This window comes from Lepidothrix coronata, unplaced genomic scaffold (assembly GCF_001604755.1).
Source record: "Lepidothrix coronata isolate B3197 unplaced genomic scaffold, Lepidothrix_coronata-1.0 Scaffold53, whole genome shotgun sequence".
Lineage (NCBI taxonomy): Eukaryota > Metazoa > Chordata > Aves > Passeriformes > Pipridae > Lepidothrix > Lepidothrix coronata.
Genome location: NW_016690233.1, coordinates 3768495 through 3840583, shown reverse-complemented (window position 1 = coordinate 3840583; position 72089 = coordinate 3768495). Strand labels below are relative to the sequence as shown.

The 72089-nt window shown below is 36.0% G+C and overlaps 1 long non-coding RNA gene across 1 annotated transcript; it reads left to right on the top strand.

Moving 5' to 3' along the window:
- Positions 1-25138: 25138 nt before the first annotated feature.
- On the top strand, positions 25139-45926 carry LOC108497892. Its single transcript, XR_001874999.1, has 3 exons — positions 25139-25423; positions 38490-38492; positions 45915-45926. It is a non-coding gene; the product is annotated as an uncharacterized LOC108497892 (long non-coding RNA).
- The last annotated feature ends 26163 nt before the right edge of the window (positions 45927-72089 follow it).

The window sequence follows — 72089 nt, the reverse complement described above, 5'->3', positions numbered from 1 at the left end:
TGCTTTGTAGAAAGGCAATAGAGGATTAGGTTGTATCTTCAAAGATCTCATTTTCTCTCCATGAATCTCTGTGGCAAAGCTATTTTTATTACTTAAAACCAACATCCTCCCAGAAAAATAGAGAGGTTAAAAACTAAGATGGTAATATAAATTGGATTTTTATGCTGGGATTGTAACATATATTGGAGTCATTATCAGCCTTTTTCAAAGAGTGCTGATAATTTTCAGAAAATGTACAATTATATGAACTGTGCAAGAAAAACAAATCATTAAAAAATATGTAATATGACTGCTGATAGGACTGAATACTCCATCATTCTGAAAAAGGGACACACGTTTCTCTTTAACATCCAGTCCTGTTGAGGTAGTGAAGTGGTCAACAATGTCTGTGTCAGAACATTTTTTTCAAACTCACTATAATTTTCCTTCATCCTTTGGAGAGTTTCCTATGATGTCTTATACAGATTCTCAGGGCTGGTGCACTATTGTTTTATTCAGGCAGCACGTGAAAAAATCTGTCCAAACCTTTACTGTCATTTTGCAGTACCTAATTTTCTCAGGATATATTCTTATCTCTTTTGGAGTAGAAAATATGGGATTATCAAGTCCTGAAAAGCATGATTTTAGAAAGTCAAAATCAGAGAGGTAGTCCAAAAACCTGTTAATAAAAGACCTTTCCCATTCTGCAAGGGGAAGAGGATGCCAAACCTGCTGGGTAATTTAACAGCTAGAGGAATCCTCTGTTCAGGTTCTTGACTAGTAAGTTTTCCAAGGAAATGATGCTCAGAGAAGCTCGTTGGCATTAATACAATGCCCGATATCTTTAGAACAAATGCACTATGTCAGCATAAAGTATCATTAACAGCATTTTATATTTTTTAGCTTCAGTGATGGAGCTGTTTGTTTGAGAGCAGAGGGTCCTTTGTACAACTGTCACCTGGGACATATTAATCACAGATGTCCTTCAGATATACAGCATATGTTGAGAACAGTCATGCCTCTATCCATGAGCACACACACTTAAGACTGCACATTTCACATTGCACTGATATTTGCAAAAATGTTGCAGATACTGCATGTGACATCATGGCCTTGACAAAAATTTGTAGGGAAATGATATTTCCATCTGACAAACCTGTTCCACTGAAGAAAAAAATGCCAAGACAAAGGTGCAGACCTATTTTCCAAGTGTTTCCTAAGGCTAGCTTCCAGGTAAAGTTGGAAAAGAGAGAAAAGTTCCAGACTCTGAACATTTAAAATTGGTTTTTGACTGCTCAGTTTAGCTTTATCCAAGAGCTTCTTTATGGCCATAATCAGTCTAGAGGAGAAACATGGGGAGAAAGGAATGAAATCTTGATCATTTTCCCTGGCAACTTCATACTTTAGGTATGGTTGTCTCATAAGAAAATGTGAGCTGTTTTTCTAATTTTTTTTGTGCCCTGGTGCCATTTTCTCAGGTAAATAAAAATGCCATGACTGTCTACAATTCTCTGGATTCTCTGTTTTAGACCATTACATCAAGTTTCTAGCATTAAGTTTCTAAATCCAAGTATTCTCCAATTCGTAATGCATCTGGTTCTGCTTCTGCTCTATGTCTTTGTCCCTGTTTTATTATATGTTAGAACCCCAAATTCTGCAGTAACTGGGCACTGGAAGAAAGTAAACATTGTTTAATATCTGATTTTTAACTCAGGTTGTCCTAGTTAGGACAGCTGAGACCAGTTCATCATGGTATGAGTGTAACCCAAAACTGTGTATTCTATAGGCTTCCATCCCATTTCCCAGCAATTGTTAGCAGTAGAGGCCTGTAGATGTTCCTGTCCTCATACCCTTTTGTGGAATTCCCCGTTCTGAGGGAAGGACTGAGCATTCCTGCCTGAACTGGAGAATATATAAACTTGGAGTTTTGGAACCTTTTTTACCACACGTGGGATCCAGAGGAAGACTGCAGCTCACCACTCTCAACCAGACTGCAGCTCACCACCCTCAACTGGACTGCAATCACTACTTTTGACCAGGCTGCAACAGCTCTCCCACCAGGAGGTTTTTCCCCTCTCCCTTTACTTGGACTCAGGGTGGGGGGGGGGCCAAGAAACACCACTTTGTTCATGCCCCAGGGTGCTGGGTTATACATTTGGGTTTTGTGGGTTAAAACCAAATTGCTTGTCTGTATAATCGTACTTATTGTATTATTTTGTTAAATTGTTATTCTGACTTATAATCTCTCTTTTGAGTTGAGTTCATTTCCCCTGCTGGTTAACTTTTAAACCCGCACGCAGGTTAATAAATAAATCAAATATTACAGATTACATTTTAGCTGGTAGAAAAACAAATAGTTTCACTGAGAATAGTCCTAGACTAATGCTTTGTGCAACCATGACTGTAAATCGTTTGTACCTGATTTCCCTTCAAACTAGAAGATCTACAGACTCCCTGTTTGGCTCTTCAACTGATTCACCTATCTGCATCAATCTCTTTTATATTGACACATCTGAGATATTTGGTGTGTATGCATTTCTGTCTTTTTAACAGGATAAATCAAAGCCTATCTTAATTAACATCTCAGTCCTTATTCACTTGGCACATAGAGATGCTAAAATGTCACTTATTCTTTTAATGGTAGGGGTGCTAAAGAACATCTGATAGAGTAGGTAAGGCTTTTTCCATCCCCTGGAAGATTCTGAAATTTCAAAACCTTGAGTAGTGTGCAGTGCGAGGGCCCACTTCACAAAGTTTCATGAAAAATGAAGCCTTCCAGAATAAATTCTGCAATTCCAGAATTTGACTTTTCTATAGATGCATAAACATACATTCAGGTATGGATTCTACAGAACTGTTGAGGTGAAAGAGAAGAATGTTGGAACAATCAATTCTTCCCACTTCAGTCCAGTTTTGTTTGGTTGGTTTTGTGCTGATCTTGAAAGCTGTCAGACTGAAACAAGCAAAAAAAAAAAAAAAAAGCCAAAAAACCAAACCAGACAAAAGTCAAACACCAAAACAAATTAGGGCAAAAAGGTCTACATTGTAAAGCAAGAAGGTTTTCATTGTTTTAAATCTGAGATAGAAAACTAAATGACCCAAAATGTACTTTTAATGCCTTAAGCTTTTCTAACAAAAGAATCTATGCTCTAAAAGACTTAGTTGAGAGCATAAATCTTTCTGAAAAAGGCTTAGATTGCAGATGAAATAGTTTTCTACCAACTGATATTTTGAGGGCAAACTGTAAGTGACCTCTGGAGCCTTAGTCAGCACCAAACCATTCAACACAGCAAGGACAAGCCAGCACCTGCAGTCCTCTCAGTCAGTTCTTCCTTTGACCACTTCTAAATCGACCTGCAGCTGTAGGCTGGAGTCTCTTTTCATCTGCAAGGCATAGAGGTACAAGATTTGATAAACACTCATCCCACCTTTATACCTGAATTTTCCTTTCTATGAAAATCACATTATGGGAGGAAGGGAGAAGAGGACAACTACTGATATGTCACTGCTGGAGTCCCAGCTTGTTAGGTACTATTTCTGTACTCCTGAAAAGACCAATTTATAACTGGTGCCATAAATACAGACAGTGAATGCACATACAAACAGAAAAAAAAATTATTTTTCTCCTAAATCATATCTCTCATCTTTGATCCAAATGTTAACACTAAATCGCAGTATTAAGTCTTTACTTTAGCATCAATCATATAAGTAAAAAAAAAAAAAAAGAAAAAGAAAAAAAGCAAGCAAAACCAAAAAAAGCAAACAAACTCTATTTTACTGTGAGTGTAGTCACTCAATAGGATAGGTATCCAGAGAAGTTGCGAAACCTTCATCCTTGGACTTTTTCAAAACATAGCTGAATATAGCCTTGGGCAGCCTGCATTGGAAGACCCTGCTTTGAAAAAAGGATTGGTATGCATCCCTTATCTGAAACAGATGCTTCAGGTACTCATTATCTTGTAGGATCAAGGCTTTTGATCTTCATTTTGCAATTTTGTTTCCTAAAATAAATGCAGAAGATAGATAGACTCATTTTCTTCCTCTACTTTCTTTGCTGATGATCGTAACTTCTTAGAAAGAAGAACTTCTGACAAATCTGAACGGAAAATACACATGCTGTGCACAAGGAACTGCCAACAGTATTCTGAACATATATTTTTGGCAGAATACAGGATAATTTGAGAACCAATAGTGGTTTTCCTTGGTCAAGTAAGGGGGAAAAAGGCAAAATTTTCTGACAGACTACTGACTAAAGGATTCCTGTTTTAAGCCTTCTTTGGTATCCATTGAAGCAGGGGTCAAATAAGAGAATGCAATTAAATTAAAAACTAAACCAAAGTGCACATGCCTCAGGTTAACTACTGGACCACTTACAACTAACTCCACCTACCTGATTCGGATTAACATAGTGGTCTTTGTGCTCTTTTTCTTTCTTGGGGTTTTATAGGTTTTTTTGTGCTCTGTTATATTCATTCGGACCATGAGCAACCCTTCTGTCAAAGATCCGTCCTGAAGGATGCTGTTGACTTTTCACCAAATATTTAATAAAACCAAACCAGAGAAAACAGAATGTGCCAAATGTATATACTGCTGTACAGTCTATTCCTGAGGATGTGTGCTACTCACATGTGAGAGTTAAGCTCTTTTTTATAATGCACATTCCAGATTTTCTCATATGAACATGAAACTGTTGGAAAGACACTGGGCACACATACAAGTACCTATAGATCTGTCATACATTCTGTCTCTCTAATGTTCTTCTTATATAAATTTAAAGCAGCACTTGCTTTCACTACATTTCAGAGAAATCATCACAAGCTTAGTCTCTTCCACATTTCTGTCTCTAATTTGGAACACTGGAGAACTTGTTACCCTTTCAGTTTTCCAGACAATTCCTTAAAAGCTGCATTAAGTGCCTTAATCTGAGAAGATGCAGAATGATCCTAGTAATAATTACATGGTTTGTCTCTTTAATAGGTACAATAGAGAAACCAGTAACCTTCAACCCTTTTCATGCCTTTGACCATTGAGTAAATAGTAGGATCCATTTCTCTTTACCCCCTATAATGCTGGATACCTCTAGTGCTTTATGAATGAAGCTTGAAGTAATAGAGTCTTTTAGAAAGCCAGAGCTCTTTCTTGGAAGTGCTATAGAAATTATTCTCAGTTGAAGTCGGGGGAAAAATGAGGAAAATTGTTCAAATCTAGGGGGACAAATCCCTTGGCAACAGCCACAGGTACTGAAATCAGCAGTCTTTCAGACAAACCATGTAAACAGTCTTCAGATAAATAGTGGGATCACAGTAGCTGAAACACAGAATTTCAACTTGTCCAGAGACATAATTTAAAGTGTTTTGGTGTGTTGAGCCTGGAAAACACTTTTTCTCAGAGAGGATACTTTTCTCCTGAAGGATTTTCTCTTATCGGTGGGAAACAGAAGAGAAAGGACAAGACTCATTCTAGAAGTTTCCCCCTACTATGCTGACCTTTTCACTGAAAACAAAAGACGGATATCTGAATTATCCCTGTCTTTTCCAACCCAATAACAGATACTTTCCTTTCAGCATTTCAGAAGAGATGAGGACACCCAAGTGGTACCATTCACAGGTCTAAATTTAGAAGTCTAAGTCTGTTCTTATGAGAGCCTCACTCGTGTTCTTGCTTTCTTCTGCATGTCAACTGTGTAAGAAGCTTCTTTTGCCCCAGAAAACAGCGGTATATGGTGTCTGTAATCTCTCCATACAATTACTGGAGAAAGAAGGAGTTTTCCAAGGAGTTTTGTCATTTTGTGGAATTTCTGATTACCTATCCTCTAAGTAGAGAGACTAAGGAGATACAAGATTAAACTCAACACACAAATCTGGAGAATTTACTAGAATAGATCCCTCTCTACACATGTATATATACTGTACACACACATACATATATAGTCTGTGAATAATCAAAGACCAGCTAAAATATGTTAACCAGTAAAGACTATATGGAGTGGAGTCGTGAAGGAAAGAAGAAAACCTTTAGCAAAAGCAGGCCATTTCCAACAGCAAAACAGCGTGTCACACCCACAACACTATATTTTTCCTATGAGAGAATGAGTAGCACCAAGATGGGTAAGGATGGGAAAGCCTGTCCATGGGGTAGTTACACAGTAAACTGGGTATTTTCAAGGGTTTCTGTCATTCTGAAGATTTCAATCTTATCAAACATGCAGAAATATAAAAATAAGTTAAAAGCATTCACAATAATTTAAAGGAATAAGTAAATCCCTGTGACAACTTTGTTTGACAATTTATACCTTGCCTGTTTTTACAGAAATCTGTCAGTACATGTTGCCTCATATTTATATATACGATTATTATAAATGTTAATCATCACATCCCCTACCTAAAGCCATAATCCTTTATTTGTGATTGCACAATTATTTAACATGGTAATAAATCATATTATTACAGTGCATTTTGAATCAAAGTGAGAAATAAGTGGCAAGAGATGGGATTTCTCAAAGGAAGAAAACAGTCTTTAAAGATAAAAGGAAAGGAAGAAGAGGAATCTAGGAGGCCTGAGAGCAACCAGCATTGTTAGCTTTCTTCCACAAGTGTCACTGATTTATTTTTCTTGTACAGTTCTCTGGAGTTTACCTCTTTGTCTTGTTCTTAATCCCACAAAAGGCTGAGATTCTTACTGATTTCCCAGTTTTACCACCTTTCCACTGATCTACAAGTGAGGATGGCTGTTTTGACAGAAAGAATAAGTTCTTGCAGAACTGTTAGTTAGATGTTGTTTGTATAGGATTCCTCTTTATTATGTGAATACTTTTTCTTGTGAAAGCATCAATAAACAGAGATCAAGTACAGTTTCCACTAAGTGGTAAAACTCACACTGACTTCAGTGAAATCATACCTTCCGATATGTGGATTACAGCCTTTCATCCATGCAGCAAGTTTAGTCTGAGTGATCACCATGTGAGCTTCAAACCTTATCTTTCTTATGTCATAATCCAACCTACTGATGTGAACAGAGCAATGTCCTCTCAGACCTTTTGTGACTGGGTGGCTTGAAGAGACAGAGGTTGTCCATCAGTGAGCAGCAATGGTGCTGAATGCAATTGACTGAAACATTCCTGTCCATTTTGTGTAAGTCAGCACAGAGCTTTAGAGCCACAAAGTCATATACAGAGGCCTTTGTACACATAGTAATTTGCTTACTCATGTGGTCCCACGAAACATGTTGACACAATTACTGCCTCATAAACATAAAGCTAGAGGTAGAAACAAATCCTTGATTTATTTAATACATGACAGATATTTTTACCAGTTGGCATAAATTCTCAGAGATGAAAATTTAAAAAGCAAACTGTATAGATCAATGTACCAAAGAAAATAGTCCTGTGTTAGGTACTTTCCCTCATGTGTGTCTTTTCACGTGTGTGTTTTCAATTGTGTTGTGACTCACGGGCTCATTGTGAGGTCTTTGTTGAGGCAACTGAATTCTGGAGATCCAGTTATTTTCAGCTTCTGTTTTGGTTTAGTTTTTATTTTATGAGAGTAGGACATGACTAAACAGAATGTTTTTGAAAACTGCTAAATCCAAGTTGTTTTGTGTACTGAATCAATGAACAACACTAAAAACAAAACAAAAAAACCCCAGAAATGAAAAATCTGTTTAAAAAGATAACAAACCAGGTCTAGAAGGGAGAGAGAAGGGGAATCAACTCATAGTGCAACACCTGCTTCAGGCTAAAACAGTAAAATTCAATTCATTTTCATACAACATCTTTCAAACGAAGACTCTCAAAATATTTTATAGTAAGAGATAAAATGACAAGATAACTTGTCACAGAAGAGGTTATTGCAACTCTCACACAGAGAGCAAATGAAGGAAACTGTGTGCAGCAATAGACTGGTCCAGGGGAAAAAAAAGGATGCAAATTTAAAGGAGAGAAAAAGTAATATCCTTGCACAGTATAACAGAAAGAAGAGATGAATAATAATCATACAAATGAGAATGAGCATTTATATGAGGATGGGGATGAGGATAAGGATAAGAAAGTTTCTCCTTGTATAAAAACTATATTTATGTAGTAATTAAATTTCAGAGCCCTGCAGGATAGGTAAATTCATTTTGCAAATGGGAAAACCTATACATAAAAAAATGCTCTAATAAGACTCTTCTAGGAACAGAGGCAGCTTCCTACTCATAGCAGCTGGAGGATGAGCATGGAAACGGCCAGTACTTACCAAGATAAGAATAAAAAAGCTGTCTCTGTTACTTTTATCAAATCCAGTACTTTCTAGTTTTGGTGGAACAGTGTATGGTATTATTCAGCAGGTCTATGAGTGTTTGAACTCCAGTCTAAATGCTTGAATTATTTATTGAAAGAACAATTTTTGCATCTCTGAAAATCACAAAACAAGTCAGTGTCAGGGACATGGATGTGACTCATGAACCATCCTCAGTGCTGAGCTCCAGGTGCCTGGCAGATGGTACCAATATCCAGAAGAAAGGGACAAGGATAGAGATTGGTCTGGGAAAGCCAACTCCCATCTGAATTTGATCATACAATAGCATACAAGGACTGTTTGATGACGTGACAATAGATAGAAGTATTTGTATTCTCTGGGATTGAAAGCAAGAGAAAGGAATGTTGTTTTAGGAAACTGTATTTTCACAGAGAAGGAAAACAATATAGAAGTATGGAAAAATATAGAAACTATGGAAAAGAAAATGAATGTAAAATGTTAAACACAAAGCACATTTTTTTTGTAAATGTTTACATGCTAAATAATTCTTAACAGACAGTTAGGCACCCTATGTCTGTGCAAGCAGACAAGATTAGCACTATGACTGTGTACTGTCTGCCTTTGGACAACAGGGACAGTACAAATTCTTCATTTTTAGTCAGTGTACTTTCCCTGGAATTCAGCTTCCGTGGTTTCACTCTATTTTTTAACTCACTCATTCATCTTGCTTTGTAACATAAATAATGCATACATGGCTTGCCATCTAGTAATTTGTTGGCATCAGATACATTCTTGCAAGAGTGTTAACTTCTACACATAGTTGTGCATTTTGAAGAATATGGATATTTCCCTGTGATTGAGAAATATGGCAGTGCTGACAGGATATTCCCAGAACGCGCTATACATGGCAGGGTGCTTGGATCACACCTGCCAAGGAAGCAGTCTCAGCTCCAGCATACTGTATACACTCATAAGTTACTGAACTAATATAAACCACCATCCTCATCCTGCAGTTGGCAGCCCTGGGACAGTCTGATTCACCCAGTTACAATTCAGCTGTTTGTCCATATGCCATCCGTTATGTGACAGACCTATGGCAGCAGGAATGAGACTGATGAGAACAGAGAGGCATTGACATCTAAATATTGTCCTTAAATATATTAGTATATTAACACAACAACTTTGATGATAAAGAATTCTTACTTTATTATATGTATTCTTGTTTTATTATATATCTTCTTTTTATTATATATGTTTACTAGTAATCACATACATTATAAAATTAGTTTTATTATTTGATTTGTTTTATGGCTTTAATATTTTTTATATTAAAAATAATAGTAGATGTTGTAAAATTTTGCATTTTATTACACCATAATGTTTTTAGACAACAGAACAGATTACAGCTATGTAGAACTTAAGGTAACATATTTTAGACTTTGTCATGTAAAACCACTACCTTCCTTGTTAGAAATGTATCATTATTATACATTTACATAATTATACTTTAAACATAGTAAAAATATTTCAGTATTCTATTTTTTTCTGTAGATTCCACTTGTAAGAAAACAATTATTTCATTTTAAAAGTTGTATTCTTTTTTAAAAGACATATTTTAGAGAGGAAGTAATTATTTTCAGCCTTTTCAAAAAATGGTGATAGGCTAGGGAGGTTGATTTTAATCTACTATGTTTATTTTATTTTTCTATTAACTCCAAGGTGGTTCTAAATGTAGTGTTTAAACTTTCTTGTAGGCTAAAAATTAGGGTCCATAATGTCTTGTGAGTTCATAATATTTGTGTATTCAGTAGTAAGTTTAAGTGATATAACTGAAATATCCTCTAGATATGCTCCCTATACCCTGTGGTTTGTGTTACTTATCTATGGGAGCAGTAATAAAATAAACTCTAAGTCAATGTAAAAGAGAGCGACAATAGAAATCCCTCAACATTATCTGCAGGCCACCACCAGCAGGTATCATACAGGTAGTACTCTTCCAAACCTGAGAATTAAAAGCTGTGTCATGACTAACCCTCTCACTCCTCACAAATTAGTTGGGGAAAAAAAGCCTTGGGCAAAGTACATTGGGATTCCCCAAAAGAAAAGTCTATACAAAGGAAAATTTAACCTTCCAGATCCAGTTGTGTTTCTCGGACCTCATGATGGTCTGTGCAACATACGTTCTCTGGGCTGTGAGTAAAGGAACATTTCTGCTGTATTTTCTACTGTTCTCAGACACACAGTGCCAGGCCTTGTGCCTCAGCTGAAGCTGAACATTTCTTTTTCAAATCCCCAGGTTAGTTTTTCCTTTTCTGGTTGTAGAGGTGAGGATTTTTGAACACTTGGGGTTGTTTAGTTTGGAGAAAAGAAGGCTCAGAGGAAACCTTATCCCTCTCTACAACTACCTGAAAGGAGGTTGTAGATAGGTGGGGGTCAGTCTTTTCTCCCAAGTAAGGAGCAATAGGACAAGAGGAAACACTTTCAAGTTGCACCAGAGGAGGTTCAGATTGCATATTAGGAGAAATTTCTTCCCTGCAAGGATTGTCAAACACTGGAACAGGTTATCCAGGGAAGTGATGGAGTGACCATCTCTGGAGGGATTTAAGAGATGTGTAGATCTGGTGCTTAGGGACATGGTTTAGTGGTGGACTTGGCAGAGCTGGGTCTTGGATTATAAATTTTGGATATGAGAAAACAAACAGCTAGGTTTAAACAGAAAACCTTGAGTCACAGAAGATGGGGAAAAACCTCTGTTTAAGGGACAGACTAGATGTCACTTCTTTGGAATGCTCTGCTAAGGAACAGGGAGAGGGTGCTCTGATGTTATCAGACTTCTGCATAAACCCATTATGTTCTCCCCTTTTACAGGTGTATACTCTGTAACCTGTTGCATATGTATATCCAATACCTGTCCCCCCTGTAAAATCCCCTAAGTTAAAATGAGTTTTTCCCATGAGGTAATTCCTAAGACCCAAAAGTTTGTAATTTAGGATTTCCCCTTTACCTCATCTCTGGAAACTCCCCAATTGTAATAGAATAAATATGCAAGTCCTCTGTTGAATATGTAAACCATGAACCCTTTAAATATGAAGTTGTGAACCCAGTAAAGTATTCCAGTTCCTGCCTCCAAACTGGGATCGTTGTAGTTATTGACTTGCTACACCTGGGTTAATAGTTGGATTCATGACCTTAAAGATCTTTTCCAATGATTCTATGATTCTATGATCCTAAATGATTCTATGATTCTATGCACTGGCCTCTAGGAAGGAAATTAGTTCCTAAAAGGAAGCATCTGCCTAAGCCGTTCTTTCCCAGTTAGCAGATTTTTGAAATGGCATTGACAGGATTTCTATGGCACCCATTGACAGTAAGTCATAAAGATGGCATCTAACGAGGTGAAAGAATTGAAAGGCTGTACATTGCATATAAAATTTAGAGATATTTTACCATTATTTTCCACATTTTCCCGATTAGCAGTACATCATCTGCAGTTTAAACTCTTATTTCATGGTTTTTATGTATCGTGCCTTCTTCCATTCCCTGCATGTTTTGTCATTGGTCTTGAATCCAATTTTACCAGTGACAGCTGGGTGCCCCTGCAGAATGGTTTTATAGGATACATACAGAGTTTCTACAAGCCCCAATATTGGCAGATGCTTCTCCAACCACCATCAACCCATCCTAAATTCATGCTGGCCAGGTAAGTATCACGTTTAAAAATTTAAATGTAAAGACTTGTCAGCATCTTTCATTGTCATTCCAGGAGTACAACTGACAGACATATGAAGGCATATTGATAATGTATAAATATCAGTTATTTCAACATTAATTCCAGAGTTCTCTTTGTTTTAGCATAGTCCATGCCTAACATTGACTTTAATCAGTCAACTTTCTCTATCAGTGCAAGGTGACCATTTGTGTAATATGCCATGTTTAGCTTCCTTAATCATATACATCTAATTTTTCTGACATTGATTTTTTCTTCAGGTTATCCATGGAAGGGTTTATACAGCGCATATCTCTAACACCTTTCTGCCCAAGAGATGTTAACAAAGATAATTCAACTTCATTGCAATAATAGCACACTATTTACATTAATAAAAATAAAGACCTAAATTTCAAGGAGACTTTTTGACTTGTGGTCTGAATGCAGAATTAGTCAGTCAGTGTTGCTAAATGGTAAACTGTCTCACGTGTAGTGTAACACCTCTGGGGAAACTTTTAACTCTTTTGTCATGGTATTTCCCTCTGTAAACTTATGTACTGTATCTCACAGAAGTGTCGGGAGAATCAACCCTTGTAAAATTGTAGTGGGGATATCACTAAAAGAGAAAGACTTGGAATTCCAAGGGTTTTGGTGTGATTGCAAGGTAGTTTGCATGGACAGGACTGTGGGTCACACAAGCTCCCACAGTGTATGCCACAGAGTGAAAACGAGGCACCTCAGGAACATTCACAGCCACTGAAGTCCCTCATTCCTTCCCCAATACAGAAGGGGAAGAGAAGGAGTATAAAATTAAATATATTTATTGTTGGCTTCACTTGATCTTCTGAAAACCAGAAAAGGTTTTTTCCCCACTTATCTATTCTTACCAGTTTCTAGCACCCAGCTGAGACACTAAAATAGTAAAATAAATTGTGAACAGTAATTTGACTGGTGCCTGTGGGGGCAACAAAAGATAGTCCAGTCTTCCTTAGAGTCCTTCCTCCCCTCTGCCCCTCCTCACACACACCCTCTCCTTTGCAGTCTCTGATGGGCAATTTGATTTGTTCTAAAATAAGAACATCAGGGGGAATTGCAGGAGGAGCTGTCTGTATGCTCACATAATTAATGCATTCCAGAGATAGGGGAGCTGAGATGATTGAGATTGACTTTGGTACACATCAGTCTTCAAAAGGATATGAAATGCTACTGGAGACTGGGCCAGTGGGCCAAACTGATCTCCTGAGGTTGTAGACAGCTTCCATGTTGATCCTCCGCTGGCAGGGAAGCCTGCAGAGTGCATCCAGCCCAGAGAGAGACAACACTTGCTTTAGGACAGGCAAGTAAATTGCTAAGATCCGGTCACATACAGAGATAAAATCCTGAAGTAGCACCTTCATAAGTGCTTTGTTGCTTTGTAATTGCACATTTCACAAGGCCAAGGACTGTAAAATTGTATATGTCTAGCCAAACCTTCTTATATTATAGCCCTTTAGACCTGCTTATATGATGTACTGCATTGGCAATATTTAGAAACTGTATTAGCAATAAATCTAATCATAATCATCCACAGTGCCAAAATTAAATTTCTGTAGATGAACGTACATACTTACACAGTTGTCACTTAATAAGACAACAAGTGCTTCAAAAACACCTGAGAAGCAACAACTTGGCAGCAAAACACTTCCACATACATTGATTTGGTTTCTGTGATGCAAAACACAAAGGCAGGTCAGGACTGACACCGGAAAATGCCCAACTCTATTGACAATCATACACAATTTAAAAAAAATAGATTATGGCTTTCCTATCCAGTCCCCAGACATTGAATGTATTTAGTTTTTCTAAAGTGGTGTGATATTAGTTTAATGATGCTATTAGTAATATCTGCAGAGAATGTATGAATATAAGCAATTACTTTTAGGATATTCTTTCTTGGTAGAAAAACACCTAATTCCACTCATTGCCTCTACTTCTGTTTCTATTAACTGCACACTGTATACATTGCTTATCAGAAATAATGAATTTTAATTAACATTCATGTGTAGAAATATAACTCGAAACAAACATGTCAAATCAGTTAATTTTCTTAAATTATTGCATAGTTATTTCCAGAGCTAAAGTGTTATTCCTAGGTATGAACTAACAAAGAGATTTTCAACTCACCATGAAAGTTAAAAAGAACTATACATGAAACAGACATCTAGAGACTATCCTTAACTAATACACGAAATTAGACTGTTACATTAAACACTATTATGAATACATAATAGGAATTATTACTATATAGTCTTTCAACTCAGAAAATATACTCTAGATTCTGATAAATATAGGAAAAATATGAATAACTGGAAAACCAAATCACTGGTCCAAGGCCATCCAAGGACTTTATAGCGGGGCAAGAAATTGAATCCAGATCTCATGAAAACTGGTTCAGTACTTTTACTACCAGATGTTAGAGATACGACTGATCAGTCATTGGGATTTTATAGACACTTGAAATGTGAAGCAGTTTCAGAGTGTAATTTCAGCTTCCTCCCTGCATAAACCCATAGAAATCAGAGGAGGTGGTTCATAGAATTTGGGGAATTAAAGCTATCCTGGATATCTGTAGTTCCTCTTACTCAGTTCTCTTAACACCATGTTATTGTGACTAATACTGATATAAGGATAAGAATACACAATTAAGCATTCCTTTGATGTTGCAGTATGTATAAATGTTTGAAAATATACCTGAATTTAACTAACTGATTTATAGGAAGAATGGAGATTTTGTTTAAAAGCTAGTAAAATGAATGTGATTCACCTTTGACTCTAAGGAAATTCTGATAAGATCCTTGATATGTGCATCACCCATGGCTGTGTACTTGCACGATTTCCACAGTACCTTATATGATTTAAGAAATATTAATATTATTCTTTTCAGAACTATTATTACTCTTCTTTGCAGGTTCTGGAGTAAATCACCCAAGAAAGCTCTAGGTACTTTTCAAAACCCAATGTAAATGTCTAAAATTAACCCTCTCCCCATTTGAATCACTAATGGTATTATATATATTCAAGACTGCATTTATTGTGATGGATTTCACTAAAGAATCAAACTAGATTCAGCACCACTATTTAAAAAAGAACACAAAGCCTCAGGTGTGACTGTTTTCTCACTGTCTAGCGCAGGTTTGCTTTTATTGGCACCTCAATATTCTTGATCAATGCCATTTAATTCCTAACATGCACACAGCAAACAGAACCAACAATCCTATACATTTCTCCACTCCTCCTACACGTGTGCAGACATAAATGGACAGTGTGGATCCACTGTTGGAACCATGAAACTTCAGTCACACTGACACTAAGAAAGTTGTCATGAACAGACATATGGAGGCAATATGACTCTTCTTAAGGTATAAGAGATGACACAAAGTGGCATGCTGCTATTAAATACATTTAACAGCCAAGACACACACCTTTCAGTCACTGTCAGTGTTGCTGTCATTTCAAGTGGGCAACATACATCATGAAGGAAATTGTCAGTAATCCCCAGAGACCATCTCTGTTATAATTGGCACTGGTAGAGGAGGAGGATGTGCCAGGTAGAAAGATATTCACACATCATCCTGAGATGGCAATAGGGGCAGTTAGCACTCCTTCAGACTTTCAAAACTGCTGTGGAAGTCATAGCATAAATATGAAGCATCAAGATAGCACTTTTTTACAGCTGCTTCTCATAGTATCGTGACATTTAAAGTTCATGCTAAAACTATCAAGCACACTTAACACATAATTATGCTGTAACATGCATTATAAACCTAATATGAGCAGGATTAGTCTATCAGTGCTTTGAATTTGTAATGTAGACAATAGAATATAATGTCTTCAAAAATGCTGTTTCTAAGTTTATTATTCAATTAACATGTATACTCTTCGTAAGAAAATTAAACCTTTTAAGGGGCACAAAACATTTTTACTGCACATGTAGAGCATGCAATTTAATTCTTAAGAATTGCTTCTGCCTTTAAATTATGTTATTAGTATGCTAAGAAAATTCTTACATGTTGTCATCATTCTTTAAATTTCGCTAAAAGGTACTTGCTATACATCTGCCAAAATGTCTCTCAGATGTAAAGGGTTTTGCTTTCAGTCTGTTCAATTAAAATCAGAAATGTATTTGTCTAAACCTTATTCCTATGCTAATACAGATTCTATAGAACAGATTTGAGTCAATTTTGTAATACTATTACCAATCTTTCCTGTGTTAAAGGATTTACACTAATTGGATGATGTTTCAGAACAATAACTGGAATCCTACTACATACTTATACATCCTTTACCTTTAGTTTTTCAGATGTAGTTCAGTATTATATAAAAGTATCTTTTTTTTTAATAAATTTTCTGATGTAAAACCTTAAGATAGAGCTCTGAGGTGGATCTGTCTTCTTAATTCCTTATGTGCACTCCTAAGACCAGAAGCTGATTTTTTATGGAATGGAAACTAAAAAATAGACTTTTTAATATAATGGAACCTGACAACAAGATAAAAACAACAAAAATCTCACCATTTACTGTTACATCCTTACAGAGTACTGCCTTTTCAACAACAAATCCCAGGCTGACTATAAAAGCTGGTTTCTGTGTCCCTGAGCCCCTTTGTGAGCTTGCTCTCAGAAGCCTGTATCACATTGCAGATTCCATGCTAGCTGTTTCTCTCTGTCTGTCCCTTCCTCCACTTTTGACTTGAAGAGACATTTGAAACTTTTCACAGTCTTCTCTTCCCTGGCATTTCAATAGCCTCTGGAGACTGACAGTTCTCCTCTTTCAGAGGATCCCATCTAACTCAACCTCCGGGGCAAGAAGCAAGGTAACCATCCATCTATCTGGGTGGCCACGCTGTGTATGAAAAAATTAAACAGTTATCCAGCCTGTCACATCTTTTATAAAGAAAACTAACATAAGACAGCTATTTTAAAGCTCTTATGCTAACACTTTGAAAGGAAAACAGACAGATGCTTAATAATCACTTTCATTGCTAATAATACAACTGATAATTTAATACGAAAAGATTTTATCATAGATGGAATTGATGGTGTCTTTGGAGTTACTCTTTCTTGCTACTTCTTACTAGAAGATTCCAACTGAAACTCCTTTTAACTTTGCCAAAATTGTACTTTTGGATTGAAATTTTCTCCACTGGGTGTCTGTCAGGAAGGTGATTTATTTATTTATTTATTTACAAATGTTTCAGCAAAAAATGATTCAGTCATTTCTGCACAAAGCTAATAGAAAGATACACTTTCACTGATTTTAAAGTATAACAAATTCAGCAGTTACTTTAAGAACACTTTGCAGCAAAGTCTTGACCTTTTAGCAGAATTTGGTTTTAAGCCAGAGGTGTTTCTGATACAATCCCAGTGATAAAACTGCTTTTTTCCATTCTGGAAAACACTGAAAAATATCCCTTCACAGGAGCTTGGAAAGTTCTAAAGGTTTGATAGATATATTCCTCAGTTTCTGCCTTCCAACTCAGAGCTTTGACTTGTTTGAGCAAGTTTCACACCTGGAAAGTGACTGAATATGGTCCAGAATACAGTTACAAAGACCAAGGAAGACTCTTCCTGAATTTCAGTGTCACTTAATGTGGTCCATGGGATGCAAACATGTGAACTAATTAATAGTTTATTTTCCTAGAGCTTTTGGTTATTTCTTCTTTGGTGCTAAAGTGACATGGCAGTGAAGGAAATATGAAAAAAAGCATCACATCTGAGTCAAGGACAAAAAACAGATGGCAAGAGACAACTGTTGAGGCGAGGAGCAGATTGGGACAAGGAACCTGAGGGAGTGCAAGAAGGTTGAAGATGGGAAAGAGATTGTAATTAATAAGCAAAGAAATGGACTCTGAGAAGAGGAACATAAGGAACATGGGAATTAGCACTGTGGAAGCTACACAAGTCATGAATTGTGATCAAAAGACAAGTATGAAAGAACAAAATGAGGAAACAAGGCAGAAACGTAATAATAGAAATGTAAGATTTGTACTGAAAATTTGGAATAATTATAGAGACAAAGAGGTCTCAACTCTGTAAGAATATAACTTAAACATTTGCAGTGACAGACAGATTGCAATACGTGGGACACTGCTAGCCAATACTCAGAGAAGCAGATATAATGGATTAAGTTGACATCCCAATCCAAGGCCTAGAGGAAAACCCGACACTGAAAACACACTGCTGTAAAAATGTAATGGAATCACAGCTTTCTGGGGTATGATTTTATACCAGTTTTCATTTGTTATTACTTGTGTGTTAGGAGAGTCTCTTAAGCAGATTTAAAAATCTAATACATTTTATTGAATGTCTTTATGATTATATGATGGGATTTTTTAATTTTTTTTAATTTTTTTTGGTGTATGCGGGTTTCTTTTTTCTTTTTTGAAGATGGAAGTTACACTTTGAAAATCAGATTAAAATAACAGAGTTGTAGTGTCAAAACATTGAAAAGTAAGTGATAGCATAAAAGTTCCCTGCATTACTTCAGTCTCTTCCCCCATTTTTGCTCCGAAGATGAATTTTTGTTTTTTGGACACATGAGAAGTTCATGTTTGAGCACTTGAGAATCGGAAAGGAGCCACCAAGAATTTCTGTTTCTGACTTTCTAGCAAACACAGATGTGTTTAGGAAATTGTCTTGCAGCTCAGCTCATAACCCTTGAAGTTCCCTTGAAATAGATCAATTCACTTTAGTAGCATGTGTAAGCATATTGTAGTAGCTGTGATCACAATACTAGTAAGACATCATCTGCTTTAAAAAGCAGTAGTTTTGAATGTTGCAGATGGTATCAAGACATTAACAAAGCAGGGTATGTTCCTTGGTATTGGTTATTGGTGCAGCTGTTAAGTTAATGAAGTCAGTATATATTCAGTTTTAAGTGTAGACACATTTTATTTGATCTTGCATAGAACAGCTGTGAAATAAATGCTATAATTAATGTTCTGTTGTTTACACTTAAATCTGTATATATATATAATATATGTATAATATATGATAAACTTGGTTTAATTTTTTTAGTTTCTTGTACCTAAGATGGAAGATAATCAGATAATTGCACTTTCTTCAGAAAACATTTAAAAGTTTCAAAGTCATCTTCATTTGTGCTTTCACCTGCCAAGTCACCATCAATAAAATTTACTATTAGATGAAATCAATTTCCTTTATTAAATTAATGCCTTCTTTACATACCTAGATTTATCATGTACTCAACATGTTAATACAGGCTATTCCAGTTGTACTTGAAGAAATAACCTCATTCTAGTTTTCTTTTGTATTAAGTTTGTATAGGGAGTTTCACATTTACTACTCCTAGAAAACTGTCATATAAAGGATAAACCTCAAAGTGAAAGTCAAATGTTGAATTTAATCCCTTTGCAGGGGCAAGCAGGTAGGTAAACTAGGGAATATTGGGTTTTTTGTTATTTTAATCACAGCTACTAGAAACCCTCACTTTCAGGCATTCTTGGTCAAATGCTTTCTTCTATGGGGTAACGTGGTACAGAACTTAAAAAAGTAGAATTGTCAACTCTTTCGGGAGACTCTGAGACTGAATATAATCTGAGGTTTTCTCAGACTCAAGAAAGTGATTTATAGATGTAGTTTTTCTTCCCCTCTCCTTCTGCCCTTTTTCTGTTTACATTTGGAAAAAGTTTTTTGGCTTGTTTGCTTTTTGTTTTCAAATGAGTTCACAAATTCAGTTATATACACTTCACCAAATAAAGACTTTATACTAGTGTCATTCAGGCTTCTTGGGGGTAACATTATTCAGCTTTACTTATGCATTACATTATTTATTGTATTATCTTGTACATTTCGTTATATCCCATATTTCCTCTTTTTCTTTGTGTTTCTCTGAAATGCTCAAGTGACTATTCCAGAAGGCAGTGGAGGTCTGAAAACTACAGGAACTTGTCTTCTTAGTACTTCCTTCACAGAGTCACAAATCTTCTGTAACAATATATAATGGCGTTTCTGTGGAACACATAAGTTACCTATGTAATAGGTTTCAGATTTTTGTTATTTTCCTCAACAGAAAAATCACCTAGGGCTGAAAGCTCATTATTTAAAAATAATGAAAAACTTAAGTCACTACTAGTGTAGTTAGAGAAAAAATATTTTCTTTTGCAACATCTTTCTTCTTTGGGAGACACAATGGTATCCAAATATTTTACAAAGTAAGCTGCAAAGCTCTGGTCTATAAGGGTAGAATTCTGTCTACAATTGTTAGATACATAAAAAAAAGTCTTTTATTTTTCTCTTAAGTAGTAACATAAATCAGAGGAACCTGGAATTGTTCAATATCTTTGAAAAAAATCAGGCCATTTATATTTAGGTATTGAAATATGAGTTAGGACACTAAATTTAGTATCCAGCACTGTTTACATTCAGCAGTCATGGACTCTGACCATTCCATAATTCAATGGAGGACACTGTTTTCATCCTTTTGTGCTCATGGCTCTTTGGAGATGCATGTTAGGAAGATAGTGGGTTTAATCTTTGTTACTATTGAGTTTTCATTGCTGCTGGAATATTTAGGTATAATTATGGGTTGACTTCTAAAATTCTGTGGTCCTCAGAGAACCTCTCATTTCCCTTTTCTCTACTTTGAAGATTATGAATCACCACAATCCCTTATTAGTTCTCTATTTATAACAGCTAATGATACCATGGGATGGCTGCAGCAGTAAGCAGATGTTTTTTTTTCCCATTCTTTACCCCTTTGTGCATTTTGCTCCCATATTTGTAGAAGGTAAAATCATTCTCCAGGGGACACTAGATTCTTCCTGTACATATGGTGAGGATCAAGCTGGAAAGAATGAGGAAAATTTTGAGTTTGCTTTTCCTAGCATATTAACTAGTAGTTGTATCACAGCATCAAAAACAATACATTGTATCTCATAACAGGTGTTCCAGACATGTCTCTCATAAGGTTAGGAAAGCTAGGAGAGAATATGAATCTGCAAATCCCTTCTGATCTTTATTCTGCCTCTCAAACAACAAAACTGTATTGCACTTGCACAAAGCATGCACAGAAAAGAGGAACCCTCTCTGATGGTCAGTTCATCCTTGTTTCTGTCAGTAGCCAGAAGACTGATTTTTAAGAACTTGTTCCTCTGGTTTCCTATAGGCCAGTTCCTCACAAAGCCAGTAACACTCGGTGGAGTGTCAGTGTATAAATGGGTTTGGTATAAAGTTGAGATACATCTGTCACTTTCCTATGTCTCTCCCACTGTCTGTGACTTCTGCAGAGACAAGGGAGAGCTCAGTCTGTCCCCATCTTTTAATAATTGAATACCTCACCACTCCTAGTTAGCTCTTCGGTGACCATTGTTTTGGTAGCAACATACTGCCTATACCTGCAAACATCAAAATATATAGTACCCAGCCCATTTTTTCTTCAACCAGGCAGCAGTGGAAATTTACTGGTGGTATTCACCAAGTAACAGAATGGCCTCATCATCCTTGAGGTGCTTGACGAACAGTACAGTTTTGTCATCCTCTCTTACTTAGATCATTGTTCAGAGAAAAATCACATTCAGTTCACAAGTTTCTCTTACAGAATCTAAAAGACCATTGTGGCATGCTATAAATCTGTGATATTCATTCCACTGCTTCGTTCCACTGCTTCAAAACTTTTTCAAATAGGTTAATTTTCTCCCAGTCTTTATGTTGGACCAGATGTCACCTGTCTGCATTTCTGAAAATTTAGGAGTCTTAAGTCCCCAGAGGCTTTTTTTTTTTTTTAATGCAGCAACTTCTTTGCATTGTTAACATCTCCAGTTTGTTAATTATCTGCTGTAACTGAAAGCTTTCATAGTAGGCTCTGAATCTTCTGCTGTTTGCCAAAGGTCTGAAGAATTATGTGTCACATTTACACATAATTCTGCTTATGCCGCTACAAAATTTTCCTATAACTCTAATTATACAGCCATGAGGAGTATATCCAGATGTTCTAGGGGAGGACAAAATATAGTGGTTGCCACTAAAATTATACAGCTGTGTACTAAAACAGGGCCAATGCATACCTTTCAAAAGTTAGTGTTTTCAAGTACTGTTCTCCAGGTACCTCCAGGAACTCCTCATAAATGGGAGGGGAAGAGTAAGAGAAAGTTTCATTATACTCTAAAGCTACTCCCCCCAGTGTTGTTACAGACACAGGTGAGGGGGAGAAATTTGTGCAGCCAACTATTTTCTTCAGAATTTACTCCCTATCTTTTACTTGTATTCTGCAATTGGTTAAGAAAGAGCAGTGAAATATCCCAATAATAATGGTACTGCTCAGATAGCTCTGCATGTGGCAAAGAATATATTATACTCTGCTTAAAAGAAGGGGAAAGATTGAATGAAAAGGAAAGAAGTACAAAACAAATAACAGGAGCTCAGAAACAACTCAGACTCTGCAGATGTGCTGCATCTGTTTGCTTGTCCACTGGGGACACTGAGATAGAGAGATTAAGGCATTTATTCAGAGACAGTTAGACAACTAGACCAGATATGCAAAATGCAGCTAGGTTGACTTAAAGTCCATAGCAATAATAGTACTGTAGCAAAGGGGTGAATATAATTCACTGTCTGTGCATTAAACATTGAACATATATGCCATAAAACAGATCACAATCTTACAATGGTGGAGTAAAGCAGGAACTCACCTTGCGAAGTATACACACAATCAAATGAAATTTTAACCCATTTTAAATCTGTGAAAGATAAAAGTACAAATATCTCCTTGTAGAAATATTGCCGAAGTTAAAAAGAAGGTAGTGAACATTAAAAGCTGTCATTCAAAAGAAANTATATTAAAGGAAAAGGTACAAATATCTCCTTGTAGAAATATTGCCGAAGTTAAAAAGAAGGTAGTGAACATTAAAAGCTGTCATTCAAAAGAAATGTGCACTTTGACATGAACTCAGGTGAAAATGAGCCAAAAGCAAAAATAGTGTGTAACCCAGTGTGTATAACACAGGGGCCTCAGTGTAGTCTTTAAAAGTAACCTGGATCTATAAACTTCACAAAGGAAGATAAAGGCCATAACCTCCAGTCTTTACGACTTAAAAGAAATTTGCATTCTTTTAATTCTGTCTCTACCTGTAAAAATAAGCAAACAATGAAAGTCACCTCTTCACAAGTAATTCCTCACTGTTGTCATAAATAGCTACAGTATGCAAAAAAATACATTTATTAGCAAAAATGCTTCTGGCTTTAATGTTCACTTTGGAAATATTGAGAAATGGAACCTCATAAGTTATTCATTAGATGAGAATTAATGCAGTCACTATTCCTGGTTTCTGATTAAGTGCTGTCTTGTAACCTAGTAACATTGGAAATAATGACCAGATGATAATTTTCTGCAAATTGAGTCAATGAAGAGAAGCTTTGATATGTCAAGTTGCAACACTACTTGCCCAACAGAAATTGCCTGGAGACCCATTTACAGTTGTGGACACAATTTTCTTCTGTGTTTGTATGGGGTAGTGTATACAGATAAAGTCCATCTCTAATGATGGATTCATTCTTGCTCTTCCACTGTGATAGTTAAGGCAGTGGGAAATGGTGATGAAGGAACAAAAATCTACAATCTCAGAATAATATAAAAAAGGAATTTAAGTTTTTTTTCAGCTTATTCTCACTGAAAATAGTGGGCAGAATTCATTAAACTGCTAGCTGTAAATCCTCTGACAGACTTCCACACAGTATACAGGACCACAAAAGTGTGTAGAACTCTCATCACTAACATCCTATCTTGCTGGGGGCTTCAATATAAAAGACAAGTGAAAGACACAGAGGAAAAACTTCTATTAGTATTGCCGGTTTAGGACTGAGGTTGTGTAATAACACTCAGCAAATTCCAGAATTAATCCAGAATCCTTTTTCATTAATCTAAAAAAAATTAAGGTCCGTTTCTAAAAACTAGTCAGCAAGTACCTGGGATAGGAAAAATGAATAAGTACAAAGACAAGTTAGTACAGAAAAATGCACACCCACATACACACATATATGTACACCACAGAAGTTCAGAAAGCATGCACGGTTGAAATGGAGTCACTGAAGCAAAGAAAAATCTCAGAGAATAGGAACTACACAATAGTTACTCAGTTAATGTGTAAGTTAAAAAGCGATCTAATTACTTGAGGAACGCAAAGGGGGAAAAATGCAAGGAAAAAAAACCACAGAAGGGCAGAAAAGTATTAAATGTTAAAGCAGAAAGTTGCCATTGCCACAGGAAAAAAAAACAAAAAAACAAAACAGGATTAGAATCAGCTTGAAACCTGAGGGCAGCCATTAGAGAGAGACAGAGTGGGAAGCCACTACGTGTGTGGATAGATGTGAAGCGGCCGAGGAAGATGCGGAAGGCTGATGCGGAGGAGCGGCGCCAGCAGCCCTGCCCCGGGGCTCGGCCGGGCGGGTGCTGCGGGGGGCGGCGCTGCGGGGGCGGGCGCGGAGCGCGGGGCGCACCGCCGGGGCCGGGGCGAGGCGGGGCGCTGCCACGGGCTGGAGCGGGATGCGGTTAACAGCGGCTGGATGATGGAGAAGGGACCATGGAGCAAAGGGGCTGCCGGAGCCGCGGCGTTACGGCTGCTGGCCTCGGGCTGGCTGCCCCGGGTGTGCCTCCAGCCAGAGCAGCCGCCGTGTAAAGACGGAGATCGCGCGGTGCTGTGCGGGCAGCAGCCGCGGCTCCTGGCTCCGTGGCTCCGGCTGCAGAGCGAGGGGGTAGGGAGGATCATCACCCCTGGAGGGGAATAAAATGCATTACAAAAAAAAATCTTTAATAAACAATCTTCTGGAAGGAGGATGGACAAGGGGATGAGGAGAGGATGGGGTCAGAAAGTGGTGGATGGGAAAAACTGGTGGTCTGGATTAGGGGAGCAGGAGATCAGGGGACAGCACTCCCCAACTGACCCTCTTGCCTTCATGCTCCGGGGCAGAGAAGTGAAGAGGAGAAAATCAGGGAGAAAGGTGGAGAGGAGCAGGAGGAGGAGGAAGGGGCGGGGGGGTGCTTGCGCGCTTAGGGGTAGGGGCGAGCGGCGGGCGGCAGTGTGAGATGGCATTCGCATGAACACACATCGACATCATCTATACATCCACACGCGACTGGGTAGGGGCGGGCAGAGCCTCCGCCGCACCCCCGGGAGCAGCCGGGGGAGGCGCCTTGGTCCCCCCGCCGGGAGGGGGCACGGCGGGGCCGGGAGGGGCTCGCGGGAGCTGCTGAAGCGGATGCCTTCACCTGGGGCTCTCCATCAGTGAGAGAGGCGAGAAGAGGCAGTCGGGTTTGGAGAACTACCTCTGGATGGTTTAAAAAAGAAAACAACAAAAAAAAAACAGAAAAGAAAAAGGAAAAAACCCAACTCTGCAATCCTCTACTCCCCCAGGCTCAACACCATAAGGGACTGCTATATTTGAGGCTGTCAGAAGGATGGGAGAAAGAGACTGAGAGTCAGGGCGAGAGAGACGGTGCCACAGCAGCGGTAAGTGTCTCTGCCGTTCCCCCAGCCAGGCACTGATTTCCCTGGTTAGACTTTGGAGTGTGTGCAGATTATTCGTTGCAATATCCATCGCGGCATCTCTGTGAACAGTCTGCTGTGAAGCCGGCAGTGGTGAGAGATCCCGGTTTTGGGCTCCTACTACAGGTTTATGTGTTTTGGGGTTTTTTTTTGTTTTGAATCTTACGTTGAAATTGTTGTCATAATTGAGCAGAAAAGTTGAAGCAGAAATTACTGTGGTCTGCTGTATGCTTCCTATAATTTAACTAGCGAAGCAAACTACTGCAGTGAATGAGTTGTGAAGAGAGATGTGAGTCTTTTAGAAAAAAATACATACTCCGGAGAAGAAATGCCTGTTTCAATGTACTATTTTTTTATATCTGGGAGAGCTACCATGCTAATGCTTGACGTTTAATCAGGAAATAACCCAGCATATTAAATTTATAGAGATGCACTTAAAGTTGTGCTGTTTTGGAGTTCGGAATGGTACTTGGCTTTGGGATAAACAATTATCTCTAGAATTAGAAAAGTACAGTGCCTGGACCATTCTCCTTTGCTGACAGGCAAAAGAGATGGAATTACACAAAGATGCACTGATTTTTCCGCTCTGATGTGAGGATAGTTGATAAGACTATGTGGAATGCCCATGAACTGGTTAGAAGACAAACTTAGAGTTATTGGAACATAGAGCATGAACTGTTTTTAAATTTTTATATGAGAAAAAAAATCATCCATTACTGTATCTGTACTTTAGATGTTTAGTTTCATTCCACTTGAGCACAGAAACTTCATGCAACAGAAGTTACACAAGGTAGTGTAATGTGAGGACTAAAGTTTTCTATGTTTTGCAATATTTCAGAAATTGAACAAAGTTTTTCCAAAGTTATTTTTTAAATTTAAAAAGTACTATTTTACTAAAACGACATATTTTCTTTTTTTTTGTTGCTTGTTTGGGGTTTTTTGTTTTGGTTTGGTTTTTTTGGGGGAGTTTTTTGTTTTGTTTTTTTTTTTTAAATGAAGAACCTGGTGCCAGTTTTTTTTCTGAAGAGTTACAGCATTCTTCTAGACTTCAGTGAGCTTTTGATGAGACCCTGAAGTTTGAAACTACATATAAATTACACACTCACTATTAGCCAAAAGCCAAGGAGGGATTCCTGATAACTAAAATTTGAATGATGTTTTCTAATTAATAAAAGTGTAATTAATTCTTGCTGAATTATAGTACTACTCCTTCAGAAGTACTTTGTGGCAATCAATATTAACACAAAAGCAGTTTGTCATGATTAATGTTGTTACAGTGGATATTGAAAGAATTAGCAATAATTGGGCCATTACCTTAAAGAGCTATCAAATTATCTATTAGAATTTCTAAAAGTATATTTAATAAATATACTTTAATTATTATAGCACTTAGCTACAAAGTTTCAAAACCCCTTTTTCTCTCTTGTTGTGGGGGAAAACTCTTGTTTACTAGTGTGAGGTATGCCGAAATGAAGACAGAAAACTAAGATGTGAACTATAGTAACTGAGGAATGTTTTATGTACAGAGGCCTTCAGTGGCAATATACTTTTAACTATGGGAGTGTTTAAGAGATGTGGTTAAGAAAACAAAGTCTGGGAAGACAACAAATATATTAAGGAGAGTAAAGTGTTAAGCATCCTTGGAGGTGATAACAGCTAGGTAGTTTTATAAGGGGACTATTCAACATGCAACACTTCTGTTTTGTATACTTACAAGGCAAATGCCCATGCAAAAAGTCAGAACTTGCAGAGCATGATATAAAAGTGTGAAGATAGCTATGGACAGTTGGGAGATTAAGAATGTAGATTTTAGTTTTATTGGTCAATATGAAGCTGAGGGTCCTACTTTGAATTCTAGGTTAATATATCAGGGGTAGGGATCTTAATTTCATTTTATAATGAGGGCAAGTGTAATAAGAATGAAAACAGAAAATTAAAAAAACTTGACTGGCTGAATTATAGCTGAAAATTTGAAAGAAAGGAGCTTTGAAAACAGGTCTTACGGAAAAATATCCTAGCAGCTAAGATAAAAGGTATGATTAAAAGTTCTGCTGTTAAAGGGTAACTTTAAGAAATGCATAACTTGGAGGACTGTTAGAACAGATTTAATACAGGAAGGTCATGACTGGCAAATTTGCTTGAGCCCCCTGAATAAGTTGCTGACATGGTAAACTATTGGGGAATCTGTAATATGATTTATGGGAGTTTCAGAAAATGTCCAGTTCTGTGCTCCACAAAATATTGATTTGGAAAGTAAAATTTTTAAGGAATGCTGGAATGAATTCAAATCTGACTTAGACATAGGGACCAGAGGGTGTCAGTAAAGGTAAAGAGCTCTGGATGGAAGGAGGAGGTTAAAAGTATGATGCTTTAAGTGACAGTCTGAGATCCAATTTTCCTTCTTGCTTGCTGTAAAGCTGGTATGTTCAAAAAGAGTAAATCTGATATGCTAGCAGTACAGAAAAATCTGTCCCACTAAACAGATTCAACAGACTGGAAGTTTTCTGATGAGGTTAATGACAGGAATATTTATTTTAAATAATTAGTGCAAGTCTTTACAAAAGGCATCATAGAAAATTATACGTTAAGAATATACATGCCAAGGCATTGAGCCCTCTGAGGTGATTGGTTCAGTGGCATTGAAACAAAAATAGTTCTTCTGAACGATTTTGTTTTTCTACATGTAGCCTGCAACACAGATCTTAGTTCCTCTGAATGCACTGCGTAATTTGTCACTGCTGGTTTGCTCCCTCCATATGCTCCTGCTAACTGCTTCTGCATTGCACTTTCTATCAGTTTCAGAACAGCCTCAACCATTTGAACAATGTCTTGTACACTAAAATGCTAAACTGAAATCCATTGCAGTTTATACTGCATTCTTAATTTCCTGAGAATCAATGTCAAATAGACATTTGCTAGCTAATATTATATTAGTAGGGGCTTTATAGTATTTATTTTCCTCCTTCTATGCATGGCTTCTCTAATGCTTTTTTCAGAGTCTGTTACACCCTGGATTACCAACTTCTTAGCACTTTACAAGGGAAAAATACTCTTTCTGGAAGTGATGGAGTCCCTATTGATTCTTATCTTCTGAGTGATTTTGATCAATAACAATATATTAGGGGATGGTGCCTTTTCAAAAATTATGAAATTGTTAAAACTTGGTAAGATAAATACGTTCTTATTTTGCTTAAAGATTTAAAAGTCTCATACTGTACATGTATGTATGTGTAGATGTGCTTATACACATGTATGAGAGCAATGATTTTGTGTCTTTTGTAAGCTGGAATGGAAGCAACAGTAACATTTTCTGGTTAATGGAAGGAAATGTAATCTGTTTGGTTTTACAATTAATTTCTTGTCTGATTTATGAAAATATTGCAAAGTGTGTGAACCTTAAGAAAATCTAATCTTTGCTTATATGCTGCTTTCTAAAAGGAAATTCAGGATGATTCACTGTACTTCATAAAGGCAACAAATCAATTCTAAGGTGTTGCAAGTGGATATATAATAAGGGAAATACAATGTCAGATTCTGTATGTTGTGAACACAATAAAACATTAGAATTACCATCCGTGTTACAGCTGATGTTCTTGATCACACATGCCCATACTTATTCTATATAGTCATCCACTTAGACTAGCTCCTAAGCTTACAGAGTCATGAGGTTATGTCAGAATGACAGAGTAATGCACGCTGTCATGTGCTAGTTAAAACATCATAGCTCACCTCTTTACATCTCCTTGAGGACCAAACTTACATGTCAGTTTCAGGAAAAATTGATAACTCTTCTCCATTCCCATCCCTAGAAATAGAAAATACATCAAACTCTTTCCATCCATCAGAAATCTCTTTTGGGAATTTCCTTTTTCAGTATGCTCTTAAAGGTTTTATTGTAAATGGTGTTAAAACATGATGTTATCGTTGGGGAACCTTCTGCTCCTGGAACTAAAAACAGACAAACTTTGATCATCTCAGTTCCTGAGAGGGGTAAAGGATAACAACTTTTCACTCAACATACAAGGACTGTGGCTTCAACCTCCTTGTGAGTGAAAAACGTTCTGCTTCTAATAGTTAAAGATTTACTATATATTCAGTGGGACTCCTAGCCTTCAAATTATTTTGATCAAGACTAAATGTATGACTTTGTAATTGATGCAGAGATAGTATCAGGCCAGTCTTTTAGGTGTCTTCCTTTACCAAATAACATCACTTTACAAGAATTCATGAATCCCATTTTATTTTTATCAGTTTTATAGTCTTCATTAAGTACATGAGGGACACTGCCTTGTGGCTGCAACATTCCTGCTATAGGTTGTAACCAACCTGCTATAGCAAAGCATTCAACCAAGAGTAGTGGCTACACAGATGGGCAGGTAAATGAAAAAGACTGTTTGGTTGTAGTATCAGAAGAAGCTAATGTAAAAGCATAACCTCCTCATAATATTACTTTGAGAAGACATTCAGGCACTAAACTTGAAAAGTTTTAATTCTTGCTTAGCCATGAAGAGACATATCTAGAAGACGTGTCTGCTGCAATATTTTCCCCACAAATATGACCTCAAAACTACATGGCAAGGAGCTTAACAGAGATTTACTCTTGGAAAAGGTGATTAATTATTACCTGTTTAAGAACATATGCATTATATTTTCTGAAAGATCCCCCATTATGCCTGTTAGCTCCTCCACAGCTTTTATATGCTATTTACTCTTCGTTATTTGCAGGTCTCCACATTACTCTGAGGTGTAATGAGCAAAACCACATCAAAATGAGTCAACAAAATCATAGTGCATGTTTTACCTCTTCTTCTGAGATAGTTCTCACAGAGAAAATTTTCCAAAAGTTAAATATTTTAGACACTCCAGAAGATTACTCTGGACATGCTGAAACATTTGTATGACATTGAGCACTGCTGGTCTGATAGAGTCATTCAGCTTTATCAAATTCATATTACTGTGAAGTAATCGGGATTATTTATTTATCTTTATGTTTATTCCTGTGATGGCTTGCATAGGGGATAAAATGTACAGATGAAATGGATGGAATAGAAAATACTGAAAATTTCATGAACTCTCTTGTTCCTATATAGGAATTTTAGTATGCCTAGCACAGAAATTCATTTGAAGTTCTGGACATAGAAACAAATTAAAATTCCTTTCAATCTGTTTTTCCTATGCTCACTAATATTTTTTCCACAAGCATTCATTGCCTGGAATATTATTCTACAGCCCACTTTCTGGACCAAATTAATGATAGTAAACTTTGGATGTAAGGTTGCACTTTCAAAACTGGAATGAAACCATATATAGTTCTGTATCTACTACCTAGGTTACTTTGATGTTCAGTTTACCAATTGCATATATAAATAGTAGAATTTCTTTTTTGGCTTAACTTGTAGGTACATCTATTTACATATATTAAAAAAAATGCAGATGCCACTTTAAAATGCAGTTGCCTCAGATGTCCAATTCACATCATAAGTCCATACTAAATATTATTTAGTCTCTGATTGTCATAGAAGATTTTTTTATTGTTGTTTTATGAGCAAGGTCCTTTATTTCTTTCTAAATCTTACCATCATCGTGGCAGAAGGCATAACAATCATAAATCAAGATTGCATTGTACTAGTGACTGTAAACATGAAATGGTCCCTGAATCAAAGAACATATGGTTTCACTCAAAAAATTCCTTTTTTTGCTGTTATTTGTGACCTTTGAAAAGCTTATATCTGAGGGAAGACATCTGTGTTTCACAACCATGTTACCATGATCATGCACAGATTTCTTCAAGATCACCTCCCACACCAGAAAAAAGCCCAAGATACGATCTGGAACACAATGACATGTGTAATGATCACACATACGTACTATAAAATGTCTTGCAAATTTGTCTGAAGACTCTACCAGCAGTCCACAATTACTTCTGAAATGTGTATTTTTTAGACCTCTTTTCTAAATTGACTTATTCTTCAGGTTTCCAAAATCTTGTACAGATAAAATCTTAATAAAATCAGTATATGGACTTTCACAAGACATTCTTTTAGAAGATAAGTTCTCCTTATTAAAATTTTTTATTTGTTTTGGTCAATCAAAAAATCATTAATTAAAAAAAAAATTACTCACCCTTGTGCCATGGCCTTATTCTTTCTTTGTTTTTTTTTTTACTTTTGCACATCTTAGGTGATACAAGGTCTTGATTTCTCAGTCTCATACTGTGCAAGATGCTCAAAATGTTACTCCCCTGTAACACCTGCAATGTCATGTATTGTTGCCACTTACGTAAAAGTCAGCTCAGGGAATGTGGGAATAAAGCCATGACTTCTCCGATGTCACAAAGTCTCTCTGATATGTGTATGCACATCTTCTCAACTCAAAACCAATTGTGTAGTATTTTCTCTGTCTGGACTTTGGAAGCTATTTCTTGGACATAGAAATAGCTTCAGACTCAGGAAGACTGCCTTGTTACATGATTTTGATAAGAGACATAATTGAAAACTTAGATCAGATCAGATAACCAGGGAGGATAATTTATTAAGAGGACCATCGGCATACAGAGATAATTTGGAAAACGTGATATAGAGCTGAAATGTCTGCAGTCTTGTTTTCCCTCTTGCATATCACAATTGACTGATTGCTAAGATCTAAGTATTTATTTGCCTTATCAATCACTTTGTGCCTGAGTCAGTCACTGATGGGCATAATCCTCTGTTTGTGACTTCAAAAGACATCTCTGGAGGAAATTTGAATGTCATCAGCAACGAATTGAGATATTACTGAAAGCATCAGGTAGGAGAGAGATGTTTGCACAAGGGGCATATTAATCAACAACTGGAGAAAATAAGCAGCGTCAAAGCAGCGTAATTCAGTTGAATTTGAATTAAATTCTCGCATATTTTCTGCAAAGTAGAAGTAAGACAGCTAAACAGATTGATCAAATCATGCAAAAAACCAAAGCCCATTCCCAGAAAATAAATATAGATGGAGTAAATTGGGAAGCCTTAATTGTATAGGAATACTAAAGATTCTGCACTTAAAGGGTCATTACTTAATTTCTGTTATCTCTGTAAGTTTTCATTAACTATCCATAAATTGCTATGAAGATTCTTTCTCTGTCAATCTTTTCAAAATACTTCTTCGGAAACAGTATGAATGTAGTTGTAAAAGGAATATAAAGGTATTTGCTAAGGATTTCTTTCAAAGCTTACAAAAATATGTTAAAATTATAAACAATATGGGCATGATTATACAGGATTATAGGATTTGTAAACAAGAATAAGGTACGAGAGAAAAAGGAAAGTATCAGTTTTTGTTATTTTGCTTCAACGGAAAATGATTAGTAGTTTCATATGTGATATTCTGCATATAGTAAAAGCTGACATATAAGAAAATACAGTCAGTTGAACACTTTTAATGTTTACTGAAGATAATTTCTATTTCAACAACTGCATGCTAGTTTCATATGTTATCTAAGATTTCAGAAAAAATAACAGGCTTTTTGGTGTGGATTGGCTTAAAGAATGTGGGTTATGAGAAACCTCTCCAGAAACTGTAATGGACATGCTTACTCCTTGTAGTCTACAGTAGAGTAACCGAGAAGCTTAGGAGATCCCAAGAATTTATCTAAAAACTACCTGTAGAGGGTATAATAGGATCTGGAATATTTTACAGTGGAAGAAACAGACTGTAAATAGCTATATACAAGTCAGTGATTTTGGACTTTTTGTTATTATTTCTGGGTTTATTTTAGTATTGCGATGAGGTAAGAGCAAAGCAAATACAAAAGTTTACCTTTTATTTGACCTAATCTTGTTCTTTGAATTGGCTGAGAAAAAGCCCATCCATCAAATTAAAAATAAAAATTAAACCAAATAAAATTAACTTCCAGGATCATGGACACTAAACATAGAATTGTTTTACTTCTTTATAATATAGGACAGATTTTAAGGCACCTCAGAGATATAGAAAGAAATAATTTTTCCTTGTTTAAGGAAACAGCCTAACAGTTCATTCAGAGAAGCTTTGAGAGGTTATGGAGAGAAGATTCTATTGCAGGAGATTTTTAATGCTTTCTACTAATTTTTATTTTGAATTTATTAGTTACTAGTGTATAATAATATTAATGGATTTGCTGTCTTTAGTTATAATTATTTCCTCTTAGTGTAGCCTATGTTGTTGCCATTTTCCTTTGTATTTCCTTGGATTTCTTCATCACCTGAGATTTTCCCACATGTTAGCTGTCATGAAATTAGTTTTCTTAATTTGGATGCTTGGTTTGACGTTTCTGGAATTTGTATTTTATTGCTAATGTCAGACAAAGAAGAAGGAGATAAGGGGAGTATTGAGAACACAACCGTTCATCAGTTCCCATAGCCACATATAAAAGAAGCAAATAAATGTATTCTGTTAATGCAGTAAAGTCAGAGTCCTTGTGCCTTGAGATACATTAAAGAGACTCTCTAGCACTCCAAGGACTGCCAAATTAGATGATGCTGAGGGAAAAGAAAGAAAAAGGAAATAAGAAAAAAAGCACTTTCATATAAAATTCACATTGCATTTAAAAAGCGTAAGACAGAAACACTTATCCAAAGCAGAAAGCACAGGTCACTACACGTTGAGTTTAAGNGCTTTTCACCGAGTGGCTGCAAACACAAGTCAGGTAGTACAGAAATTGTGAAGACCAAGCAGTGATGAATCCCCGTTTCTCTGCTCAGTACTGAGAGGAAGAAGGGGAAAGCCCACATAAATTATTCATCTTCTGTGTCACAGACCTGCACCTGCAAATGGATAATCCCTCTATTAGGGTTGCGGAAGGTCACATAGCACATACACAAAACACTGTTCTGGGTTATTGAGTTTTTTTGATATGCTGGGTAGAAGCTGTCACCTGAGCACCATTGGGAATCAGGTATTGTGCCTACCATCCTGTCAAGTTATATTTGTCCTAAAAATACCTTAGTTACCCTTATGATATGTTCTGGGTATAGAATAGATTTTTATAGGCATACTTCTTACTCAAAGCATGCATTTAAAGACTCTGTCTTTTAAATTTAATGAAAGTAAGCAGTTGAAGTCCATTGGCCCCTAGCACCTGGTTACTCCTGTTTTCCTTAACGGCTTGTGCATATCTCTCACACCTCTTCTAGTTCTCTTTTCTTATTGCCACTCTAGGGTCACATCCTTGCTTTTTGCCTTTTTATAATTGTGATCAGGGTTTTGTGGCTAATCTTTACTCATAAGGACTAAAAACCATCCAGAGCGAAAGTCTCTGCAGGCATAAGCAAGTGCAGCAACACTAAATTTGGTGGGATCCTGCCTGCTCTTTTTAGGATGGCTGCCCCACCTTGAATTTTCCTGCTATCCTCAACCTCTACTCCCCTATGAAGCATATTTTGCCACTGGTTGTGACTGACGAATTCTAGGTTGGATTTTAGATCCGCTACAAAATATATTCTGGCTATGTTAGCAACAAGCAGAGCTGCACAAAAATTACCCATTTTTGTTCTATAAGTGTCCATCTGCAGCAATGATGGTTTTCTGCCTAAATATTTTATTCTTCTGTGAATGTGCAAAAAATGTGATTTTCTTTCCCCTCCTGCCAGTTCTGCTGACAAGAAGAACTTTTTCATACAACTCTATAATTAGGCTCCAGAGTCCTGTGGAGACACACAACAGAGTAGTAGGCTTTATATTCTACAACATTCAAAAGTTGCAGTTCACAGACATGTGCACTTACATCTATCCCACCTCTTTGCATGCTATAACTAGTCTCTTCCACTCCCTTTAGATCTGTCCCCCTGTGTCTAACTAAAATGAGAATTTTGAGTGTTTCTGGTCCAAAACTGCAAATCAGCACTCGACCACTGTGTGAAACTTTTGACAGAATGGAACAGAGTTTCAGGTCATTGAAAAGACCAGCTCAGGAATCTTGTGTTGCTTTAGGTTATGTAATGAAACTATCAAAATTTATATCAAAACATATAATTCTTATGGGTTTTCACACAGTTCTTTTCAGCATGATTGTGAATTTTTATTGTTGTTTCCATCACATTCCAGTGTTCCTGATCGCAAAACCCAGTGGTGATGTTCCTATATAATGTTCCTATAGCAAATATATAATTGTAAGAAATAGATCACTGGTAAAAGTTTTATGTGGATTATTATATATTGATGTTGTATGGTCATTGGGGAAATCATCCTTTAAGATAAGCTTCAAACTAATTTGTGTTAAAGTACGTTGTTTTAGAGAACACAAGTCTTTGCTACTTGAGGGCACAGATAGCCACAAACACCAGTAAATTAGTAACATTAGTTTTACCTCCTAAAATGATTAACATCTGAGATTTCACAACTAGTAAGCTTCTATCCAAACCATTTGGAAACATGGACTAATATGATTCGTTTAGCTTTGTATTGACAAAATTTGGAGAAAAATATTTTCATGTTATGATACAGTTAATGAGAATTGCAGCTTAATCTTTAGCACTGTTACCAGCAAGAAGAACATTTCCTGTCCCTAGCTCATTTTTATAGGTTTACTTAATAATATAGGCAGTTGAGTCTGCCTGCTTGAACTAAAATAATTAGCAGACAGTAAACAACATTTTACATTTCACTTTATGAATGGTGTGGTGCCACTTTAAATATTTAATGTTTTGATCTGAATGATCAATTAATTCATGCAAAGTGCCAGGTTACAACTACAGTCCGAGCAAGAAAGCTGAGTTGTAAGAAAAGGTTGGCTCCTGTAACTGCTTCCAGCCAGCAAAGGCTGTAGGAAATAGAAGACCTAAAATGAATGTTAAAAAGGAGGGTATGAAAATGTAGAAGCTGTCAGAAAACAAACGGTAAAAACGTGAGAAAAGAGTAGGAGTGGATAGAAAGTTGTTTAATGCAGCTCAGTGACTGAATATCCATACGAGATCTTACAGGAGACAAGTATCTCATACATTTGAATTTCAGGTGGTGACTTATTTCTTTGTATACTCAGGGCAAGAAAAATAAAAAGATATCCCTCTTAGTCAAATTTACTTGCTGTTCTCATGAATACTGATGGTCTAAGGAAGAGAAGACTGAGAGTGTACCCGCAAAGTAGTCAAAGCTTAGGTGTTGAACATGCCAAAACCAGCAATGATTGTAGTTTTAACTTCAGGACCCATGTACACATGTTCTGAGCAACTTTATACACAATCATAAATTAAGCATACACTTTACCAACCTTTACTTCAATTTAGTTAATCTTAGGTGAAGTTCTGAACAATACATTTAAGAAAGAAATAGCCATGTTTTATTTCCATCAGAAACATTCAAAAACATACTCCTTACCCTTAAAAATGTGTTTATTTTTGTAGATTATGTCTTGTAAACCCCAGTATTTCTTTTCTATTGGGTTTTTCTTTTTTATTTTCAAAATTCCAAAAACATTGAATATCTGATAAACACATCATAAAAATTTTAAACAAGCTGTTTGATTCAGTCAAATGTAGTTCACTTTCAACAGTATAAAATATTCAGAAAAACATGTTTCCATTTGTTTTTTTCTGGAGACTAGATGAAGATGCAGCCAGTGCCATGTGAGGCTAGGGAATAACATTATTTTCTGGCTGATGCACAACTCAAAAAAATGTCCACAAGGGCATTTCTTACTGTGCCCACTTCCATGAATTAGTTCTATTACTGCAGCCTACGATGAGGCTTCTGAGCTGTAACACACAACAGTTTTCCCCTCCACCTCTTTTATTAATCATGATGACACTTAGAAAAGAGCCTTGCCCGTTTTTCACATTTCATACTGAATTTACAGGATTGACAGAAAACCCACAAAAATATTTGCTAACCTGTTAGGTTTGGTACAAAAACCACTGCACAGTGTTTAATATGGCTCCCTGGTGTGTCATTTGTGTATGGTTGTTTTCTATAGAAAGATCAAGCTTTGGTTGTATTTTTCAGTAGAGCCTGCTGCCTTCAACGTTTTGAAGACGGTGCTGCAAGTCCCTTGCCATTTGAATAGGGGAAGTTTCCTGGAAGTGTGCTGTGGAGTGGAGGGAGGTTTGATGGGGCACAGATCGTGCATATGGGAAACTGGCTCCATCTCATCCTCGTGCTGGGTTGGGAGACTTTTCACCTGTCACTGACACCAATGCAACATTACTGAAACATTATATGTCCATGTCACTGTCACTGGTTTTTTTTCTCCTTTGGAAACAATCAACAAAACGTCACAGTCATCTGAAAAAAATTGAGTCTTACAGGACTCCCTTATGAAGTGGGTCTACTTTTTCTTTATTTATAATAAGCTTTGATGACAGCATTTGGGTGCTTATTTGTTAATGAAAATCCAAAGATGGATGTGAAAAGAAGAACATTTCATTTTGTTCAAATATTTGTTTCTTTCACAGTTTTTCTTCTCCAGACTAAAAATATTCTTTTGATATATTAAAAATAAAATTCCATTCCCAACTGGGATTTTGCTAGTCATTGTCATAAAACAGAAAAATCTATTTTTAATCCAGCTAATACATTAACTACCACTGGTTCTGAGCAACCAAAGACTTCATTTTCACACTGTATCCATTCTCCCATCTGTAGAAACTGATGCAAGTATAAGGGAAGTCAGTTACCTATTCATCCTCTCTTCATGGTTTTTTCTGTGACACAGAAAACTCTAAAACTAACAGCAAAGAGCAGTTTGAACAGATCACTTAGTTGCCAAGGTAATAAAATCCATGAAACAAGAATAAGCAGATTTCTTGTATGATACTTAATGTTCATGGCTGACTAAGAAAAAAGGTAACAGGTTTTTGTAGCAGATAAGGTGCACATCTTTTGGAATAGCAATTTGCAATATTTGTGCAGTTTGCAGAGCCTGTACTAGATGAGGCGTGAACCAAGAAGAGGGAAAAGGGATATCTAACTACCCAAAATGGCTAGGCCCAATGCACTTGTATCCCAAATAGTTATTTCAAATGTATGTATGTATGAGCATGCAGGGAAAGACAATGTTTTTTTCAGAATTTCAAGTAACATTCAGAAGATTGTGAATTGTGATTGTCACTTGTGATTTGTGAGATACGTCTTACTGTTCTCAGTAAGAAAGACTGACCAGTAACTTTTGATTAATATGTTTTTTACTGCACCATTAAGCTTGTGTAGTTTACTAGCAACATGGGGAAATTCACAAATATAACATTTTTTTTTGCTCTCCAAATACAAATAAAGCAGCTTGTGCAGGCGTCCTCAAGGACCTGTGTCCTCAAATACATTTATGGAAGTTAATGTTCAGAGGATATTTATGGGAAAATTGAAGTAAATCATGTTAAGCCTCATATTACCATGGTACTGAACTGGGGGGAAAGAATTTATTTTAGTAGAGATAAAATATCTCTCCAGTCAGAGAAAGGAGGTATTCCAGAGCTCTGGACTTGCCATTGAAATCTCCATGGTTTGCAGCCTGTCCACTCTGGGTCTGTGAGTGAGTTTTCCCCTTGGAACTGAAGTTTTATGAGACGAATTCACAGCACAGTAAATACTAATGATCTTTGCTAACTCTCATCTGCTTCATTTGTCAAGATGATGAATCTGCATATGCTCAAAGTTTTAAAAGATACTGTGGTTTGCTATTGGCTCTAATGGGGACTTTTTTTTTTTTTAATAGCATGGAATTTTGCTGTTCAGAGTAATTTTGTTTCATTATGCTCATTTTTTGTGTAAACAGTGATCTGTTGCCATTTGGTCTCATACATGCTGTTTTGCTACAGAAGTTGTTCATCAAAGTGTTGACATTTCATTTTAGGACACATTTGGAAAACAGATATTGTTGCTGGTGGTGATTGTTTTTTTGTTTTGACTTAGGAAATGCCACATAGTGTACGTGAAAGACCTATGCACTTGTAGGAGTTTACCTGAGCTCACATTCCCAGACACTTTAGAAGGAAAATTAGCCCTTTGCCTCAACCTTCTCTCACACCGAAATGCCACCTACATAATGCAAGCAGAGCTGAAACAAATTAAAGGAAGCACTTCCTCATACAGCATGAAGTCAGCCTGAGGAGTATAATCACATAATTCATAGATCTGATTTTTGAAGGAGCTGGATAATTTTATGACCAATAATAACATTTTTAGTTATGCATACTAATTGGATTTCCTGCTTCATAGCATCAGGTATAGGGTCACTACATCACTACAGGGGTCGGGAAGGAATTTATTTACACACACACGCATATGTTCACACCCATGAGCACTTCTCCTGCATACAGCAATTAATTTCAATGATGTGTAATAGGGACATTTCTGAATCATCCAGCATAGGTCACGAGTTGTGAATAGTTAAGGCCACATGTCAACATGAGCCATGCAGGGGAACTGTAGTAATTGCATGTGGAGCATTCTAAAACTGTGGGCATTTTGTCCATTTTCCAAATCTCAGCAAGTCTGGACCCAGTTGCAGGAGGAAGAGAATCTGTCTAAGCCTTAGCTTTAATATTCAAATATTAAATATTCAATAATATTAATATTTCTGGTAATATGAAAAGCAATGCAAACCTCAGTCAATACCAGTGTGCCAGCTGTTGGCTGTATACACCAAAATGTGATTGAGAGTTTCGTTAGCACATCCTTCACTCTCCCATCATAGTAATTTCAGAAATCAACAGAAATTAAAAAAAATAGGACAGCATAGCATAGTTGCAACTTTAAAAGTATTACTGGTTTTTTTTATTCATGCTATAGGTAAAAATTAAAAATTGATTTGAAAATTCAGAGGATAATTATTGCAGAGAAAGTCCAGCTATAAGTATGATGAAGTAGCACATTGAGCCTCTTTTTATTTTACTATTTTTCCTATTGTGCTCTATGTTATCTACACTGGAACATGAACCTATGGAAGAATAGGCTAATTAGTAGGATTACTAAAGTATCATATATCATTATCAGCACTTTCAGCTGGATCTTGAAACCTTTTCTGTCACTGAGACTCACTGTATAGAATAGGAGAAGAGTTAGGCAGCAGTAAGAAGCCAACCAAAATCTGTATGTTCAGCATGCAGATGCCTAGAGCATGACAAAGGCAAGGAATGATGACAAGGAGAAGCGCTATATCTCACTGAGGCCACCACAGTTTGATATGGTCATTCACAATGCATGTCATCAAACCACTTCTTTAGAAAGTTATGTTTTTAAAATAAAAGTATAACACTCATTCTGTTAAAATGCAAGAAGATAAATTTCATTACTGGACTCTCTGTGGTTAAAGCTACTCCCCAAGTTTGAGTTATGGGCTTAGTTTTGTGAGGAGCCAGGGAAGATACAAATGCTATGTGAGAGTAACGATTTCAGCACACAAGAAACACTGTGTGCACTCATCACTTTGAAAGTTAAGCTATCAGATTGATGGTTCTCACAGGTTAGAGAATTTGAAGAACAATGAGCATATGGCATCTTACAGCTGACTATTCTGTAACATTCTCCCTGCAACACAAGCATAAATGTAAACGTTATTTTTAAAAATCTCAAATAAATTCTGGAAAAATAGAATTTCTTATATGATTAAACAGTCACATTTGTGGAAAGAAGACCAGAACATGCTGGAGAATGCTGCTTCATTGTTGCTATTAATTGAATCACTGAGAAGGAGTCCTCAATTCTGCTGCCAGGAATCCATCCGTTAGATAGAAAATAATGAAAGAGCCAGCAGTAGATCCAAGCACTCTAGCCTGAACCTAAAGTTTCTGTGGTTTAACCCAGTTTGATTTAGTTTATCTCTGAGTCCTGTTTCATTCACTTTAGAACTAATAGAGAAAGATGTGAACTGCAATTCATATCTCTAACAAATTAGCCTCTTGAAGATCACCTCATCTCTAGCCAGCCTGCTTACACTGTGTTGTAAAGTGTGATTGTAAGTAGCACAGTCATAACTGAAAAACTACAGGTAGAAGCATCCCGTTTTAGTTACAGTCTATCCCCTCTTAAATAGTCAGCAATTTATTTAGAATTTCACAATAAACACTAACTACATTAGGAAGCTCAAAGTAATAAAGTACACATGATCTTACATACACATAATCTTACTTAACAATATTAAAAAATCACAGAATCATATAATGGTAAGGTTAGAAGAGACCACAGTCTGTCATCCAGTCCAACCTCAAGAAAATGTAAATTACAAAATGGATCATGCAGGTGATATTTAAATTGTCTCAAGAGTGGTAGAGAAAAATAAGGCAGAAGTATAATTATAGAATAGCCAAAGAGAATTTTATTACATTAATGAAAAACAACACTGATAGACTTGACATCAAGAATTATTTGACTATACCTGATGAAAATATTAAAAGTGTATTAAATGGAGAGAAGTAGGACAGTATATTATTATAGCAAGAGAATACTAGGTGAGTTCAGAGGGCAGAGGAAAAAAAGGGGAAAAAATATCTGCATAAAATATCTAGGCAAATTTCTGACTAATCACACTGAGAGTATTGGAGGGCCAAGACAAAAGCCCTCCTTGTTCTGTGAAAGGATAAGGCAAAATTGGTCACTATGTAGATATTTTTCCTCAAAGAGTACAAATCACCTCAAAGAGAATGAAAAATAAGGATATTTGTTGGATAATCCAGAGAAAATTACAGGAGAACTGGGTAGAAAATTTAATTTTTACAGAGATAACAATTTTATTCCTTTTGTAGGATTCTGAATCAGGAAGCATGTTGAGGAAAGCCATCACCATAGTTGAAAACCCAAACAGACTTGAAAATATGTTAGGAGAATTACTGTGAGAAGACAAAAGGTTTAGATGGCATTCTTTTATGACAGAAATACAAGGAATTGTATCTGGTATTTCAGACTACATGATCTGAATTCTGTTGAATTCTATTCTGTGTAATCCAGGACTCCCTATTCTTCTTAGAAATTTGGGCCTCCGAATTCAATACTCTGTTTTCCCTAATTATTACTGAGAGCTAAAGATAAAGCAGAGCATCTGGAATGGTATTATGCAGATTCAAACAAACCCATGAGCTTTCATTCTATTTTAATTTCTGGAAAGACATTATTTGAATAGGAAGGATGAGAGTGGAAAAAAAGCAATAACATGGACAAGGCGATGGAGTAATCTAATTACATTATGTTCTTTCAATTGTAGCTATATAGTAGTTTATGCCATCCAATATTTTCTTATGAGCACTATCAACAAGGAAACGGGTAGTGTGTGTGTTTTTACTGGATGTCTTTGTAGCAGTGCCATTTTCTGTGTAATGGTGGTCCAGAAGATGATGGTAAATGTGTTATGGAAAGGTTCTGCAGCTCATCACAAAGGAAGGATGAACTGCATTTTTTTTTGGAGACTTTCCTGAACGTTTGTTTTCCTCCTCCTTCCCTGCTTTACTCTTTTAACACTCCAAATGAAAGGTCATTTCAAGTAAAAAATATAAGTTTGTTCTTTGTGTATGGAAAGCATAATTAAATTACTGATACTTTAAAAGATTGAGTTTAGATCCTGTTAAGCAGATTTTTATTTGTATTGATGAATTCATTTGACATCTGTTTACTACCTAAAGTATTGCTGCTATCATCTAATGACCAGACATTCTGGCTCCATTCACTGGAAGTGTCATTCAATAGCTGCTCTTTAGCACTAAATGTTGCATTACACAGAATTTATTATATTTTAATTATTTTTCTAATGTCAAGATTGCGTATTATGAAGCAGGTGTTCTAGTAAGAATCAAACACTGTGCATTGTCTACAAAGCACTTTTACTAAAATGGAAATGTCTGTGTCGGAAGTCTCTGAAAGCTTTAAAATTCATGTAGGGATAGTATCCTCTGCCCAGTTGTTTCTATTGAATATGAATTCATGCAGATTTTCATTTCTATGCACACAAGAATGTTTCAAGAGAAGATGAGTGTTCCTTAGGTTTTTCTATTTAATTTGCGAATACTCTACTTTAGCATTCTCTCTGCCATTGCTGAATGCTAAAAAACAATACTATAAATCAATGGAAACACTGCCAGATGTTGGACTGGCATAAAACACCACATCTTGCTGGATGTAACATTATTTTTATGAGGTGTTGGACAATTCACTATGCACCAATTCCACAGTAAATGAATTGGACTGCAGATAAACTTCCAGTTTTAGATTAAGGAGAAGGATGATCACCAGGAGTAGCAGTAATAAATGACTCTTTAAATATGAGGTATACTGAGTTATTCACTAATACTATTTGATTTGGGTGATCTAGTCTTTCTTTGCATCAGTGTGAGAACATTCCCCTCGACCTTTTGCTCAGAAATGAATGACATTCTCTTTCATGGAAGGAGGCAAAATTGCAAGACCCCTACCTTTGAATCAAAGCTAAAGGCCTTTTTCTTTAATGTGCGTGTGCATAGTGAAATGTTGGGTGGAAGGGAAGAAGGAACTTGGACAGGCCAGGAAAGTGGGGGGTGAATCTCTGATAAAGATGCTGTCAGAGAGCTGTGGGAAAAGGCAAGAGGCCTGAGGAGTGACAGAAGGCTTGTCTGCATATGACCTTGTCTTAGGAAAGTGGTTTCTAAAATTTAGCTTCATCATTGACATCATTAAATCTAGGCAGATCATGGGACATGGCACCACTCTTTGCACAATTATTGTAGGGAAGGACAGCAAACAAGGTAATAATATCCATTTGTTATAAATCACGTGGTAACATTAAGGCAAATTATATAAATTGTTGGAATAAACGGGAGGGATGTATTTTTAAATTAAATTTATTTGGAATTACTTTATCAAAGAAAATCAGAATTCTGGAGGGTTTAAGGATATTTGGTAAGAATGTGTATCTAGGCTCCAGAAACCAAACTCAGATACTGAATATAAGTGGACTGGCTTTCAGAAAGGCTAAGCTGCCAGTGGCTCCCTTTGTCTTGCCACAGTGGCAGATGATGTCTTTCTGCTTTATGTTTTTAATAGGGTTAGCTGATACAGCATAAAATAATGCACTTCTGAAAATGTAACTTAATTTATTACATCTTTATTACAGTATTTAATTTGACCTACAGCTTGAGAGGGGATGCTATGTCCCAGCATGTGTCCTTCGTCTGAATTTTATTTCTAAAAGTATAAGCAGGAAAGATACTGAGGGAAAGCTACTGGTCAGTTATGCTGGTGAGGATCTAGGAAATACTGAACCAAATGTAGGCAATCACTGTGTTGGTTTTGGTATTTCACCACAACAGCTGTAGTAATTTGCAAAGAATGCAGTCCATTCTAGATGTCTCATGTACATCTTTTTTCTATTGGTGTTTTCCTTTATATAGTGTATATATATATATATATATATGATAAACACTAGCATCTGTCCCCATCAGCCCACTTGTTTGACTCCACATTTAGAGGGACATCATACTTCAGGTTAATTATTAATTAATTAAGAGTGGAATTTATACTTGCATAACAGATCATTTACCAACAGCCCAGGCTAATCGGGGAGGTCGCAGGTGACTTCAGGCTATCCAGTATGACACCCATCTGCAAGAATGGCAGAAAGAGGATTTGAAGAACTATAGCCCTGTCAGTCTGACCTCGATTCTGGGGAAGGTCACAGAAGATCATCTTGAGTACAATCACATGGCCTATGCAGGACAACTGGCGCAGCCAGTGAGAGTTTATGAAAGGCAGGTCTTGCTTCACTGACCTGATCTCCTGCTATGACAAGGTGACCTACTTAGTGGATGAAAGAAAGGTTCTGGATTTAGTCTACCTGGACATTGGTAAAGCCTTTGGCACCAGTTCCCACAGTGTCCTCCTGTCTGCTAATGGCTTGGATGTACTCTTTGTTAGGTAAAAAAACAGCTGGACAGCCAGGCCCTTAAAGTGGTGGTGAATGGAGTTCCATTCGGTGGTGGCCAGTCACAAGGGGTGTTTCTCAGGGTTAATTATTGAGGTCAGTCCTATTTAATATCTGTATTGATAACTTGAATGGGGGGATCAAATGCACTCTTAGTTTGCAAATGACACCGTGTTGGACAGGGATGTCAATCTGCTTATGGACAGGAAGGCTCTGCAGAGGGACCTGGACAGAGTGGATTGATGGGACGAGGTAAATTTTATGAGATTCAACAACGCCAAGTGGTGGGTTGTGCACTTGGATCACAACATCCCCAGGCAGCGCTACAGTCTGGGGGCAGAGTGGCTGGAAAGCAAGCCAGCAGAAAAGGACCTGGGGGTGCTGGCTAACAGCAGCTGAACATGAGCCAGCAGTGTGCCCAGGGTGCCAAAAAGGCCAATGGCATCCTGGCCTGTATCAGAAACAGTGTGGCCAGCAGGACCAGGGTTATTGATTGTCCCCCTGTACTCGGCACTGGTGAGGCCACACCTCGAATCCTGTAATTGGTTTTCAGCCCCTCACTACAAGAAAGGCACTGAGGTGCTGGAGCGTGTCCAGAGAACGGCAACAGAGCTGGGGAAGGGACTGGAGCACAAGACTGATGAGGAGCAGCTGAGGGAGCTGGGGATATTTAGTCTGAAGAAAAGAAAACTGAGGGGAGAAATTGCCTCTCTCTACAACTACTTGAAAGGAGGTTTGTAGCAGGGAGCTTGCTGAACTTAAACCAGTAGACCCTTGGAAGTTCAACAAAACAACATTTGTTACCAAGAAGTAGCAATAAAAATAAGAAACTGAGAGACAGGAAAGAGAATGGAAACAAGTCTCCAAGACAACCCCCCCACTCACTCAGGCATTACTTACGTATACCGACCCCAGAATGCTTAGAATTCCCCATAGCAGAAGCTGCATCCTCAGAGCATCGGCAGCCTCACATGATAGCAGGCGTCCCTGTGGAGGTAACATTGTCTTCCATGTGAAGCTTGAATCCGCTCCCAGCAAGAGCTATCCGCTTTTTATACAATTAACCTATGACATCTACTTGGGCATGTGTGGCCAGCACCACCGAGTTAGAGGCCTTCGGTCCTTCTCCTCGTTATGTAAGTGGTGTGTCCCTGCTGTGCATGTGTGGATACACTGGAATTTCCCCACACCTGCTTCCTACACATCAAGGGTCTTTTCTTAATGAGTCTGGGGGCTTACTTCATCATCCTCCTCTTCACTTTCGCCTTCAAATGTCCTTGGAGGGCCATGGGCCCCAATTAGTCAGGCCTCAATTAATTTCAGTTTATACAAGATGCTTCCTTCAAGGACGAAGTTCTCATTTATCAGTGCTTGTTTTCACATAAGTTGTCAGGAAAAGAACATACTCTTGCAGTTGGCTTGGCCAAACACAGACCAAAAAGCAACAGCGTCTAATTAAGCACAAATACAAGATTGTAGCCGGATGGGAGTCGGCCTCTTCTCCCAGGTAACAAGTGGTAGGACAAGAGGAAATGGCCTCAAGTTGCACCACAGGAGCTTTAGATTATTAGGAAAAATTTCTTCATCAAAAAGATTATCAAGCACTTGAGCAGGCTGCCCAGGGAAGTGGTGGAGTGACAATCCCTGGAGGTATTTAAGAGATGTGCAGATGTGGTTCTCAGGAACATAATTTAGTGGTGGACTTAGAAGTGCTGGCATAACAGCTGGACTTGAGTCTTACTAACCTACTCAATTCTGTGATTCTATGATCTGTGGAAAGCAATTACACAGGTCTTTTCACTATTTATCCTCATTTTCTAGGAGGTTTTGCTGACAAAGAAAAACACTTTAAATGCTTTTCTCTAAGGTCAGAATAAATACTTTTCAGGAATTCTGTGGCCATTCCTTTTATCCTCAGAGAATTTTTTGAATTACAGATTAATTTGTTAATTTTCCAGTGTTACAGTGGAAACACGGTCACAAGGGCAGAAGGAGCACACTACACAGACCAAGGAGAGACTGAGTCTGCAAGGCAGTCCCTGTGGGAATTTGTAAAGCCTCTGAGTCTTAGTCTCTGTGAAACAGATATGATACTTATCCATCTTTAAACTCTCCAGTGACTACAGCTTAAGGAAAGTTTGCATTACTGAGCCTGAGCTAGTGATGTTCAAATGCAGGTAGAGTCACATTGCCTGCTTTCTCTGACAAGCCTAGTGAGATGCACACTAAGATGGACACCATGGGCTCACTGAACTCAGTAGAAACACTCCCAATGTGTTAATCAGACTTTAATTCAAAATATTAATGCTGAATATTAACATGGGCTACATTTTTAACATTGGCAGTAACACTTTTCTATTCATGAATTCATGTTGAGTGTTGCTTTGTTTGTCAAGGCAGTGCAGTGTTCTGTTTACAGATCAATTTTCTCAACAGCAGTAAAAAAGTGTTTCACAAAAAGAGAGAATGTTCTGGTTTAAGGTGGTAAACCTTTTTCAATACGTCGTTCACTGTACTTCTTTTGAGATTTTATTACATGGATTTCTGTGTTGATTCTAAAGGGTTGAATTCACTATTTGAAATGAAAATATGACTGGTTTATTTTTTTTTTTTCTATCCTGTTGTATTTGATTTTGTACTTTACATTTTCAAGTGAATACTTCAGCACTGTAAATCTTCCTAACTGAAATATCATGTGTTCTGAGATATTTGCAGAGAAAATACCCCCATAAGCAAAGAAAATGCAAATGAAAAATTTCAAATGAAAATGAAGTGAAAACATTTTTTTTCCTTAAAAATATTTTCTTTAGCTTTCATTAATAACTACCAAGGGATGTGTTACTTAAATGTAAATGAAGAAAAGAAAATATCACCTTAAAGTATTCAAATAACAGATCTTGACTCCCAATTTACTTGTCATATGCAATAGAAATAAATCAGCATTGTATTTAAAATTTTAGATTTAGATTTTTAAAAGGTGTATTTAGGAAGAAGTTCTGTACAGGTTTGTGTGCGTGTGTATACATATTTATACACATAGTGATTTCGTATACATACATACGTAAAAACCTACCCTTTATTTTTGTTTACAATGGTAGGCTTATGAATGACACAGGAATAAGCTGCTATATCTATAATTCAGGAGCATAATAAAATCATGCATGTAAAGCAATGTTCAGAATAACTCTCTTCAAGTCTTTCGTTTTGCCCAAAGCATTTTACAGTCAATGCACAGCTACAACTTGTACTTCCTGAGATGTCAGACTGTTTATAATGGTTCAGAGATTAAATGGGAGATGACTTAAACTGCAAAAGGGACCAGATGCTGCAATAAGTTTCATATATATAATTTCTATTGTAATCATATGTATTTAGCTAGACATGAATTTCAGAATCATGACTATGGGTTTGATATTTGGCCAAAATCCTAATTCATTGTCTGAGTCATCATCCAGAGTAAATCTTCCACTAACATGATTCGTTGATTCAGAATTTCATATTGATGTTTAATCTAGCAGAGTCTTGACCACTGGACATTATTTTTACAACTTTATAACATCTCTTATTTCTTCAAACGCCTTAATAAATAACAATTTCAATTACATTTTCTCAGACTTTGAACTGAGAAACAAGTTACTGGATCTTGAAAATACTGTGCATCACAGTAAAGTGTTTGAGTATTCTTTCATTATTTTGCTTTGTTGACTGAAGAAGTAAACATCACATTTCTCAAACAGTAATACTAAAGCTTTGAAGTCTTTTATTAGATCAACTTCTTTAATGAGAGCAGAAAGTTGCTCATGCTCAGAAACATCTTTTCCTTTGTTAAATAATAATCATCTATTTTCATTACTTCCATAATGTAGCAGTGCCTTTTTAGTTACTGAGAGTTTTAAGACTGCAGTACCATTTGCCTTTCAAAATGTTCCATTTGTATAACACATACATTATTTACCTTTAAGAAGAGAAAGAGAGATGATCAAATATCTTACGCAAAAAATATGAAAATAATCATGCTTAAAATATTTAACAAAATTTACTTTAACAGATAAATATTTCTAGGAGTTCAGTAATACAGAATCCTTAAAGAGACAAATTCTAAAGAGACATTTCTGTCTCAAATGTTTATCTTAGTGTTTCTACACAGTCTCTGTTATCCCCCTCCCCTTAAATCTGAGGCAACACTGCATGCTGGAAAAAACATCAGGTAGATGATGGTTCCCTTTCTAGATGGATTTTCTTCCTCTGGCAGGTTATTTGCAATGGCTATTCTGCTTACAACTGACCTGGTAAGACTCCAAAGACCAAAAACTAGATCTTGACTTTTCTGAAGGATAACGATGCTCAAATTTTTCCTATACTAAGAAGCAGCAGTGATGAAATGTATGTTCAAGGATATTTATTGAGTGCTATGTTACAGAGCAGGCAAAATCAGTCTTATTTTCCCTTAAGTGCTGAAGGCAGTACTGAACAAATGGTATAAATGCTTGTAATGAATGAAATCTACATTCTATTAACAATTAGATTGTTGGTGCTTAAAGCTCTTTTACTCAGTTTCTCTCAACTGACATTTTTTCTAATCAGTTTCAGATGACAAATACATTCTTTTAAAGTCTTTTAATTGACACAGTGATGTGTCTTTGCAGAAAAATGGCTTAGGTAATCTAAATGCTTCCTTATATCTTGACAGATATATGCTTGTTGTAATTGTTTACTTTGTGTCCTGTACATGGAAAAACTGTGAATCTCAGAAATAAAGCACTATGTAATGAATTAACTCCAGTGATAACTACTCTTTTTATTATACAGCAGAGTAAACAGCCATTAATTTAAAACACGTAAATTGGAAATCTGAGAACCATATCACTAGCTGTAGTGGGACATATTCCTACAGAGCACAATTACTGCCATAATTCTTGAATATATAAGAATTGCCATGAAGCAGAACAGTCAGATATTCCCATTAAGAGGCATCAACTACTACCTCATTAAAGGAAAAAAGAATCTGTGGTCACGGGAAGAATCTACAAGTCATTCCATTTCCAAATTAACATCTAAAATAGTTTGAGTATAATGGCAATAAAGATAAAGGTTTGAAAGCTTATTACTTCCTCTGAAGAAATAGCACATTCGACATATTTTTGAAAGGGTCAAAATATCATGACAAAGCCCTATATAGCTCAAAAACAGTTGCATTTGACCTCTGAAAAATGGACATGTTTGTAATTGAAGGTACTCTCTAAAAAAGAAAGGAAAAAAACACCCAAAAAATTGAAACCTGTTTCACTTTGTCATAGAAGGATATATGCAGTGAAAGAATGCATTTAAGGAGATATCATTCCATTTTTCAGATCTTTAGGGTTATTCTAGACCTTATGCTTTGGTTATCAGTAGCTACAAGTGGGTGTTTATGACATTAGATATTAATTGGCTGAACATAGAGGAATTCCACTGAGCACAACTCTAAAATATTTTTTCTCAAACTGTCTTCAGATCAGTCGCCCACTCTAGGGGTTCTGATCTGTCTTCTGGAGACCTTTCACTTAGCTGCCTTATGTGTGAATTTTAGGATTCTGATTTAGGGAGTCAGGATTGCACCATGGGAAAGAAGTATCTTTCCCATACCAGGATACCAGGTATCTAACTTAGGCAGTCCTTGTATGATCCTGAAAAACTTCATGTATGGGTTTCATTATTTTTTAGAAAGGGAGAGCATTTGTGAAGATTTACTAAGTAAGGTTTTTCCCGTTGCAAAACTACAACTTTACAAAACTCTTTCCATATCCCTGGAAAATATCTAATTTTTTTCCTTAAAATTTTTGAGCACAGATCACCACATAATATATACTAGTAAGACAAAATAAAGCAAATGCGGTTATATGACCTGTGTACTGTGCAGAGAAAGTCACTTTTGTTAAGTTTTGCTGTAGAGTTTGAATACCCTGAAAAAAAGATAATGACATTTGAAGAGACATACCTCACATTAGGCAAGCTCTTTGACCAGTCGGTTTTGTTAGCATAAAGTGATAGCTTGGAATTGCACACTGAAGGATGCAGCTTCCGTTTTGGACTAACTGTGTTGTAGCTCCTGTTTTTTCTCTTACTCTACTCCTTAAGTATGCAGTGCAATGCATTCATTTAAATTCAGTATTTGGTATTGGCCAGAATAAAAGAGAGGTTCAATGAGGTTCATTATCAGAGGCTCTAGGATGCAGAGTCCCCTACGAACTCCTTACTTTTCCAGTCCCAGGTCTCCTGAGTGGGCACTGTCCTGAAGATATGTCCATCTCAGCTCATTGTTAAGGCCTGAGCAATTCCTACCCTAAAGCTCTCTCCTTTCAAATTTGCTGCTAGGGTCTGAACGTTTTTTGCCCTCGGGCTCTATTCTTTCAGACTGATCATCAGGGTTTGCATGAATGTTGCCTCTGGGTTGTCTCTTTTCAGTTTCAATTTCTGAGTTGAAGCTCTTGCTGCCCTCAGATTTTCACCTTTCAGTTTCAGCATTTGGGTTTAAAGACCCACTGGCTATAAAAGACTTTCCATTTTAATATTTTCTTGTGTTAGATGTAGTTGCATTGCTCTTATTGATGATGCTTCCCTTTTCACATTTTGCAATATTCACTGAGTTGGTTTGCTCAGGATTTTTATTATTTTCACTTCTACTATCACTCTGTATTGCAATATAGTAAGAATCTTCATTGATTATTTGTTTAAGAATTTCTTGAAATCACTTGCAAGTTTTCCTTGTGTTTGAACAAGCAAACTGTCATGGGTACAGAGTATGCTTTCCCTTTCATGAAGAAATGTGTGTGCTTACACGTTTTAGAATGCCACATCAAGCTTTATAGGATTTGTTCATCTCTTTATGTAATCATATCTTCTCATTCTTTGTGGAGACTTCAGTTTCAAAAAAGAAGTTTTCATTACTGAACTTTACATAATAGCATTGTAGTATTATATCTAAATGCACCTCTGCATTATCAAACACAGATAGTGTATGTGCAAATGTTTGGGATGACGCCTTTATAGTTTACCTGCACTCCCACACAAAAATGCTTGCTTCTCATACATTGTTTTCAGTGTGCTTGGCTGGTTTAACCCTACTGATTTTCTATAAAAAAAATTTATTTCTTCCACTGGCTCCTTATTTTTCAACATTTCATGCATGCTGTACAAGGCCAAACTATATGCTGGAGCTCTGGAGCAAAAGAAGCTGAGGTAAGATTATACATGAGTAGTTCACAGAACCACAGAGAGGCTGAGCAGGGATGGGGTCTCTGGAAATCACCTGGTCCAACTCCCTGCTCAGAGCAGTGTCACCTACACCAGGATTCCCAACTTGTGTCCAGTTGTGATTTAAATATCTCCAAGAATGGAGAATCCACAGCCCTTTGGGGAACCTATTTTGGTGTTTGACCACCATCACAGTTAAAAAAGGTGGGCGTTTTAGGTTTAAATTCAATTTGTTGTGTTTCAATTTGTGCCTATTGTCTCTGATCCTTCCACTGTGCTTTACAGCATATTTGTGTTCAAAACACAGTTAATTGCATTTGCTGTGTTCCCCTGCAACATGCAGAGAGAATGCAAAGTATATATTGTGCTAAAGCCTTTCCATGTTAGAGATGCACAAGCTCAATATTAAAACAGATCAAAACCCTGTCTTGGAGATAAACTAGTGAAAAAGTGAATGTGGACACACACAACCTTTTCAGGAGAATTTTTTTCTGTCTGTTTTTCCCCAGAAGTAATTTACTTATCTGAATGCTTGAAGTTTAAATTGCAAAGGCACTTCTTGTTCTCCTGGACAAAGACTTGCTATTTAGACTCTTGAATGTAGGTATCTAACATCAGAGGCTATTTAAATCAGGGCCTATATGTTGGGGCTATCAAGAGCAGTCACAAGAAGTTCACTGTAACAGTTGAGTGAGTTTCAGTGGAACAAGGGTTTTGAAGGCCCATATTTATCATGTTAATAGGATTCTAAACTGATTTATAGAAATATTCACTTATCATTTGCATAACTTTGTTTTTTCAAGCTGAGGTTCAGTAGCTGTAAAGACTGTATGGGGCCAGCATAGAGAATCACGATAAAGAGCATGGTTAAAAGCAGGACTCTTGATTATTATTCAAAATGGATACATGCATGTTGCTTGTGTCAAACACACAAGGTCTTTCAAATTGTTTCTTTTAAGTTGTTGTTTTTTTTTTTAAACTCTAGTGATATCTTCCTATAGGAGGTAATCTCTAGTGCGTATTTAGCCATCTCCAGAATGCATTTCATTCCATTCCCCTCTACCTTTGACATGATAGCAACCCAAACTCTTTTAAATCTAGTACTATATTCACATCTGCCTTACAGTAAGAGAATGTTTGTTTCTTTTGGATTTAAGATCACTTGCAACAGCCTCTTGGTGTATTAGTGATTAACAGGAGTCTGTTGCTTTTATTTCCTTTTGTTACTATCACTTTCTCACACCTTCATTGAAGTAAGGAAGATCCAGGATTTTAACTTCCTTATCTGTTAATAAACCAACCAATCCACCAATCAAAAACTCCTAGACTTGCTAGATTTATTATTTATATTTGCTATGTTATCTATATTTTACTCTAGGTAGTTTAAAAGGATCATGGGATGTGGGCATTTAAGAACTTGAGTTTTGACAAATAAGTAGTTACCAGACACTAAGTAGTTATTATACATCATGCATTTCACAGCAAGTTTCCATGGAAATATGCTTTGTATTGCCCATTAGAAGTTCAGTATCATTGCTCTTCTATTAAAGTAAGCTACATCACATTACATTACATATTGTGTGGGATGCTGTAGGAAAGGAAAGACACTTGGAAAGTAACACTGAGTAGCTGAAATACAGTTATTTGTTACTTTACTAATTTGCAAAAAAATTTTTTCATTCCTGAAAATGGAATTTAAACGCCAAATCATGTATGTGTAGAAGGAAATTCCAAGATCTTGTTTATCCTCATTTCCAAAAGAATAGAATGATGTTAGACCACAGGGGAAAAAAACCCCAGACTTGAGGTATTCCTAAAATGAATAGATATATATTTTTGTTGACATATATTAGGCATGTGATGTGATTTTCCTAATTTAGTACACAGCAAAATGCAAAGGTCATTTTTGCCAAAAATAGATTTTATGAGAAATTTTGTGCAACAAGGTCATATGAATCACTTCCAAATTAAAACAAGACTGCTCTTTTAAGCAATTACTAATCCCATTTTGAAGTACAGATAGTGTGCATTCAGCAGCATAATGTTAACAGTATATAAAAAGATAAATATGAAAAGGCTTTTTTTGTTTGTTTTATAGGTAAACTAATTTTACAAAAAATGTTTCAAAAAGGAGTATGTCTGAAATGCTAATAGATGTTTGAAAATTCTATTTTGTCTTGCTCAGGACCTGGGATTTGAGAATTCAAACGCATTTAACCTTTATTAATTTCTTTTCCACACCACCTTCAGTTTATGCATGTTGGATTAGGTTGTGTTTCTACAGGCCACTCTTTTATTATATTCTTTGGAAATACCTAAATGGTTGATGCCTCCAGGCTTTAACCTCTCATTGAAATCTCAGACCATTGTGCTTATTTGTCATACCTGTGTTTTGCAGGTAGTTCTGTACTAATGATCTCTATTCTGTCTTTTTATCCAAACTTTTGAATTTAAACTCCTCTCAACTGACTTTTACTTCATATCCAGTCCTTTTTAATAAAGAAAATACTATCTTGAAATGTTTTCTTGGGCTCAGAGTAAATTTTGAGCATCTGATATGGATTATCAGTGAACCTCTGTTTATCTATTTGTCATGGTTTAGGAATGGTATTCTCCAATTTAGTAATGGTGAAATCTGTGCCACTTCCCCTCCCCCGCACTCCCAGTTGAAGGCAAAAAAGGCAAAGATCATGGCTGGAGATAAGAACAATTTACTGGAAACAGCAATTGGATAAGAAAACAAATAGTAGCAGCTACAAGATGAATTAAAAAAGAAAAAAAAGAAACTATTTACACAGAAAGCCCCCTACTATAACATCTGGGCCTTAGCCATGGTCCCTCACAGCTACTATAAAAAATTAACCCTTCGTGACAGCAGACAGGATACTATCACAGGACAGATACAATAGACCAATCAACTCTGACATATTATACCTCTGTTTATAACCAAGATCAGATTTGATTTTTACTTGTCACTATTATACTGGGGAAATACTATGTTAGGACATCAGATTGAAAATTATTTTGAGTTACTGGCTCAAGATAAGTACTTTTGTGTTACAATGCAACTGTATCATTTTATGGGCACGTCTTTATTTGATGAAAACCAACAAAAGAAAATCCAGATAAATTTAGTTAACAATTAGACAGCAACATCTACCTTTCTTTATAATGAATAATGAATAACTCACTCTTATTAATGTCCCTCACTACTGCTAAATCCACTACTAAAATTCATACATCCGACTACAGAGAAATTAAATTATTTTTTGTGGGAACAATACATACAGATTTTGACCCATCAGATTTCATTTATGGCATGTAATTATTATTTGTTTATTTTTGTAGTCAGGGCTACAACAGCAATACGATCTTTAATATTTTATTGCTATTTAGATATGGTGCACTTAAGGACACCCTGTTACGAAATGGAATGAGATTCAATGTGTGGAGCAATGAGGTGATGCTATAACTTAAACTATGTTCTTAATATACATTGCCTCAGTAAGAATTCTGCAAAGTATTTGTTTTCTTGGTGCATAAACTTACAGATGAAAATCAAAGCCAGTCAACAGTAACAATGTACTCTCTTGTAATCTATTATTTACTGTTACTTTACACTTCTGAAAAATGATCCTTTTGAAGCTTTTTACCATTTACTTTCATTCTTACAGTAGAACAAATTTGAAAATGCTGCCTTTTTTGACTTCTTTGAATCACGTGGGTTCATCCATTCAGTGATGAATTATAAAGTCGGACAGTCTTCTCTCAGGGGGAAATACTTGTATGTTTTGTCTAGCACCAATCCAAACTAAGTCTTCATGTATTACTACTGGGTAATTGGTGTTCATCCTTTTTGAAGCAAGGTACAATGCAACTGATAAAGGAAAGATGTTAAACTTATTCTTGGCTACGCAAACCAGTACAGATATAGGTGGATATTTTATATGTATCTCAGAGGTAAAATCTATCTTTTTTCTTTTTTTTTTAAATTTTCTTTTCAGGAATGTCACATAATTTCACTCCATTCTTCTCTAATAGCTGAGCCTTTACACTTTTAAATTTAATTTAAATTATAATAGAACACAACCTATTGCAGGCAGAAACAGGATAGTATATTTATATCTGCACCATCTCCAGGCAGAAAAAACAATTTTATTTTTCACAGAAGTGATGTTTCTTAAGGAATAGACACTGGAACAAAACACAGACTCTTCTCTGGTAAAGGGAGTTAGATTTAAAAATAGTAAATTTTGGTTACACCTGGCACAATCATTGAGATCTGGGAGTGATCTTCTGCACTGTAAATATGAAAACTTCTGCATTATAAGTGATATAAAAACTAAATATATTCTTTTCTCAATACCTCATAAGAAAACAGCAGTTTTTCAAAGGTTTGGTAGAACAAATGCTATCTGTGATGATAAAGTAATAGAAAACTGAGGGAAAGATAAGTCCTGAATTAAAAGGTCGTTTAGTTCTGGCCCTTTATTGCATGAGATCATAACATAAAGCTCAAGCTCATTGGTCTACTTAGCTTCAAAGTGGCATTGATTTCTCCCCATAGCACTTCTGTTTTGTCCAACAGTTGTAAGAATCATAGACAAAGAAGTTTAAAGAAATGGGTAGTATGACACATTTTTACCATGTAGTCTTGTTAAGCATAAATCAGAATTATCAAGAAGTACAAGCATATAAAATAACAGTAGTAATGAACTGGCATTGAGCTAAATGACTAGACCATTTCCCTTTTGACCTCATCAGGAGACTGTGGTAGGGGAGAGAGGCAAGGATTTCCATGTGTCCACTATCTTGAACTGATTCCCTCCTTTCTGTGCAGAGTGAACACTCCCGTCTTCAGAGGGAAGATTTGCAACAGCCTTCATATTAAATACCCCAGACATGCTTCTCCCTTTTTGATAAACCGTCTAAAACTTCCTTTGACTGCCATGCGTTCATCATCTGCAAAACAGACCATTCTTTTTTTGTCTTTTAACTCCTCCTACCACAGCAGTTTATGTTGTAATGCCTTTGGGAGAAGAGCTTTGCCTCGTTAATCTCACTACACTATAATTTATCCTTTTAGGTGATGGACTCTATAAAACTAAAACCTGTATTAATTAAGAAAAAAAATGCTTATCCTCTGAAAATATTGAGGATTAAAGAAACCATTTGAGTGCCAACGTGAAAGGATTAGTCATAACAGAAAGCATGAAGAAAAATTAAATGGGTTAAATGATCAGAATTTCAATACATCATATTTTTCATACAACTTTAGTAGAAATTATAGCTTAATCTTTTAGAATGTGCTTTACTAAACAGAGGTTTTGAAACAAAAATCCCCATTCTGAACCAAGAAAGTCCTTTATTATCAACAAAATTATAAAACTACCCTTCTTGGAGAGTTAGATTTTTTTAAAATTCATTTTCCAAGACAGTTTAAAAATACTTCATCACAAAGGTGTTTTGCTTTTCTTTTTTCATAATTAAGGGTTTTCCAGGAAGCAAATAAATAAATGAAGTTTTAAATTGCAAGAGTAATAAAATAGTTGACCATAGTAAGATTACCCAGGATTTGTATATCACTGGATATTGATATTGACTGGCATAATGACCTTTTGATATATGATCCTGCCTATCTAACTATGAAATCTCATCCAAAAATTCCCTTTCTATGTCTGACTTCATGATCTTTTATCTGTGAAAGTGACAGAAGCACTACTTTTCTCCTCTTATTCTAGTCAAACTTTTTGTTCATGAAAAACACTTCCATATTCTCCTACACAAAATACAATATAGAAAATTTACTGTTAAAAAATATAATTCCTGGTAATGTCATGCTGAAATGTGAACACCTTAAAACTATCAACTTTGAGTAGATATCCCTTCAGGTATTTAGCGTTAACTTCTGACAGTTCTGGGTTATGAATAATTTACATTCCGATCAGCATCTCCATCTATAAACTGAAGAGATTTATTTTAAGTTTCTCCTAACTTTCATGAAAATCCTTCCTTCTTTGTGGCAATTGGGTGATCTCTAAAACATGTATATGTGTATAGTTACATATTTTTGTTACTTACATGTATGCATAAATATTTAAAATTAAAATAAAAAAGAAAATTATGGTTGTCTTTACCAGATGGTGCAGCCTTTGAGAATATTTTTACAACATACTTGAAATAATGTGCATATTTTAAAGTGTTAACGTACACTCTTTGCAGACTAGAAAAAAAAATCCAGATTTAACTATCCATCTCCTATGATACAACTTTTCAGTGAATGATCACAACTTTTTAATACCTGTTAATACAACTGGAAGGAAAACATTTACTAAACTATCATATGGACTGTTGAAGTCTTAATAAGTCAGGTAGCATAACAGCAGCAAAAGATTAAGATCTGTCATGAGGAAAATTAATACTGCTATTTATTTTTTATTTAATACAAACAAGCTCATTAATATTTTACATACTTGCTGTATATAAACCTAAAACTTTTCCTTATGCCACACCTGTCTGGTTTAGATACTACAAGAAATTGAGCACTCATCTTGGTGTGATATGGGATGGATACACCTCATGGCAATTCCTTAAATCCCAGAATTGTGGGAATTCAGCTATTGCACTGATAGATTGCTGATGGATATTCTGTCATCACCATGCCTTATATCACCATGTTCAGTCCTGTTGAACTCTGAGAAATATGTCTTTCAGCAGTTAATAATTCAGCAAGCAGAGAGAGAGAAGTATAGAAAGATTTTCTGTACTGTGTTAGATATGCAGAAAAGCTGATATGTTTTCTTCTGGTAACATCTGAGCTTAACTCACCTTTTCTATGAGCTATGTAGCCCTGACACTCTTCCTGTGTATATGTTGAGAGACAAAATCCACAGCCCTATCTTTAACTTCTCAGCAAATCACTGCTGAGTTTTGTCTGGATTGTATTTGACCCAAAGGTGGGAGATATGTCTACAGCAGCATTTTAATTCAAATCAAGAGTGCACGTTTTAACTGAACCTCCTTATCATTCTCCCTAACTCTACTTTGAGTCACACCCCAGAGCAGGCTTGGAAAACATGACCTGGACTCCTGCTGGATGAACTAAGCTTGTGCTCCAGGAGCACACCTAATGTGGTGTAACAGCTAGGAGGCAATCATGAAGATGGATTTTCTCCCATATGTAACCTAATTTGTAAGAAGCTCTTAAAATTTCTCTCAGACTGTGATTTGTAATGTAGAGGGGAATGCAAAAGCCGTACCATGACTACTAAGTGACACTGCTGCTGCCTACTAGTTCAGCTCTGTTTTGGAAGCCATTTATTTGTTTTCCCTAAAAAGGAAAAAAGCTCCCAGAATTGGAGATCTTTTCCAACTTTAACAATTTAAGCATTATACTTTTTAAAATAAGCATCCTATTGGCCAGTTATTTTAAAGTCGCTGGTGATGGTCTTTTCTTTGGGTTCTTATCCTTCCTCATATGTTCTTCTCAGTTTCTGTATCATTTGAGTTAATTATTTTGCCACTAAACAAATCCTAGATTTTTACCATAACCATGGAAATTCTACAGGATCTGTTACCTTTGTTATTTCTTGGCGCTATAGAGTATATCAGCAATAAATTCATATACTATTATGGAATTACACAGTGCTGAGTAGGTGAGCTCATAAAAGATGCAACAGAGCAGGATTTCTTCGTCCTCATTTTTAAGAACTAATTTAGTTGCATTATCTTAATTACAGCTACTTGATAGTTGCACAAATGCCTTATAAATGAAAACAAATATCCCCTCTACATGCACAGTCGCAGTGCAACCAGCTGTGCATTTTAGAAACTCAGGAAGTCTTTTATCCTCTAATACAGTTCTCTACCCTTATAAACATTTCTATTTTGTATATTTTGTAGTTGCATTTTCTCTGTATTCTCAGGAGAGAGTTATCTCTTTTATTTATTTTCCTCTATTCCAGAGATTCGGTTATTTTTATTTTTTTACAGATGTTGCAAGTAAGAATTGAGTGATGCCTAGACAGTTACAGAGCTACTTGTAACTTATTGTTTCATACTCAGGAGACCTGAGTATGAGTATCAGTAGTTTTTATTACGTGAAACTGAGAGCTAGGATTTTGCTTAGAGCATCTGTTGGGTGCCTAAAGGTATATGTTAACATTTTGAGAGAGACCAAGAAGCTGAAGCTTGAATTTTCATGTCATATATTTTAACTTCACAAAGGGCATGGAATTATAATAAAACTTTCATGACATGATGCACTGTGGACATGATCCATATCCCACTGAAACTAGAAGGAGATTTGTGATTGATTTAATTGGAAACTGGAACTGGTCTTATCAGTCATCCGTAAGTAGGAGAATTGTACAAGCTTTTAGATAACAATGTTGATAAATTTGGTGCTGAGTTGTTCTGCATGTTAATGAAAATATGCTGTTGGTGCCATGTCTGCAAATATTTTCTGTTAGTATCTTTTTATTTATATAGAAGACTTTTTCTGAAATTTCTAAAACTTCCTTTTGTATTGCCAGTCTGAAGAAATATTAGGCAGAAAACAGCACCAAATTCTATCTTATGTCATTAATGATAAATATCCAACAACTGAATAGAAAAAATATGATGCTACCCAGATATTTTAAAGCTTTCATAATATTAATGAATGCACCTGAATACTTTTGCTGTTCCTATTGAATGGAAGAAAAAAGTGCTATCCTGTCAAGAAAATTGAAGAAAATAAATCCCTCCACTGACAACAATGTTCTCCATTCCTTTAGTGTTTCTATGAAGCATAACACTTTAGAATTAAGTGAAACAATAAACATGCTAGTGTAACTGAAGGGAATCCTAGTTCAATTAGTGGGAAACAAAGGCACTGCTATAGTAAAGAGGATTTTTTCGTTCACTACATGGATTTCTGACCATTCACCAAAAAAATGTTGCTCTTCTTCTCAGTAAATGAGAGAAAAATGTTGTCACGAAAGGTAAACTGTATTGAATAAGTTTTATTGGTATTATTGGTATTATTTTGAGATAGAAGGTACAGTCCTGTAGCTTACTGGAACATTTCTGGAAAGAAAAAAAGCTAACAAAAAAAAGTAGTCAGCAAAATCAAGTGTTGGTGATACATACAGTACCTCTGTATGTTCTTATATTAAGAAAAATAAAGAAAAAGGTAATTATAAGATCATAGGAAGGCGATAAAAGATCTGAGGAGGTCATCTATTCCAACTTCCATGTAGATATGTATGTATATTTCAAATCATCTTTGTTGCTAACATCATTGACAGTTTCCATATAAGTAATATATAAAGTCTTATCTGTTGACTCCCTCTGACACACCCTAAGAAGATCATATATAGCCAGCATCACTTGAATATATTTTGATCTTGGAGTATACTACCACTTGTGGGTTTTTATGCTTCACTGAGCAGAAAAACATTTAAACATTCGGTTCAGATTCAGAATCAGAGAAAAATCAGAACTTGACTGTGAACTGCAATGAGATGACCAGGTTTTCTTCCAAATTGTCAATATAAAAACAACCTAAAAAATAAAATTCATTTAGAAAAGAGTTTGATGCAACTTGAATTCTCTATTAGAAAATTCTACTAAAAAGGGAAGGATGGTAAGGAAATATAGAAGATGAGACAAAAAATCCAGGTATATTCTAAAAAAACCTATAGAATCATAGAATCATAGAATAGTCTAAGATTATCTAGTTTCAACCCTCCTGCCATGGGCAAGGAACCTTCCACTAGACCAGGTTACTCAAAGCCCCATCCAACTTGTCCTGGAACACTTCCAGGGATGGGGATATGAGACCATTTGCAGATTACCAGTGATTATTTTACTTCTTGATCAGGGATATCTATTACAAAGGAAAGGAGACATTTGTAACTAAGTACAAGTAATTTTGGAGTCCTTGCCCTTTAGCAAAAATGTTTCCAGTTAAACTTTGTCAAGTGTTAGGTTTCTCAATTTTCTCTCATTCTCCGGTGAACACAATTCCTTTCACTATGCAAAATTATGTTGCTGTCATGGATTATGTCAACTTTAACCTTTATTATACACTTTCAGTTATAAGCTTTCATGAATGGAACTGAAAATAAAAGAGGGAGAAAATCTCTGAGCAAGTGTGATAAAAGCCTACTTATTAAATTGCTGCTTCTCATTCTGTTGAAGTCTCACTCTATTATATTTTCCTCTTTCCTTATTATACTGTATATTCTTTAGTGGCATTTTACAGAAGACAAGTTTTTATTTCCAAAATTTTAGCTTTCACCGAAGGAATTTTAAGTGCAATCTTTTTCTTTTTCCTTTTTTTTTCCTCATGAGTATGGCTTCATGGTCACGATCTGAAATATTAAAGCTGTGTGACTGTAGGCTGTAGCACTACTGACATTAATTATGAATTTCCAACAAGGAAGTACTAATGAAACTATTGTACGATGGTACTTTTTATATGCCAGTCCTTTTAACATCTCTTACAACCACAGAAAAGTGTCTATAAAATGGGATTCAGACAGAACTACATGCATTTGGCACACCTATGACTGTAAATATTAGATCTGTCTGCACTTCCTTGGATCAAAAATGCTTTTATCAATTACAATTAATTAAAAACCTGGGTTTTTGTAAATTTTATTATGGATAATTAATCTATCTCTTATGGGTTTGACAAAATACTCACATCTGATTAACCAACATCTTCCTTGAACTACAGTTGTTTATTAAAACAGTTTTATAGATAGAGAAATGCACCTATTTCTGAAAGGACACAAGGTTATATCTATGACCTCTAATGGTAAAAAAGCATGTTGAAAGGAATTCAATCTGTGCCACATTTCAGTTTTATTTTTCAGGTTACATAAACTTTGAAATAGTCGATCTTAAATAACTTACCTCCTTGTTTTCCTGGAAAACAAGTGTCTTTTTTTTTTGTGATTATATCAAAGAACTAGAACAAGAACAAAATATCAGAGTGATTTACTGAATTCAATGAACTTTTAAGTCCAGACAGTCTGCTCTGTATTTCTGCCTTTTTCCATGTCTGAAAATAATTCCAAGATTCACTCTTGACCTCCAGTATAAATAAAGGAAGGTCATCCTATAATATCAGTGAAATCATTCTACAGTCTATGACAGGGTCAATCTAATTTAAAAACATTTTTTTTTAAAGTAAGAATGACAGTAAGAAGAATATTGAGGAATTTGATTTCTTTTTTTAAAGAAATGTGGACATCATAAGTACCACAAAATGGTGGTAGAAGAGAAGGACTTTCTACCTAGCAAAAATAACCCCAAGCAACAAGCCTCCAAAAAATAATACAAAATAATAGCTGGAAACTGAAACTTAACTGATATAAGTAAGAAATGAAACACACATTTTTTTGTGTGTAGTCTGTTTTCTTAGAATCTGCCTCACATAAGTAGTTCAATCCTATTGTCTTCAGTAGCAAGCAGCATATTTCAATAGTAACAGCTATGGCTGCTACTATAAAACTGATTGTGCTAATTATCCAATGTCCTTACTACAGCCATTGAGGGAATTTTACTTTGGAGCAGATGTAGTGCAGCCCTGTGAACTGCATTGGTACGTACCTTTCTAAGTCTTCTAACCTGTAGCAAAAGTATCTGGTTGATACGAACGTCTTTGAGTGAAGTTCTTCAGTCTGTGTAAAGTAAGAGGTCAGGTGTTGCTGGAATTGCTTTCTGGTTCTGCAAACTGAAAGTCTGAATCACGTGAACAGCTTGTGTGAGTACAATCGGTCTCCTCATATGGAGGAAAACTGCTGCCATGCTTAATTGTTTGCAGGATCAAGACATAGATAATAATTGTAAGGAGTAATGTCTTCATTGTAGTCATAGATGTTTAAAATACTTTTCATCATCACTGCAATTATAATATCTATAAGTGGAATCGTTAGAAAAACATGGAAAGCTATATGTGAATTATCATTTGGTAAATTAGTTAATAAAAGCAGACTAATTTGGAAATATTTTAAATGTCTGCAGATATGAAGTAATTTTATAGTCTCTTCCACTTTGAGGTATCCTTATGAAACAAATTTCTCTTTAAAATTTCTACTACCTTTTAGGAGTTCTGTTTTCCTATATAAAGTAGGTACATAATGAGCTTCAGGAATATAATTATATTGAGAGCATGCTATTGACACATAAATTAAAGTGCAGAGGTGGAAGAGGAGGATACCAGAACAGCTTGGTAAGACAGTTGTGACTAGCTAATAACTGGTCAGAAATATGTGCAAATTTTTACTGTCACAGTCTGAAGAAGGTAGCTAGAAGGTGAGAATAGAATAGAATAGAATAGAATAGAATAGAATAGAATAGAATAGAATAGAATAGAATGGAAGTTCTGTTGGAAAGAGCCTACAACAAAAAACTTGTCCTGTTTACAGGACAAAAATAGGAAAACTATAAATGACTGAGGACAGATAATTTGGGGGACAAAAATCAAAATCATAGAAAGATTACAATGCTTAAATGTAAAGAATACATCGGTATAATTTGAAATACAAGGAGGAAGTCACACAATGGCAGTTCCTTGGTTTAGCAGTACTGATGCTAGTAATAAGCTAGTCATAATCTTACAAAGGAGTACAAAAGAGTAGAGATTGATTTTGTATTATTTTCCTGGTCTTCAGCTAAATGCAATAGAACAAAATAAACATATATTAAAAATGTCACTGACAAAAAAACAAAGCAAAGGTTCAGACCAGCTGTGACAAATATAGCTACGAAAGAGGTGCTACACTGAATGTAATGAAAGACTGGCTGGAGCAGAAATGTCAAAAATCTGAAGATTAAGAAACATTATAAGAATAGATATGGGATTTGCAGCAGGAAGGGAAGACAGCAGGATCCTGCTGTGCTGTTGTACAAAGAGAAATGGTCAGGAAAACACTTAAAGCATGATCAAAGAGGAAGGAAGAACAGATGGTCATATTAAAGCTGAGTAATATTAAAGCTCAGCAATGTCAACATGAACACTGAGATAAAAAAAAAATAATTACATCGAACAATGAATTATCCATGTGTAGTCACATGTTAGTCTGTGTGTCAATCAGAAAACCTGAATAAATCAGCTGAATGAGGTGTATATAAATATTTTTTTATTTATCTATAACCTTCAAGCACTAAAAAAAGTGGTTTTTTTTCTAAATCTTCCTCATCTCCTGCCCAGAAAACTCTTTATATAATTCTGAATTTTTTAAAGCTGTTACTTGCAGGAGCCACATATATTCCATGTTCCAGCTTTGCATCTGAATCTGTGCAATATGGAAAGTGGGTGAGCTTGCAGACTTAGCTAGGAGAATGAGAGCAGAAAATCAAGCCAAAATTGCAGAGTCTGGACCACTTGTCCTGTGAGGAGGGCTTGGGGGAGCTGGAATTGTTCAGCTCCACCTCAGGGGAGATATCACCCATCAGTGCCTAAGAAAACATTATTGATCATCAAGGAGATGAAGCCGGGCTCTTCTCAGCTGTACAGGGCAGGAAGATAAGAGATAATGGACGTAAACAGAAATTTGAGAGGCATACTGAGCCTAAAAGGAGAACCTTTTTCCCATGAGGGCAGTTGGGCAGCTGCATAGGTTGACCAGAGAGGTTGTGGTGTCTTTGTTCTTGCAGCTTCAGAACCAGTTTGGAGAAAGCACAGTACAACTTGTTCAGACCTCATGGGAGACCCTGCACTGGACAAGAATCTGGACTCCAGCCAGACTGGAGACCTTCTGAAGATCCTTTGGACCTGAATTATCTTATATGATTAGTCTATGGTTTCAAAAAACACACACTTACACTATTGCCAGTAACCAAGTAGTTGCTTGGAAAACTCTTTTCTCTGCCTCAGTGTGAGCTGAATGATGCCTACTATCTGCCTATTTTAATAGACAATTTCAAGGTAACTGATAATTCTACAATGAAAAGAGAACAAAACCTATAAGATCCCTTTTCTTTTTTTTTTTTTCATTAAATGCTATAGTTGTTTCCTACTCTACTCTCAGGATTATATTTGAGAGCACTATAAATATGATTATTACAACTAGCCAATATGGATTTGTTAAAATGACCTAATGTCTTCTGAGAATAAGACATTAATATAACACTAAGACATATGAAAATATAGTTGATTTTTTTATTTACATAATTTTCTAAAAAGATTTCCTTAAATTTAATTTAACTTTCAGTGATTTTGATGCAAAATCAATTATTTCTACATATAATACCTGCTAGTTTATTTGAATGTATCACACTGTGAAATGAATAATGTGATGAAAAACATCTTAATGTAAATTGAAGGGCATTGGCTTTAAAAAATAATTGGGGTTGAATAAAAGCATTGGAATTAGAAAAAAATATGTTGCTTTGAATAAAAAACTAATAGTTTCCATTCAAATATGTTGGGTTTAATACAAAAGGTCTGATTTCAGTAGCAGGGATATGTATTCATTGAAAGCATATGAAGTGTCTATTTCAGTCAAAAATTATCCCCAAACATTTCAATTTTTATTAAACAGTTAAGAAAAATGTTTAAACCTTCAAAATTTTATTACATTTGATTGAAATACTACAGTTGAATAGTATTCTGTTGTAAAATACAGATTATGAGAAATAAAAAAATTTTTGTGTAAATGTATCACTTTAACTGAAAATTCAAAATTAAATAGACTCATTATAACATTATTGCTTATTTCCATTTGCTGCTCATTTGTAAAGTTTTCCTAAAAAAAAAATTTTCAAAGTATACTGAGTGCATTTTTAGGAGCTAAAAAATATATGCATAATAGTAAATATATAAATGGAATAAATAGGACTAATGGAGTCAAAAGAGAAATTTTAATTCCTTAAAGTAGAGTTGATTGATTTGACATATATTCTGAATTCTTGTCATATTAAATGAGGATTAAATTCTCTAAAGACTGTGGATTTGAACAGGTGTAAACTGCTAGTGTATCAAACAAGATGGATTGATACCATTCCCAGAACAGATGATTCATAGGCCAAGTGCTGAACCCCAAATCCTATAAACCAGATGTCCTTATTTTCATTCTCATTTTCTGATAATACAAAGAAATTCTCTGGGGATATGTGTTGTGTAACATCAGATGGGAAAAGATGTAAGATACTGTACCTACTAGGGAGGAATTCTCAAGGAATCTGGAGTATGGCGATAAACAAAACCACATTTTGTGGGTATGGGACGATGGTTACTGTTTAATGTAATACTCTGATTGTTTTAAAATATTTTGAAGTTAGTCCATTCCACAGGTGAAACAAAAGGTGAATTGTTTCCTTCTTATTAGGTGTTCTTCATGGATTCTGAATGAACATCAGTGATTGAGGCTATGATATTTAAGTACAGATAATTTCAATAATTTAAGTAGTTTTAAGGAACATAATAAAAGAAGATTCAGAGCACAGCTTGCAAAGTATTATTGGTAGTATTAAAAAAATCTCATTTAATAATAAAAATTAGAAGCAGCATTGTGATTTCTCCAAACTCACAGTATTGTAATAAAAAAAGCAGCTTGTATTTCTTAAACATAAAGTGAGGGGAGGATATAATGCGAATGTTGTAGTGGTGAGATGTGTCCTACAGCATCAGAAAATGAGATTGGAGTGTTTAGTTTTGTGTATGAAAGCATGTGATAAGTGCTGGAGGAAAAGTGGGCAATACAGTATGTAAACACTAAGTTCGGAGCTTCCAGGGATGTTGACACTGCCAGTCAGTTGAATCCAACTTGTAGGACACACATTTCTTCAAATGATCCTGAATATTTGACTTGTGACTGCAGTTCAGAAATTTCAAAGATACTAATATCATAGAATAATTGATTAGAATCATGCAACAATTTAAGTTAGAAGAGAATTTTAGAAATTATCTGTCCAAACCCAAGTCAAAGCTCAGACATCTCCCCACTACTCTATGAGAAAACTCAACCCTCCTCACCTTTCATCAGGGTTTTATATCTGCTCTGTCAATGCACAGCTGCAAAGTGTGGAAAGAACTTTCCTTCTGTCACCAATCTTGCAAGCTTCTGGCTTTCCTCTTCCTGGTGTTCTGCATCCTCTACTTGTTCAGGGGAAGCTTCTGTCTGACCCTCCTTCCACATAATGTGAGATTTATATTCTTTCAAAGGACCCATTAATTTCATACCTATCCTTTCTTGATGGTGTGCAGTTTACTCACCTCTTCCTACAGCCTCTTCAGCTGGTGACTCACTGTTTCAACCAGACCGTCTCTCCCACAGAGAAGGTGGCTTTTGCCCCAGACTCAGGGAGTTGCACCAGGCATTGGGGAATGGAAGGATGTACCAGGAGCCATCATTCGAACTGACCCTGTAATGTTGCCCCTTCTGTGTCCAGTACTGTCGCATCAGACATGTCAGTGTCATAAAATCTCTGGATGTGTTACCTTCTCTTCTGCTCCCAGTCCCTCCTTGCTGTCCCCGTTCTCTGCATTCTCTGGTTGCTGTTCCTCCAGATAATAAGGTGAAGGGTCAAAGGTGAAAATACTGAAATGCACTCAGAAAATACTGTTGATCAGAAGAAGAGGATGTGTCCAGGAAACCACAGAGATAGAGTACATCATTCCCACAAAAGTAAAAGCTGCTGCCATTGCTGTTCCGGACAGTCACATCAGCCACTGAGGATGCTGGAACCTAAATAAATTTAAATTAAAAGTTTTGAAAATTGATAAATGAATAGAGATAATAATTAAGTCTGTAAGATGTCCTAAGTAAACCCAAGCTAGTTCCAGAAATGCTAAATTTGCATTTTCATTGGTATATAGCAACGGATATAGATATATGTCTATATTTATAAATGTAGATTGTACTAGAGATCAAATGTTTTGACTAGCACACACACTTTCTTGAAATAATTTCATTACCTAAATCTTGTATTGTAAATCTTTCCCTTTCTCACAAAATGTGACCAGAGCTCCAAGCCCATCAGCTTTTCTGAATATAGAAACATATGTTTTATCCAAAATTACCACATGCAATAAATATGACCTCTGCGTACACTTTGTAAATGCCTCATAAAAACAAACAAAAAAATAAAAACAAGATGAAAGAGAGAAGAAGAACTTTCCTGTTTTGGCAGCTCCTGCAAACTGTGAATATGAGCATTCAAAAATACCTAAAGATGCGTGTTAAGATCAGCATTTTTCTCCTTTCTTTGATGTTGGAGTTCTTATTTTTCAGCTTTCGCTTAAAAAAAAAACAACCACCAAGAAATCTAATGTAAGGTATTGGTTTGTGTTTGATATTTAACTCATTTTGAAGTTTCAGTCTCTCCTTAGGGTAATATTTCTGCTTACTAAATGTAATGCTCATTCTTCTCAAGAGAAATGGAATTTCTACTTTTTTTAATGCTCATCCTCAACACTAAACTATGACACACAGAATCTGACTTTTTTTTTTTTTCCATTTTTTTAATATTTGCGTCACTGCACAAAAACAAGTAACTATTTTGTTAATTAGCTCTTCAGCAGTAACAACATATTCACTTACATTTTATTCTTTTCTCAGATCTTAAGGGTAAAAGTTTTCTATTGCACTTTGCCAGAAAGCAGTTCATACCTGCTGAAGTTGGTGTTCCATTTTTACTAGATCTAAGTGAGGGTAGGAAGAAAAGAACTAGCAAGATTTTTTTCTTCTTTTCTGATTTCTATAAAGAAGCACAAAGCGCAAAGGTAAAAATTGTCTTCCAGTGACATGCTAACAACATTGTTAAGTGGAGCATAGAACAATCTTTACAAAATTTTCATGTGAATTTGACAGTGGATTTTGTTATCTGCCTCTCAAAGGAGATCCTGGGTTTTGTCTCTCTTATTACAATTTTAAAGAAGACCTAACAATTTTGACTAAAGGAACAGAAAAGTGCTGGGAGTAGCATCATCACATACAGAGCTATTACCTCTTCCAAATGCCTAAGTTTAAAGAAATGCTCTGCAGTAAAAGATAGGAATAGAAGACCTAGGAGGAAGGCTCTTCTTTTAAAATGCAATGCAGATGATGTGCATTTTTAAAAGAACTCTTGAACCATTGCAGTAATGGGGGAAAATATAAAAAAGGAAAATGCCAGTTTTGATTTAAATTAAAAGAGTGCCATAGATCAGTTCAAATGTTTTTGAAAACAGGCTTAAAACAGAGTATTAACTGCAAATATCTGAACATAATTTCAATAAGATATGGGTAGAACAGCATGTTTTTAATACCAGGGCAGGTAAAATGAAAATCCAAGCAATATATAGCACAATCATCATGTTCCTTTAAAGATCTTCAAATTTACTATTCTGTCCTCAGTCTTTGCATCATAACATTGTATTAATCAAGTAAGAGGAGGATCATGCTTTTCCACGATTTCTTTCTTTTATTAAAATTTTATTTGGTTTAAACTTTCCCAGCACCAGAAGACCCCATCATGCTAAAAAGCATTAACAGTATATGAGCTAAATATTTTCCTGATAAAGAGTTTGTCTCAGAATTTTTTCTCTAATACATAATTGCAAACAGGGACTGCAACCCTTTGCTCTGAGTCCAGGTATATTTTGATTTCAAAAATATGACAACACTACAATGTTGTCCAGATGCGAGAGAGCTTCTGCTCATTCAAACTTAAGGTTTCGGAGGCAGATTCCCTTGCTCAAATGATAAGTTATAGTTACATCTCTACTCTGCACACACTATTACTATTCCACATATGCAGCTGTTTTTATGTGAGAAGAGCTTCACTTTTTTCCTTCTGCTCAGGGTTTTTTTTCCCTCCTCTTTCTTATTTTCCTTTTTATCTTTTTTTTTTTTTTTCTACTTTTCTTCAGACAAAGGTGAATTGCTGTTTCTCTTTTACTGAGATGAAGGTGAGCTGTTGGCTTCCCTTAAAATTCTTTAGGAAGACCACATAACACTGAACAACTCCCTTGAAACCCTGTTATGAACATGGAAACACAACAATCTATTAAATGTTCAATAAAAATAGAACTTATTGAGCATTGTGCTTTACCCAGATCTTGACAGAGAGCAGAAGAGCGTCACTTCAGTGAACCCATTACTCAGTGAGCGATCATTGTAAAGAGCCTAGACAGTAAAGCAGTCATGTTTTTAATAGGTCAGCTCAAATACATTTTTCTATCAAAAAGAAAATTGTCTTGCTGATACACCAAATTTGCTACTTTTTTTTTCTGTAAAGAGCCCTTCCCACAAAATTTGCCTACAATTAAGTAACAACCAGAATAAACACAATGATTATTGTTATATTAGAACTCGAAAATCTTGTAAATCCTGAAATAGATGCTGATAGTCTCAAAATTTGAGCAAAGCTAATCCAAAGTCATTCAAACACTGTCAGTGCTACAGTCACTTTTTAAAAAGCCTGGATTTGCTTGGGAAGATCCTGGTATTGTCTCATTACTATGTGATCTTTTACCATGGTATTGCACATCTTTTCTGGAAGATTATGAAAAAGAAGGGAATGTTACCCTTCTGATACAATTCGTTTCCACAGCTCTAACGGAGAGATAATATTGGGCAAGTTTGCTTTTTAATGCTT